Below are 72089 nucleotides of genomic sequence, written 5' to 3'. Positions count from 1 at the left end.
AGACTCAACAAGGCCCTCTATGGCCTCAAGCAGGCCCCACGGGCTTGGTATGATACTTTGAAGGAACTCTTCATGAAGAAAGGCTTCAAATCCGGTTCACTCGACCCTACTCTTTTCACTAAATCTTATGATGGTGAATTGTTTGTGTGCCAAGTATATGTTGATGATATTATCTTTGGCTGTACTGACCAACATTATAGTGATGAATTTGCCTATATGATGAGTGAAGAATATCAAATGTCTAGTATGGGAGAGTTTAAATTCTTCTTAGGTCTTCAAATTCGTCAAAAACACAATGGCATATTCATATCTCAGGAGAAATAACTCAAGGATGTACTGAGGAAATTCGGCATGCAAGATTGCAAAGGTGTCAAAATTCCTATGCCCACAAATGGCCATCTGTGCACTGATGAAAATGGTATTGACTTCGATCATAAGGTATACCGCTCCATGATAGGTTCCTTATTATACTTATGTGCATCTAGGCCAGATATAATGCTTAGTGTTTGCATGTGTGCCCTATTTCAAGCTGCACCGAAGGAATCACACCATAAGGCTGTGAAGCATATTCTTCGATATCTAGCTCACACACCAACACTTGGATTATGGTACCCCAAGGGCTCGGCTTTTGATCTTGTTGGATATTCTGACTCTGACTATGCTGGTGATCGTGTGGATCGCAAGTCAACATCTGGTACATGTCATTTCCTCGGACGATCTTTGGTCTGTTGGTCCTCGAAGAAACAGAACTGCGTATCACTATCTACTGCTGAAGCTGAGTACATTGCCGCTGGTTCTTGATGTGCCCAATTGCTCAAGGACTACGGCGTCAACATGAAGAATGTACCTCTCTTCTGTGACAATGAGAGTGCCATCAAGATTGCTCACAACCCAGTTCAGCACTCGAAGACAAAGCACATTCAGATTCGTCATCATTTTCTTCGTGATCATGTGTTGAAGGGCGACATTTCTGTTGAGCATGTGAAGACTGAAGAACAGCTAGCCGATATCTTCACAAAGCCCTTGGATGAGAAGAGATTTAGCAAGTTGCGGTGTGAGCTAAATATCATAGAATCTTCGAATGTTCTGTGAAAAGGACACTCATCCTAACACTTATGCAAAATTGATGACTTAGATGTGCAACACATGAAGAAACGTTTTACTTCAATCAATGAAGAATAACACTCTTAGTGTGAAGAAATTAACGAAGAATTTGATTCTCAGAACCCTACGATAATTGTACGCGGTGTCTGAAATCATCATTCTTATACGGTGGGTCACGCCACCACCAAAAGTTGAAATTCCTCAAATTATTCATATTCTTCAACTTTGCAAAGTCTTCACTCGTTCCGTCGTTTTTCTTCATTGGCTATATATATATATGAGTTTATGTCCTCTACAACATTCACTTATTGCTATTTCTTCAAGTTGGTTTTTTGCTAAGTGAATGTGATCGGACCCTTCCCCTCTATGCTATACTCAACCCAATCTGTTCACAAATTCTTCATGTGTGTTCTATTTGAAACTCGTTCAAAATCTTCACTGTGTCCTTGTCAGCTGAAGAAATTGCGAACGAAACTTTAAAATCTATATTATCTAAATTTTCGGCTTTGCCGCTCAAACTGTTCCGCATCCCATGATACACTTATCCACTCACCCATGATCTAACATGATCTCCACCTCTCACTACGTGGGTGACACATGTCATACGAATGAGAAGGGTCAGGGGCATGTTCGTCCAATTTCTTTGGGTGAGCAGTTTTTCACCGTGGCTATAAATACCCCTCCTTCCCTTCCTCACTTCTTTTACTCTGCTCGACCTCTCTCTCCAGCTCGAGCTTCTCAAACCCTAGCGCCGCTGCTACTTCATCGCCGCCGGTGAGGAAGAGCTTCACTGCCTCGACCTCGTCGCCGACGTACTCGCGCCGACCGCGGACATCTTCACTTCGCCGCCGCCGTAGCCATCTTCCTCCGCCGAGTTAGGGCGTGGAAGATCTGCACAGACGAACTTCACATCTCCTCACTCCAGTTCATCGTGTTCTTCGTCCAGGGTAAATAAAAGTTACTTTTACTGCCCTCGTTGATTCGAATGATTATCTACAAAATCTTCAAAAGTGTTTTTCTTCATATCTTCACACACTGAACACCTCACAAAGTCATATGTTCTTGATTCGTTTCTCTAAGCATCATTTTTCTTCAAGATTCCTCAATTGTGTGGATCTTCGATCTATACAAATCAGGAACCTAAGACAAAGAACGCTTAGTGAAAATCTTCAAGACTCATCTGGTCAAATTCCTCAAACTTGTTCATTTTGAAAAACCCTCTGAGAACGCATATGACCTCTCCAAATTCCTCGCAACTATACTCTGTTCACAGGTACACATGTCAGCTGCTGAATCACTAGGTTCTCATCAACTTAACTCATTTGCAGTGTTCCTCAAAAGAAAAGTTGCATACTTCTTCAGAGAATTCAATTATTCAAATTCCTCAACTGAAGAAAATGGTTTATGGTAAAAGGCCACAGAAGGGAGGAAAGAGGCCTGAGGTAAATACAGCATTTGAAATCCCTGATGGCATATATGCTGGGTACTGCACACCTACTGAGGAAACCAAGAATGAGCGCAAAGTGCGCATTCAGAAGATAGAGAGGAGATGTGCAAGAGAATGAAGGGAGTGCAGATATGTCACTCCTAAGTATATGAAGAAATTCGCACTCAATCCTCCATGCCCAAGAGCACCACTGGCACCTGGCCAAATTGCTGATCCCACCAGCCTCAAGCGAGGTGAGGACTATCCTGATGAATGGGCCAAGCGCCAAGGCAAGTTGGCTAAGCAAGCCAGAGAAGCAGTGAGGAAATTTAATGAAGACTCTGCTGCTGCTGCTGCCTCTGCTGAGGTCCTTGCTGTCAAGCCAAAGAAGGCTCTGTCAAAGAAGCCTGCGCACAAGCCAAGTGCTTCCTCAGCAATGCCCTCGCGGCCAGAATCATCAAAGCCCTCACGGCCAATTCCTCATGCTGCTCCTGTTCCTCCAAAGTCCTCAGCTCCTCCGCCAAAGCCTTCAGCTGTTCCGACCAAATTCTCAGCACCTGTGCATCTCGCTTCGTGCCAAAGGACTGTCGGCATCTCCATGGCCTCAGGTGTCTCAGCTAGTTCCTCAGCTGCACCAAGTTCCTCAGCTGGCCCCTCACTGCTAAAGATAAAGGCCACTGCTGGACGAGGTCCATGCCCAAGTCCTCAAAAGAAGCAAGTCGCTTTCCAAGTGTCGTCTGATGAAGACGAAGCTAATGATGATGAACTTGCAGAAATCATCAGAGACAGGCAAGTCAGGGCCGCTAGAGCCAAAGGATCAGAGGTGCCACTACTTTTGGATCCCAAGCTGATCCTCGACTACATTGATGATTGGCACAAGGACCCCAACACTCCCTTGCCTGACTTCAAGCTGACTCCTGGCCAAAGTCACATGCTGCCCACTTCATTCAAGAAGAAAAGTGGAAATTTGAGAAGGCCAGGCAGATCAAGAAAGCGCAGTACAAGAAGGAGAAATTTCTGAAGAACAACGTTGTCACTATGACAACTGATGAACTTGTAAAAATCAAATCTGAAATCAAAACCCTCAGCGATGACTTCAAAGCCTACTATGCTGATTGGCAAGGAGCCAAAGTTAGATTTGTAAAGATAACTGAATAGTTCACTTCAAATGTTGCTGCCCCAACGCAACAGGAAGTTCCTCAGGCTGAAGCATCTGCTCAGCCGACTGAAGAACATGCCAGCACCACTGATGAAAATCAGGCTGCTGAAGAAAATGTGAGTTCCAGGGCTGATGACTGCACTCCAGCCGCTGAAGAAATTGCCAGGGCATCCACTAGTGGTGCGCCTGAAGAAACTGAAGAAATCAAGGCAACTGCATCAGTTGTGCCTGAAGAAAATCAACCAGATTCCTCTGCTCCTCCTGCGCCAACACCAACTCCGATCCATCCATCTGCATCAGATGTGAAGAAGACCAAGGCTGTAGAGCATGCTGCAGTGAAGAAAAGGAAAGCATCAACGGCTTCAGATTCTTCAGCTCCGAAGAAAATGAAGCCTATGACAAGTTCATTTGCACATCCGATTGATGCTGTTCCCATCTCAACCAGGCCATCAAAGGACCTTGTTCCTTTTGATGAAGAATATGTGATCCCCAGCGGATCTGATGAAGCAACTCATTCTGCTGCTTCATCTGAACCGTTGGATGAAGAAATTGAAGTGGATGCGATCCCTTCAACACCTAGCATCTCCTCGCCTATGCCTCAGTTCATAGCTGAAGAGGCTGGCATTGAAGAAATGGAAGATGAAGATGTGGACATTGGCTGCTCCACACCCGTAATCAGTGATGAATTCTGGGAAACTCAGCATCCAAACTCTCCAATGTTCACCCCTCTACAGCAAATTCCTCAGTCCCCCACACAAACTGTTCACATGGGCTCTGAAGAAACTCATCCCACTGCATCTGTCCATGAGGAAATTCCAGCCACTAGCGCTGAACAAACTGTTGCTGCTGAACAACCAATGACGCAGACTGCCACTAAAGAGGAACCAGAAATTCCTCAGCCTGAAGAACCTGCGATTGAGATTCCTAAGGTCGTGATGCAACTCACTGACACTCCTCTGCCGAAGCCAAAGGATCCATTCTCACGCAAGCAAAAGTTCAAGGCTGATGATTTCTTCGGCGAGCACGTATTCTTCGAAGATTACAACCCATATGACTCTGCTCGCATTAGGAAGAGGCGTTTCTGGACTGCTAGTCAAGCCAGTTTCTATTCCTCAGTGCTGTTCAACAAGGAGAAGATTTTCTACCATGAGCATATTCCTCACGTGGATATGGAATCTCTGTCGTGCTTCGCACCAGTCCTCAGTGTTCTTCACGATGCTGGGCTGCTCAACTTTTGCTCTGACATCTGCGATTGGAATGAAGAACTGATTCTTCAATTCTATGCAACATTGCACATCACCGGAGATGCTGAAGATGTGAATTCTGGATGTCTGAAAATACTCACTACACTGCACCAGCCTCTGAATTGCTTCGTGCTCTACCACTCAGTCCTCCCCTTGAAGAAGCTCGCTGCATCTACAGTGAACCTGAGCTCACACATCATTACATGCAGGTGCTGATGAAACCTTTGAAGCCAGGTTAAGCACCAAGAACCAAATTCCTCATGAAGGAATTGTTGTACGTGCCCAGAACTGTCTATCGTATTCTTACGAGGACAATCAGTCCTATCAAAGGCCACGACTCATCTGATGAGGAAATTGTTGGCATCATGAAGAATCTGGTATTCAACATCGTTCATGGCATTCCTGTCAATTATCACGATTTCTTCATGAGGACTATGGCCAATGTTGCACTGTCTCCGTTTGAGCTGAAGCCATATGCACCTTGGATCATGAGATTCCTCAGGACAAGGTCTTCACTCAACTACACAGCTGATTTCCAGAATCATCTCAGCTACTTGCCCCCAATTGAAGTTCTCAAGCAGACATATTCCTCAGTTTATGAAAAGGGAAAGGCACCAGCTGTAATTGATGAAGGCATTCGTCCATTGGATGGTCAGTTTCGCAAAGTTGCATCTTATTCCACCAATGATGACTCTGCCACACATGACTCTGTCAATGCACCCAAGTCCACTCCTCAAGCCACTACTCCACGCGTGATGACAGACCGTGAACTTCTGCTTAGTCTTCACCAGAAGGTGGATCAAAATCACAAATGGGTTAAGCGTCAGTTTGGTTCACTTATTCACAACATGACTGCCACACACAATGCAGTGAAGAAAAACCACTACTACCTCCATCAAGTCTTCAGTCGCACCTGGGCAATCCTGTCACATCTGTATGGTGAATAAGATCTGAAGAACATGGGTTTTAATGAAGATTTTGACTGGTCTGCACCTCCACCGAAGAAATTCAAGAAGGTCAAGGTTCCTTCTCTGGTGGCCAGCTCATATTCTTCATCGCGCGACACTGATGAACATGAAGATTTGGATGACACTGCGGCAGGCCCTACATCAACCAACGACCCCAACAACGTTGGCACTCCTTCATCAACATGATTATCTTCAAGCGCGTCTTCTATATGGGCGTTTTTTTGCTAAGTTACAACTCTCGTTCTTCTGAAACTTTATTGGATCAAGTTGTAATCTTAAACCCGATGGTGCTCTGATACTTTTGATGCACTGTGCTCTGATACTCTTGATGCACTATTCTGCATGCTTATTCCTCGTTAATATTATTGCACGCATGCTGAATTTCATCAGGCACCATATTTCATCATTCATTTCAAATTCTTCATATTATATGTTAAATGCGTGTATGAATTACAAGATATAGGGGGAGATCTCCATGATTCAACTCTTCAAGTGTGTATTGCTTCAAAAGCAAATTCCTCACTATGCACATCTTCAGGGGGAGTTCTTCTATATCTTGCAATCAAATTCCTCAATATCAGTATTTACACTTCATATGTTTATCCCCGTTGAAAACTTAACCTATATTGTCATCAATCACCAAAAAGGGGGAGATTGTAAGTGCATCTAGTGCCCCTTAGTGATTTTGGTGTATTGAAGACTTATAGGTTAAGGGACTAATGCGTTTGTGAGTGTACACAGGTCTATAAGTCTATGAGGGGTTTGATATTTACAGGAAAAGTCGACCCCTAAATTTGAATATCTTCGACTGAAGATTTTGGTATTTCTGAAGACTTTCATGAAGACTTTGAAAGTGAAGAAAGTGGTGTGTCCGTGAAGACTTGATATTCATGCGAGAAATATGAAGCTTGAAGACTTTCGCGTTCATAGTTTTGTTTTCTCTTTCTTGAGTCATAGGAAACACCGTACTGTTAAAGGGGGTCGAGGAAATACTAAGGAAAAATTTCCATGTGATGCTCAACTCAAAATCCTACACCTACCAATCCCTTCGAGTGAAGCCATTGGAAATCTCATACAGTTCAGTCAATTTCTTCAGTGACAGAGACGAAGTTCTTCTGGTCTCTGAGGAATTTGTCCTCACTGGGGAGTTAGGAATTCGCCAGTGCGGATTGCCTACACAGTGAGGAACATGATAGCCCTGAGGATTTTGCTACTCAAAATTCCTAACGTTGCTGTGCTATGCGCCAGCTGTCCCAAAATATCTATCCACCTAACGGTCATATCATTGAAGGGCATTTATGTCTTATCATGTCGGGCTGCTCCCTAGGCTATAAATAGCCACCCCCTACAACCACTAGCTGGTTGGCTGCTCTGAGAGAAACTAACACTTGTCATTTGAGAGCAACCCATCCTTCGAGGACTTTGAGCGAAAATCATCAAGTGAGGAAAAACCAAAAATCCAAAACCCAAACACCTACAAACCCCAAGTGATTGAGCATCACTGAAGAGATTGATCCTGAGTGGATCTGACGCTTGTTACCTTTGAAGACTGTGCTTCTTCCAGACGGTTAGGCGTCATGGTCTAGAGCATCCAAGAGGAATTGTGGATCACCGGGTGACCAAGTTTGTGAAGGTTTGGAAGTCGCCTGAAGACTTACCACGAGTGATTGGACGAGGTCTGTGTGACCTTAGTTCAAGGAGAATACGGTGAGGACTGGGTGTCTTGGACTAAGTGTCCTTGACTGGGTGTCCGGGACTGTGTGTCCTCGAGTTTAAATACTCAACCTCTCCAACCAGACGTACAACTGAGACAGCAGTTGGAACTGGTCTACCAAATCATTGTCTTCACCGAGCTTACTGGTTCTATTTCCTCAACTCTTTCATTTCCTCATAACTGTGATGTATGTTTGTTCATATCTGTGTTTGAAGACTTTGACTAAAGACTTTCTCAATTTCCTCAGTTCAATTTCTTTAGTCTGTTTGTCTTCATCCTGTGTTATCCTGTGATTACGCTTCCTGTACTCTGTGCCTGTCTTCATTTCATCATGATGACTATGCTTGTATTCTGTTGTGTTTACCTTTGAGTACTTATTCCGCTGCTAGTAGTTCTTCTCTAAGGAATTTCCTCACCAGCAAATTCCTCAGTGAAGAATTTCATAAAAATCGCCTATTCACCCCCCCTCTAGTCGATATAACGCACTTTCAACCGGACAGTGTCTCAGGGGCTGCTGTCTATATTGGGATTTTCTCCTTTTTTGCGCTCCTTACCTCAAAACCTACCAACAGGCTGCTACAGGCTTCAGATGGACCGCTCTTGGCGGACTGAACCCTTTCAATTACCATGCCCATAAGGACACGGTGCTCATCCATAATGGAAGCGCCTCGTAGCGCTTCCAGCAGATTATCCGGTGCCCCTGGTTGGACAGCGGTCACCGGGGGAACATGCATCCCCCCTTCTTTCAAAGGAGGTTGCACGCCGGATTCTGGAGCCGTATCGGACTCCGGAATTGAGTCCGGCTGAGGGCCGAGCTAAATACGGCCCTCCCCACCAGTCTCCATGCGGATTGACTCCCCATGGTATCCGGCGATGGGGGTATTGCCTTCTAGCGCCTCCTGAGCCTCTCCCCTGCCTGGAACAATCCTTCGGGACAGCACCTCTGCATCATCCTTGGCCTTGGGGGAGTGCGCGGCCGACGGTGAATCACTGGCCATCGCCTTTGAGTCCAGTGAACCTCGTGATGAGGATCGTTGGGAGCTGTCATGGGCGGGACTGCAATAGCATAGCTAATTATATCAATACAACAAAAAGGAAGGACTTGGTTTATGGGCGGATATGGGTTTTACCACTTACGATACGGCTCGAGGCTTAGTGCGGGGGCATCTCTCTGGACTACTGTCGACGTCCCACGCGGTGTTATCCACAAGGAAGCTTTTCCCTTTCTTGGACGTCTCCGCCTCCAGATTCGCCGAAGCCGCCCTCTTCTTCCTACCCTCATCAGGGGGAGGGTTGTTCTCCTCCTCCTCTTCATTGTCGTCGTCTTCGGTGGCGGAGGAGCGGGTCTTGTCTTCGGACGTCGTGTCTGAAGCGCCCTTGCGACAGGGGCCACTCTGGACCCCCTTGGCCTTCCCTGTGGATTTCTTCTCCGGCGCCTTATAGGGTGCCGGCACCAGCATCTTTGCTAAACGCGGGATGACTGGTTCTTCAGGCAGCGGAGTCGGACATTGGATCCGCTTCGCCCTCTCCATCCAGTCCCGAAGAATCGATGACGACAAAAGCTTAGACATCATCATTGAAACAAGCAAGTAAGGGATGTAGTAAGAATAATATACCTCGTTGGCGAGGTTGTTGACGTCATCCCCGCGGTCTGAGTCTATGGCCGGCGGTGTTTCGTTGCTCTTAAAAAGAAACCTCCAGGCATCTTCGTGAGTGGTTTCGAAGAGCCTCTTCAGGGTATGGTGCTTCTTCGGATTGAACTTCCATAGAGGGCGGCTTCGCCTCTGGCAGGGGAGGATCTAGCACACCAGCATCACTTGGATTATGTCGACGAGCTTGATGTCTTTGTCCAGCATACTTCGGATGCGCGTTTGCATCACTATCAGCTCATTTAACGAACACCAGTTCGGGCTCTTCTCGACCCAGGAGGTGAGTCGCATGGGAGCGCCAGAGTTGAATTCGGCGGCCGCGGTCCAGGTGGCATCGCAGGGTTCTGTGATGTAGAACTGTTGTTTCTGCCATTCCTTGATGGTCTCCATGAAAGTGCCTTTTGGCTAGGAGACATTGGTCAGCTTGCTCACCATGGCGCCTCCGCACTCCGCGTGCTGGCCATCCACTACCTTTGGCTTCACATTGAAGATTTTGAGCCACAGCCCGAAGTGGGGTTGGATGCGGAGGAAGGCCTTACACACGATGATGAACGCTGAGATATTGAGGAAGGAGTTTGGGGATAGGTTGTGGAAGTTTATCCCATAGTAGAACATCAGCCCGCGGACGAAAGGGTGGAGTGGAAACCCTAGCCCGCAGAGGAAATGAGGGATGAATACCACCCTCTCATTGGGCTTCGGTGTGGGGACGACTTGCCCCTGGGCTGGAAGATGGTGGGCCATCTCCTTCGCCAAGTACTCGGCTAGTCGGAGCTCAGTAATGTCCTCCTCCGTGACGGAGGAGACCATCCACTTGCCTTGACCTCCGGATCTGGACATGGTTGAGTGCTTGCTCGAGACGAAGAAGATGCGAACTTGGGTTCTAGAGCTCAAGGGTGGAAGGGCAGAGGAGAGGGCGTGGGTGAAGAAAAGGGATTCTTATCTCCTTATAAAGGCAGTAAATATTGAACGCCTCCCCACTCGCCTTAAACTTCGCCTGCTCCCAAGGGTTGTGTAAACGGCATGGTTGGGTTACCCACGCCCGTATTGATGAGAATCCCGCAATAAGGGGACACGATCTCTGCTTTGAGAAGATGTGCCAATGGAAACCGCATCTCGAAACACGGGATGGCAGACAAAATGGTTCGATATAGTGATCGGGCACACGTGATGTCATGTTGTAAAAAAGTTGTCAGCAGATTGGATTCGTGAAATATTATATTCTCTCTATGGTTGTGTGTGGTGTGAGTTACAGGTCCGGACACATCGGTACGTCCAAAGACTGTTTTGAAGTTTGGAAGGAGGAACCCGCCTTGCAATGCCGAAGACAGATCTACGCGTCGGATACCTTGTCATTGAAGCCAGGTTCAGGGGCTACTGAGGGAGTCCTGGACTAAGGGGTCCTCGGGCGTCCGGCCTGTCAGCCATGGGCCGGACTTATGGGCTGTGAAGATACGAAGACCGAAGACTGTACCCGTGTCCGGATGGGACTCTCCTTGGCGTGGAAGGCAAGCTTGGCGACCGTATATGTAGATTCCTTTCTTTGTAACCGACCTTGTGTAACCCTAGACCCTCCCGGTGCTTATATAAACCAAAGGACTTAGTCCAGAGGGAGAGAGATTGATTACCATAGTCATATAGGCTAGACCTCTAGGGTTTAGCCATTACGATCTTGAGGTAGATCAACTCTTGTAATACTCGTATTCATCAATATCAATCATGCAAGACGTAGGGTATTACCTCCATAGAGAGGGCCCGAACCTGGGTAAACATCGTGTCCCCTATCTCCTATTACCATCAACCTTAGACGCACAGTTCGGGACCCCCTACCCAAGAACCACCGGTTTTGACACCGACACCTGTTAACGCATGTCTTGCTGTACTCATCAATCCTCACCTGACCAAGAGGGATCCATGCGCACATGAATAATTCCACCTTAACTTTCACATAGTCAAGCTCCCAAATCTCTTTGATGGATCCACAGTATACCCTTTTATCAGCTTCATTTACAGTCACGCATTCTATCCGAACAGAGTTGTTCTGATATGAGGTCTTCTTATCACATTCCTCAGTGTAGAACTTGTATCCATTTATGTCATATGCTTGGTACGTCAGCACCGTAGGTGATGGCTTTTGTGCCAACCACGTAGCAATGTCATCGATGTATCCTTGTGCCAAATGATTCTTCAGCCATTCGACGTAGTTCTTAGTGTGCTCCTTCATCTCCACCTCTAATGAAGGCACCATTGGTAAGAATCTTTGGCGTATCTCCGCCAAGTGTTCTTCGGCATAAGCGATGAGAACTAGGCTATTAAGCAGTACCGTCAAATGGGCTTTCTCTGGCAATTCTCCGGGTGCAGCCATTTGCGTGCCAGCAAGGACTGGCTTACCTTTCAGCCTTCCCTCATGGCGAGAGAGGGGCAAACCTATAGGTCTTTGTTTCATGTATTTGGTGCAAAACTCAACCACCTTCTCCGTGGTATAACCTTGTAGGATGCTTGCCACTGGATGGTTTCGGCTCCGACAAAAGTACTTCAGAATTCCCATGAACCGCTCAAAGGGATACATGTTGCGAAGAAGCACAGGACCACAATACTTTATCTCATCGACAAGGTGCACAATGAGATAGACCATGATATCAAAAATGACGGTGGGAAAAACATCTCTAGGTTGGACAATATTCTTGCAATATCATCTTGCATATGATCCAACTCTTCAGGATCTACAACTTTCTACCATAGTTGGTTGAAGAAATCATAGAGGTCAATGAGTGTGTTTCTTATATCTTTGTCCATCAGATTCCTGATGGCCACCGGGAGGATTTGTGTCAACATTACGTGGCAATCATGTGACTTCATGTGTCCCAACTTCATTTTACCTGAGCTCACATCCACGAGACTTCTGATGTTTGCGGAGTAGGAAGAGGGTGTCTTAACTGACAACAAATAGGTGAAGAACCGTGTTGCTTCTTTTGTACTGAAATTGTAACTCTGGCGAGCTTTGATGAATTTGTCATCATCTTCTACTTCACTCTTGCGTTGTGATTGATCAGCAAGCATATCGAGCCGTGAATCATCACCATCCTTTCTTTTACCTTTAATCTTGAGCAGAGTACCAAGGATGCTTTCACATATGTTCTTCTCTACGTGCATGACATCCATGCAGTGACGTACATGTAGAATCTCCCAGTAAGGTAATTTCCAGAACACCGATTTCTTATTAAACACTTGATCCTTGGGTGTTAGTTTCACCGTCAAAGGGTGCTTCTTGCCAAGCACAACATTAATTTTTTTAGCCATGTTGTGGACCACCACCCCTTTATATGGTCTTGGGTTTGCAGCTGCCTCTGTCGTACCATCAAATTCAGCTTTCATCTTTCGGTATGGGTGATTTTTCTGTAAGAACCTACGATGACGCAAATACACTGTTTTGTGTGAGTTGGGAAGTCTTCTGCTAGCTGTCCTATCCATGCATGTGACACACCCTACTTCTCCCCTTGTTTTCTGCCCCGATGTGTTGCCTAATGCCGGCATATCTTGAATGGTGTGCACCAGCATGGCATGTAGATCAAAAATCTCCTTTCTGTAAGCGTCATAGCATTTTACAGCAGGCGCATCTATCCACACTGTCAGCGGTTCTTCTACCAGTAGCTGAAAGTAAATGTCGATGTCATTTCCAGCTTGCTTCGGGCCTTGGATAATCATTGACATCATAATGTATTTTTTATTCATACACAACCAAGGAGCTAGGTTATATATGCATAGAAGCACCGGCCATGTGCTGTGATTGGTGCTCGTATCGCCAAAAGGAATCATCTTGTCAGTACACTCCCCGAGCCTTATACTTCTAGGATCCTTGGCAAAATTTTCAAACTTTTTTGTCAATTAATTCCCACTGAGCCCCATCTTTCGGGTGCCTCATATACCTATCCGCAATTCGCTCATCATGATGCCACCGCAACCTCTTTGCCTCTCTAGGGTTTGTAAACAAACGCCTCAACCTTCGAATTAAAGGCAAGTACCAAACAACCTTGAATGGGACTCTTGTCTTGATCTCGTCGTCCAATTTGTACTTGTCATTTGCTCTCCTGCGCTTGTATCATGCATGCTTGCATGTGGGACATGCATGAAAATCTTTGTACTCACCACGGTACAATATACAATCATTCACACAAGCGTGTAACTTCTGTACTTCAAGTTCCAATGGGCAAACAATTTTCTTCACTTCATTCGTGCTTCTGGGGAGCACATTATCTTCCGGAAGAATTTCTTTCAGAAGACCGAACATCTCTGTGAAGCCCTTGTTTGATAGACCGTTTGCTGCTTTAATCCTGAGAAGCGCCAGGGTGGCACTCAACCTGGAATATTTCTTTTTGCAACCTGGATACAATTCTTTCTTGGATTCCGCATCAATGGTTGGCAGATCCTTGTACCCAATCATATGCTTATCTGGGCCCTCGAAATCTGCAATCATAGCAGCAAAATCTGGCATATCAAGATTATCGTCATCTGCGTCGACGTCTTGGTTTTCCAGTGGGCGTTTCGGCTTTCCGATGTTCCATTGGTAGCTTGACGCCTCTGCCCCGATGTTAGATTCAACATCCATGTGACACTGATCGGGGTTTGGCATCTCGCTGCCCTGGGTATCTTCATCCATGACCTCCTCTTCTCCGTGTCTGGTCCAACGTCTATATCCATCCATGAATCCCATAGAGACTAAGTGCATATGGACATCTGCAACTTCATGTGACTCTGTATTGGCACAATCATTACATGGACAGGATGTAATCCGCATCACCAATTCTCCTCTTTGTGCTTTCAGCCAAATTCATGAACTCTGTCACGCCACTGATAAAATCTACGGTTTTCTGACTCTTCATCCATCGATATCATTCCATCTGCAGCACACGAATGGTAATTAAAAACAAAACAGCAACATTAAATAGACGGATTAACTGTTGTCCAAAGATGCGTGCATAAATCACAAGGTTTTATTTTAATAATTACTGAGGGCGCTCCATGTTGTTATCCAGACGTGCTATGACAAAAACTAATGGCCAGTTAATTTACACGCAGAGTACTAGTACAACACTACACTTAGGAATTGAATACCTAAATTCAGCCACTCGTGAAAAGAATACCTTAATTAATTATCCGCGCGGCGACCTCCACCCAGCAGACAGACAAGCGCGATGCGGCGGCACGCTGAGACAGCAGGGTCGAGGAGCAAAGCTTAGTGCGGCTGCCTCCTGAAGTTCGACCTCCACTATCCCGCCATCGATCGCGATGGATGTGCCCGAATCACACTGCGGCCGACCTCGATGGTTGAGCTCCTCCTATCTCCCGCCGCAGAACGAGGATTGACCTCCTATGATGCCATCACCGCCCACCGACCAAGGACTGACCTCTTCTCCGGTAGCCGCCGCCTAGGCTGCCGCTGCCATCTCTATATGCAGAGCGACTATTTACACGGTATCTCACCGTAACTCAATTATATGGACAGGGTAGTACATCATATATGGATGTAACGGCAACCGTGTGTAACCTACGTTGTCTTCTCACATGGTTTGCTGCGGAAATCGTGTGTGACGTTGTAATACCTAACACAAACGACATGTACAAACAGTGTGACATATATATACAACATATATATAGTGCCATTAGTAGTTCCCAACCGTTAGCTTATCTCCACAGTTTCCCCATTTCCCCCAAATCCCTACATAGCCTCCAAATTCCCTCGCGTGGCGCTGCCATTGGGGAATGCGTACGAGTGGTGCTGATGGTTTTGGTGCGGCTGTTCCTACTCGTATCACTGCCACGACGACTGTCGCCGCCGAGAAATTGCCTAAGGTCATCAGAAGGCAGGTGTACTACGGATCTGAATCGTCCTGTCAGGTTCCAATCTATCCTGATCTTTTTTTACCATGTCCAAAGTATGGCTCCTTGCTGAATCCGTCCTGAATGACCCCTCCCCCCCCCCCAGGAAAGCGATCTGCCGCCGGATCCGGAGCTTGACTCCAGACTCCCGCAACACGAGTTCGACTCCGAGTTTTGCGCCACCGAGAAGTACCAAAAGCTGAGTTGTGTGCATGGGCACACTCCCACTCGATGTGTATGCATGGAGGGATTCGACATTGGCAGGCGGTTTCTCAGTTGCCCCTTAGAGGTTAAGTGCTAATTAAGTTCATCATTTTACTTCAGTTAATGCTACCGTTCATCCAGAATACTATTTACCATTGGCAGGGATATGAGGCTTGTGCCTTTGTTAACTGGCTGGATGAAGAATGGCATGGCAGGGCTCGGAGTGTTATCACCAAGCTCGCAGAAGATAACGTAAAGCTAAAGAAGAAATTGGCTGATCTAGAATGTATAATCAGTACGATGAAGCAAGAAAGAATCAATCACATGCAACAGATGAAAGCAAGAGACAAGAAGGAACTAGCATGTGTAGTTGTGGTTGTCACATTAGCCATCTTCTATGCATTGTTTGCAATGATGATTAGGGGTTTTGTTTGACAGTGTTGCTAAAGCACATCTAGATGTGCTCTAAGTAATGCACATCTAGGTCCTATATATGCCATTGATGTTACGCGAAGATTCGTGCAAATATTTTCTTTGTCTTTTTTCTTTTCCTTTCTAGTTTTATTATTACTGGCTTTATCAATACGAAGAGCTCAATGTATTGCTTGCCAACTGCCCTACTCCGTTCGTACCGGTACCAGTGCATAATCCCAAAACTCGTTTCTTGTTTTTGTCCTGAAAAAGGAAACCAGCCAAATAGCCAATAGGAGTCCTGCGCAACCAACCCTAAAAAAAGGAGTCATGCGCAACCAAGGGAATTTGGAGTGACTGGGTACAAATAACTGCGATTGATTATATCAGCGGTTAGATAATACGTCAACCCCCGCTTCAATCCCTGCTTCAATTGGCAGTTCCTCTTCTCTGCATACCCCGCTTAAGTGTCCACCATCTTCATCGTCCCCTGCAGGCCGCGCTACACACTAGCACACACTCATCAGCCATGTCGAGCGATAGCGAGGACGATAGTTCGGCCAGCAGTCTGGTGCCCGATGATAGGTCAACATCGGAATCATCCCGCTCGTCTTCCATGAGTCCGGCGTCGACCCCAGACCTTGATTATATCCGGTTCATTGAAGGGAGGCCGCCTCCGGAGTCGTTAGATGACAACCAGACGGACGAGGAGCCATCGGAGGACGAAGAAGAGGACGACGACGATGATGAAGAGGAATGGTTGAATGAGGAGGAGGACGATGACGACATCAAGGACGATGACGACGTCGGCGACGATGAAAAGCCAACGGTCAGCGGCAAGAAGCATCCTCACCAAGATGATGTCGCAAGGCCATCCAACAAGAACAAGAAGAAGAAGGACTAAATTAAGCAGACTGTATATATCTTTGTTTATCCTGTCAATCGCATCGCACACAGTTAGTAATATGTATTCGATAGAGATCTACTACATTATCGCCAACAGGTTGGTTTGTTGAACTGTGTGCCCTGGCGAGCACACAATTCACAAAAAAGACCGTATGGGCTGTCTATAATGATCGCACACAATTCTGATTACCGACATGTTTGCCGGGTATCACACACATCTTGTTATGCCGAATCGTTTGTGTTCACCTCACTCATCGCAAACGGTTCATGGGACCGAACTGTATGTCGTATATCGCACACACCTTGATCTAGTTGTCCGTTTCTGTTGTTTTGTCTCATCGCAAATAGTTCGTATAGATCACGTATGCCCCTCATCGCACACGCAACTATAATCCGAACCGTGTTTGATGTATCATTCATCGTAAACGTTTTGCATCATTTCTGACGGTTTTCATACAACACCGTTTGTGATTATTGCATCGCACACAGTTTCTTGAAGGGTCTCTAATCGCAGTGTCGCGTTAGCAGCATCCTGCAGTAGTGTAGTGCAATATTCTTGGCGATGATGCCCCTGAGGATATGATTCTCCTCTTCGAGTCCATTGACTTGACGCTTAAGATCCATAATTTCCTTGTGGAGCTTTCCGCTGACGGTTAATGCACCATCCACCCAAGGATGCATCCTGGCTAAAGAAGAGAAAGCAACACTCTTTTTCAAGTTATGATAAGAAATAAATTTGGTGTTGGGAGGTTTGACCATGTTTGGCAAGCTTGATTTCTTGAATTCCACATGCATATCCCTAGTTTGAGGTAGAGAGGTTTCTTCTTATTACTCGCCCATGGAGTCTATCCTCTTCAAGTTAGCTTCTATCTCCTCATCAGTCAACCACCCATAGGGGTCAGCTTCACCGTACGATCTCGGGTCTGCCATGATGTGGGAGACGTGGCTCCCCTGGTCTGATTCTTGTGATGACATGTTCCTCTAAATCTGCCAGAAAGATAGCTCAAAACAAGAACAGAGGAGAAACTTGTGATGCAGAGGTCAAAACATACGAGAGTATATATAATGAATTTTTATCATGCAAAACAAGTAATATGGGAGAAAACGGAGTCTGAAGGGTCCACAAGGGAGCCACAAGCCTGGTAGGCGTGCCCTGGCAGTAGGGCGCGCCCCATAGACTTGTCGCCTCCTCTTGCGCATTCCGTACTGTTTGTTATTTTCCAAAAAAAATCATATATTCCAAAATGGATAAAAATTGCTTTTATGGAACTTATATAGTCGGTTTACTTATCGTACCACGTACCTACTCCTTTTCAGGGTTCTGAAGTGTTCCAGAAGGTTTCCTTTATGTGCTCTTCCGGTGTCATCAATTGAATTATATTGGTTTCAACATTAATGGGTGTACCTGAAATATATTATTTAAATCTTTGCCCATTGACCACTCTCAGATTAGTGCCTTCGGCGTTGTTGATCTTAATAGCCCCAAAGCGATAGATTTCTTCGGTGATATATGCTCCTTCTCATTTAGAGAGAAGTTTTCATGCAAAGAATCTTCAATGAGAGTTCTATAGCAAAAATTGACCACCTACGTTGAATTCCCATTTTTGTATTCTTTTTGTCATGCCATGTTTTAACTTTTTATTTAAATAGCATGGCATATTTGTCAGTTTGTGTTCTCCATTCATCAAGTGAGATAATATCAAATAACCTCTTTTTACTAGCAAGTTTAAAATCATAGTTAAGTTCTTTAATTGCCTAATAAGCCTTTTGTTCTCACTCAAGACGTAGATGACATGCTTTTCCATAGACCATTTTGTATGGAGACATACCCATAGGGTTTTTATAAGCAGTTATGTAAGCCCATAATGCATCATCAAGTTTCATAGACCAAATCTTTCTAGATCTATTGACGGTATTTTGCAAATTTAACTTTATGTCTCTATTACTCAATTCAACTTGACTACTAGACTGAGGATGAAAAGGTGATGCAATTATATGCTTAACACCATATTTAGCCAAAAAATTTGGAAAGCACCATGAATAAAGTGTAAACCACCATTAGTCATTAGATATCTAGGGACTCCAAACCTCGGGAAAATAACTTCTTTAAGCATTTTGATAGAAGTGTTATGATTAGCACTACTAGTTGGAATATCTTCTACCCACTTAGTAACATAATCAATAGCAACTAAAATATGAGTATATCCGTTAGAGGAAGGAAAATGCACGATATAATCAAATCCCAAACATCAAATGGTTCGATAACAAGTGAATGATTCATAGGAATTTCTTGACGTCTACTAATATTTCCAATTATTTGGCATTCATCACAAGGAAGGACGAACTTATGTGCATCTTTGAAAAGTGTAGGCCAATAAAAACCAAATTGTAGTACCTTGTGTGCAGTTCTATCTCCCTCATGGTGTCCTCTGTATGCCTCAGAGTGACACTTACGTAGGATCTGTTCTTGTTCATTCTCAGGTACACAACATCTAATAACACCATCTAATCCTTCTTTATATAGATGTGGGTCATCCCAAACGTATGTATTAAATCAAAGAAAAACCTTTTCTTTTGTTGGTATGTGAAACTAGGCGGTATATATTTAGCAACAATGTAATTAGCATAGTCTGCATACTGATACATCCATTTTGCATCATGTTTTTATGTTTTTATTTATTGCATTATGGACTATTATTTCACATTATGGTACAATGCTTATGCCTTTTCTCTCTTATTTTACAAGATTTACATGAAGAGGGAGAATGCCGACAGCTAGAATTTTGGACCAGAAAGGAGCAAATCTGAGATACCTATTCTGCACAACTCCAAATGCCTTGAAATTTTACGGAGAATTGTTTTGGAATATATAAAAATATATTGGGCATCAACACTATACTCATCATGCTTACAATTTCCCCATTTTATGATGACCATGATTAGCCTACGTGGTTCGTGTCATAATAGCACTGCTCCACCCATCAAGCTAAACAAGCTTAGTTGTACAAATTCGAATATGATATGATGATGATATTAGTAATACTGAGACATGTTTAATTGGTCAGCTAAATGTTCCTACTTTAGTTTCGAAATGCATGTGAGCCACATATGGAGGGACCAGAAGAAATAGTATTTCTCTGTGCGCTCTGGTTCATCATGGGTGGGCAACACACATTGCATTATCTAAAATCTTCTTCTCTTTATTATCATGTTCCTCTTTTGTTCTTCTTAATAAGTATATTACTTCCTCCATTCCTAAACTTCCTTGGGTGCGTGCGTGTGTTGTGGTGGTGTGCGTTTGGACAAGGTGTTGTTCATCATTGCTTTATTTATAAATCAGGGTGAAAGCCTATTTCGGTAAAACATAAGTCTTTTAGATATTCCAATAAGAACTACATACAGATGTATATATACATATTTTAGAGTGTAGATTCACTCATTTTGCTCCGTATGTAGTCCGCATTCAAATCTCTAAGAGACTTATATTTAGGAACGGAGGGAATAGTACAATATGTTCCTAGTTCGGAAGTGGAGCAGGGACATTTGTAGTTGACAGGTCTATTGGGTCGCTTCAGATGGATGCTTTCAACTATTCTAGATGGCCTGCCATGATATCCGGAAAGTGCTGAGAGCTACGTCGTCTTTGGTGTAAAAAATATAGAACCTATAATATTTGTTGTATTGATCTGACCCTTGTGTAGGGTATATATAGATGTACATGTGAGAGAGAGAGACACGGAGTAGAGGGCAAGTCATACATGATTTAATATATCTATCTATAACTCCTATCTCTATCGTAAACACAATATACTTCTAACATTTGAGAGTCTAGACTGATAGTAACAGTATTGTGCCTTCAGTTGTATAGAGCTGCCCCTTTTGGGGCCGGAGCCTTTCCGAACCCTTTCTAGCCGTACCGGCAATACAAGCCCATATGTTCTAGCTAGTTCCACTTTCCTGATTTTACTCGTGATGCTTAGGGTTTTCCCCTTTTATCTACACTACTATGATCTGTGTAGGTGCTTTCTGTCATACTAGCAGTACTCCACCCTTCAAACTAAACGACACAACACTCACAATTCCAAACCTTAGTTGTTCAAATATGATTGTGATACGATACTGATATTAGTTAATAGACACATTTAATTGGTTAGCTAAAGGTCCCACTTGAGTTTCCAAATGCATGTTGCGACATATAGAGAGGCAGCATGAATTGCATTTCTTTGTCACTTGTTGATTGTACTTTCTTGTCCATACCAAATCTTAGTTGTTATTTCAAAGCAAACATCTGTTGCTAAGTACCCTTTGTGCGGTGTGTAGCTTCAGATCTGCCATGCCACTACCACGGTCAACACTATACTCATCATGCTTACATTTTCCCATTTTATGATGACCATGATCAGCATACGTGATTCATGTCGTAATAGCAATGCTCCACCCATCAAGCTAAACAAGCTTAGTTGTACAAATTCGAATATGATATTATGCTGGTATTAGTAAAACTGAGACATGTTTAATTGGTCAGCTAAATGTTCCTACTTTAGTTTGGAAATGCATGTGAGCCACATATGGAGAGACCGGATGGAATAGTATTTCTCTGTGCGCTCTGGTTCATCATGGGTGGGCAACAGACATTGTATACAAAGACTTGTAATATCTTCAATCTGCTTGCTCTTCTGCTCTCCTTTAACATGATCCTCTTCTCTTCTTCTTTAATAAGTATGTTCCTTGTTGGAAGAGTAGCAGAGATATTTGCAGTCGACAGGTCAGGTCGAGTTGTTGACCCTAATTGGTTTAGTGCCAACAATTGGCAAGTGCCAATAATTAGCATGCCAATTGTTGGCAAGTCTAAAAATTTGGCTCTCAATTGGTTGGCTACCAATTGGTTCTTGCCCACTTCTCAAAAAGTTACCAATTTTTGGTAAATTTCAGATTTGCTAAATGTTGGCTTGCCAAATATTGGCAATGCCAAACATTGGCAGCAAACCAATTAGCCTCATTCTCCCTTAGTCTATTTTGAATCTGTCAGGTCAGGTCGAGTTGTTCTTCTTTACTATATGTTGAAGCTATCATCTGCAAAGTATCATCACTTCAGGAGCTCTCATATTTTGAGTAGTAGGCCACATTGTATTAATGCACACACCAAATTACAATATGCATGGCATCTCTCAGAAGAATTGCAGAGATAGCACAAAGGGATTTACAGGGAGACAATATTGGATTAGAATCACTTCTGCATTGTAAATATAATCTCACTTATTTTTATGTTTTCATGCATGTCATGTATTGAACATGATCAAAATGAATATGAGAATGGGCACACGAGAGCAATATTGCAGAACAATCTCATGGCTAACAAACTTGGCATGGTGGTGAAGGAAATATGCCCTAGAGGCAATAATAAAGTTATTATTTATTTCCTTATATCATGATAAATGTTTATTATTCATGCTAGAATTGTATTAACCGGAAACATAATACATGTGTGAATACATAGACAAATAGAGTATCACTACTATGCCTCTACTTGACTAGCTCGTTGATCAAAGATGGTTAAGTTTCCTAACCATTGACATGGGTTGTCATTTGATTAACGGGATCACACCATTAGGAGAATGATGTGATTGACTTGACCCATTCCGTTAGCTTAGCACCCGATCGTTTAGTATGTTGCTAGCTTTCTTCATGGCTTATACATGTTCCTATGACTATGAGATTATGCAACTCCCATTTACTGGAGGAACACTTTGTGTGCTACCAAACGTCACAACGTAACTGGGTGATTATAAAGGTGCTCTACAGGTGTCTCCGAAGGTACTTGTTGGGTTGGCGTATTTCGAGATTAGGATTTGTCACTCCGATTGTCAGAGAGGTATGTCTGGGCCCTCTCGGTAATGCACATCACTTAAGCCTTGCAAGCATTGCAACTAATGAGTTAGTTGCGGGATGATGTATTACGGAACGAGTAAAGAGACTTGCCGGTAACGAGATTGAACTAGGTATTGAGATATCGACGATTAAATCTCGGGCAAGTAACATACCGATGACAAAGGGAACAACGTATGTTGTTATGCAGTCTGTCCGATAAAGATCTTTGTAGAATATGTGGGAGCCAATATGAACATCCAGGTTCTGCTATTGGTTATTGACCGGAGACGTGTCTCGGTCATGTCTACATAGTTCTCGAACCTGTAGGGTCCGCACGCTTAACATTTCGATGACAGTTATATTATGAGTTTATATGTTTTGATGTACCGAAGGTTGTTCGGAGTCCCGTATGTGATCACAGACATGCCGAGGAGTCTCTAAATGGTCGAGACATGAAGATTGATATATTGGAAGCCTATGTTTGGATATCGGAAGTGTTCCGGGTGAAATAGGGATTTTACCGGAGTACCGGGAGGTTACCGGAACCCCCCGGGGACTTAATGGGCCTTAGTGGGCCTTGGTGGGAAGAGAGGAGAGGCGGCCAGGGCATGGGCCGCACCCCCTCCCCCTAGTCTGAATAGGACAAGGAGAGGGGGGCGGCGCCCCCCTTCCTTCTTCTCCTCCACCTCTTTCCCCTCTCTCTCCTAGTCCAACAAGGAAAAGGGGGGAGTCCTACAACCGGTAGGAGTAGGACTCCTCCTGGCGCGCCCCTCTCTAGGCCGGCCACCCCCCCCCCCTTGCTCCTTTATATACAGGGGCAGGGGGGCACCCCATAGACACAACAATTGATCGTTTGATCTTTTAGCCGTGTGCGGTGCCCCCCTCCACCATAGTCCACCTCGATAATACTGTAGCGGTGCTTAGGCGAAGCCCTGTGTTGGTAGAACATCATCATCGTCACCATGCCGTCATGCTGATGAAACTCTCCCTCAACACTCGCCTGGATCAGAGTTTGAGGGACGTCATCGGGCTGAATGTGTGCTGAACTCGGAGGTGCCGTGCATACTTGATCGGTCGGATCGTGAAGACGTACGACTGCATCAACCGCGTTGTGCTAACGCTTCCGCTTTCTATCTACGAGGGTACATGGACAACACTCTCCCCTCTCGTTGCTATGCATCACCATGATCTTGCGTGTGCGTAGGAATTTTTTTGAAATTACTACGTTCCCCAACAGTGGCATCCGAGCCAGGTTTTATGCGTAGATGTCATATGCACGAGTAGAACACAAGTGAGTTGTGGGTGATATAAGTCATACTTCTTACCAGCATGTCATACTTTGGTTCGGCGGTATTGTTGGATGAAGCGGCCCGGACCGACATTACGCGTACGCTTACGCGAGACTGGTTCTACCGACATGCTTTGCACACAGGTGGCTGGCGGGTGTCAGTTTCTCCAACTTTAGTTGAACCGAGTGTGGCTACGCCCGGTCCTTGAGAAGGTTAAAACAACACCAACTTGACAAACTATCGTTATGGTTTTGATGCGTAGGTAAGAGCGGTTCTTGCTAAGCCCGTAGCAGCCATGTAAAATTTGCAACAACAAAGGTAGAGGACGTCTAACTTGTTTTTGCAGGGCATGTTGTGATGTGATATGGTCAAGACATGATGCTAAATTTTATTGTATGAGATGATCATGTTTTGTAACCGAGTTCTCGGAAACTGGCAGGAGCCATATGGTTGTCGCTTTATTGTATGCAATGCAATCGCCCTGTAATGCTTTACTTTATCACTAAGCGGCAGCGATAGTCGTGGAAGCATAAGATTGGCGAGACGACAACGATGCTACGATGGAGATCAAGGTGTCGCGCCGGTGACGATGGTGATCATGACGGTGCTTCGGAGATGGAGATCACAAGCACAAGATGATGATGGCCATATCATATCACTTATATTGATTGCATGTGATGTTTATCTTTTATGCATCTTATCTTGCTTTGATTGACGGTAGCATTATAAGATGATCCCTCACTAAATTATCAAAGTATAAGTGTTCTCCCTGAGTATGCACTGTTGCGAAAGTTCTTCGTGCTGAGACACCACTTGATGATCGGGTGATAGGCTCTACGTTCAAATACAACGGGTGCAAAACAGTTGCGCACGCGGAATACTCAGGTTAAACTTGATGAGCCTTGCATATAAGAGATATGGCCTCGGAACACGGAGACCGAAAGGTCGAGCATGAATCATATAGTAGATATGATCAACATAGTGATGTTCACCGTTGATACTACTCCATCTCACGTGATGATCGGACATGGTTTAGTTGATATGGATCACGTAATCACGTAGAGGATTATAGGGATGTCTTTCTAAGTGGGAGTTCTTAAATAATATGATTAATTGAACTTAAATTTATCATGAACTTAGTACCTGATAGTATCTTGCTTGTCTATGTTGATTGTAGATAGATGGCCCGTGCTGTTGTTCCGTTGAATTTTAATGCGTTCCTTGAGAAAGCAAAGTTGAAAGATGATGGTGGCAATTACATGGACTGGGTCCGTAACTTGAGGATTATCCTCATTGATGCTCAGAAGAATTACGTCCTGCAAGCACCGCTAGGTGTACCACCTGCACCAGCAAGTGCAGACATTGTGAATGCCTGGCAGACACATGTTGATGACTACTCGATAGTTCATTGTGCCATGCTTTACGGCTTAGAACCGGGACTTCAACGACGTTTTGAATGTCATGGAGCATATGAGATGTCCAGGAGTTGAAGTTAATATTTCAAAAGAATGCCCGGATTGAGAGATATGAAGTCTCCAATAAGTTCTACAGCTGCAAGATGGAGGAGAATAGTTCTGTCAGTGAGCGTACTCAAGATGTCTGGGTACTGCAATCACTTGATTCAACTAGGAGTTAATCTTTCGGGTGATAGCGTCATTGATAGAATTCTCCAATCACTGCCACCAAGCTACAAGAGCTTCGTGATGAGCTATAATATGCAAGGGATGGATAAGACAATTCCCAAGCTCTTCGCAATGCTAAAGGCAGCGGAGGTAGAAATCAAGAAGGAGCATCAAGTGTTGATGGTCAATAAGACCACCAGTTTCAAGAAAAAGGGCAAAGGGAAGAAGAAGGGGAACTTCAAGAAGAATGGCAAACAAGTTGCTGCTCAAGATAAGAAACCCAAGTCTGGACCTAAGCCTGAGACTGAGTGCTTCTACTGCAAGCAGACTAGTCACTGGAAGCGGAACTGCCCCAAGTATTTGGCGGATAAGAAGGATGGCAAGGTGAACAAAGGTATATGTGATATACATGTTATTGATGTGTACCTTACTAATGCTCGCAGTAGCACCTAGGTATTTGATACTGGTTCTGTTGCTAATATTTTCAACTCGAAACAGGGGCTACGGATTAAGCAAAGATTGGCTAAGGACGAGGTGACGATGCGCGTGGGAAATGGTTCCAAAGTCGATGTGATCGCGGTCGGCATGCTACCTCTACATCTACCTTCGGGATTAGTATTAGACCTAAATAATTGTTATTTGGTGTCAGCGTTGAGCATGAACATTATATCTGGATCTTGTTTGATGCGAGACGGTTATTCATTTAAATCAGAGAATAATGGTTGTTCTATTTATATGAGTAATATCTTTTATGGTCATGCACCCTTGAAGAGTGGTCTATTTTTGCTAAACCTCGATAGTGGTGATACACATATTCATAATATTGAAACCAAAAGATGCAGAGTTGATAATGATAGTGCAACTTATTTGTGGCACTGCCGTTTAGGTCATATCGGAGTAAAGCGCATGAAGAAACTCCATACAGATGGACTTTTGGAACCACTTGATTATGAATCACTTGGTACTTGCGAACCGTGCCTCATGGGCAAGATGACTAAAACGCCGTTCTCTGGAACTATGGAGAGAGCAACAGATTTATTGGAGATCATACATACAAATGTATGTGGTCCGATGAATGTTGAGGCTCGTGGCAGATATCGTTATTTTCTCACCTTCACAGATTATTTAAGCAGATATGGGTATATCTACTTAATGAAACATAAGTCTGAAACATTTGAAAAGTTCAAAGAATTTCAGAGTGAAGTTGAAAATCATCGTAACAAGAAAATAAAGTTTATGTGATCTGATCGTGGAGGAGAATATTTGAGTTATGAGTTTGGTCTTCATTTGAAACAATGAGGAATAGTTTCGTAACTCATGCCACCCAGAACACCACAGCGTAATGGTGTGTCCGAACATCGCAGTCGTACTTTACTAGATATGGTGCGATCTATGATGTCTCTTACTGATTTACTGCTATCGTTTTGGGGTTATGCTTTAGAGACGGCCGCATTCACATTAAATAGGGCACCATCGAAATCCGTTGAGACGACGCCTTATGAACTGTGGTTTGGTAAGAAACCAAAGTTGTCGTTTCTGAAAGTTTGGGGCTGCGATGCTTATGTGAAAAACTTCAACCTGATAAGCTCGAACCCAAATCGGAGAAATGTGTCTTCATAGGATACCCAAAGGAGATTGTTGGGTACACCTTTTATCACAGATCCGAAGGCAAGACTTTTGTTGCTAAATTCGGAGTTTTTTTAGAGAAGGAGTTTCTCTCGAAAGAAGTGAGTTGGAGGAAAGTAGAACTTGATGAGGTAACGGTACCTACTCCCTCATTGGAAAGTAGTTCATCGCAGAAACCGGTTTCTGCGACACCTACACCAATTAGTGAGGAAGTTAATGATGATGATATCATCATGAAACTTTAGATCAAGTTACTAAACCTCGTAGGTCAACCAGAGTAAGATCCGCGCTAGAGTGGTACAGTAATCCTGTTCTGGAAGTTATGTTACTAGACCATGACGAACCTATGAACTATGAAGAAGTGATGGTGAGCCCAGATTCCGCAAAATGGCTTGAAGCCATGAAATCTGAGATGGGATCCATGTATGAGAACAAAGTGTGGACTTTTGGTTGACTTGCCCGTTGATCAGCAAGCAATTGAGAATAAATGGATCTTCAAGAAGAAGACTGACGCTGACGGTAATGTTACTATCTATAAAGCTCGACTTGTTGCAAAAGGTTTTCGACAAGTTCAAGGGATTGACTACGATGAGACCTTCTCACCCGTAGCGATGCTTAAGTCTGTCCGAATCATGTTAGCAATTGCCGCATTTTATGATTATGAAATTTGGCAAATGGATGTCAAAACTGCATTCCTGAATGGATTTCTGGAAGAAGAGTTGTATATGATGCAACCAGAAGGTTTTGTCGATCCAAAGGGAGCTAACAAAGTGTGCAAGCTCCACCGATCCATTTATGGACTGGTGCAAGCCTCTCGGAGTTGGAATAAACGATTTGATAGTGTGATCAAAGCATTTGGTTTTATACAGACTTTTAGAGAAGCCCGCATTTACAAGAAAGTGAGTGGGAGCTCTGTAGCATTTCTAATATTATATGTGGATGACATATTGTTGATTGGAAATGATATAGAGTTTCTGGATAGCATAAAGGGATACTTGAATAAGAGTTTTTCAATGAAAGACCTCGGTGAAGTTGCTTACATATTGGGCATCAAGATCCATAGAGATAGATCAAGACGCTTAATTGGACTTTCACAAAGCACATACCTTGACAAAGTTTTGAAGAAGTTCAAAATGGATCAAGCAAAGAAAGGGTTCTTGCCTGTGTGACAAGGTGTGAAATTGAGTAAGACTCAATGCCCGACCACTGCAGAAGATAGAGAAAAAATGAAAGACGTTCCCTATGCTTCAGCCATAGGCTCTATCATGTATGCAATGTTGTGTACCAAACCTGATGTGTGCCTTGATATAAGTCTAGCAGGGAGGTACCAAAGTAATCCAGGAGTGGATCACTGGACAACGGTCAAGAACATCCTGAAATACCTGAAAAAGGACTAAGGATATGTTTCTCGTTTATGGAGGTGACAAAGAGCTCATCGTAAACGGTTACGTTGATGCAAGCTTTGACACTGATCCAGACGATTCTAAATCGCAAACTGGATACGTGTTTACATTGATCGGTGGAGCTGTTAGTTGGTGCAGTTCTAAACAAAGCGTTGTGACGGGATCTACGTGTGAAGCGGAGTACATAGCTGCTTCGGAAGCAGCAAATGAAGGAGTCTAGATGAAGGAGTCTGGATGAAGGAGTTCATATCCGATCTAGGTGTAATACCTAGTGCATCGGGTCCAATGAAAATCTTTTGTGACAATACTGGTGCAATTGCCTTCGCGAAGGAATCCAGATTTCACGAGAGAACCAAGCACATCAAGAGACGCTTCAATTCCATCCGGGATTTAGTCCAGGTGGGATACATAGTAATTTGCAAGATACATGCGGATCTGAATGTTGCAGACCCGTTGACTAAGCCTCTTCCATGAGCAAAACATGATCAGCACCAAGACTCCATGGGTGTTAGAATCATTACTGTGTAATCTAGATTATTGAATCTAGTGCAAGTGGGAGACTGAAGGAAATATGACCTAGAGGCAATAATAAAGTTATTATTTATTTCCTTATATCATGACAAATGTTTATTATTCATGCTAGAATTGTATTAACCGAAAACATAATACATGTGTGAATACATAGACAAACAGAGTATCACTAGTATGCCTCTACTTGACTATCTCATTGATCAAAGATGGTTAAGTTTCCTAACCATTGACATGGGTTGTCATTTGATTACCGGGATCACACAATTAGGAGAATGATTTGATTGACTTGACCCATTCCGTTAGCTTAGCACCCGATTGTTTAGTATGTTGCTATTGCTTTCTTCATGACTTATACATGTTCCTATGACTAGGAGATTATGCAACTCCCGTTTACTGGAGGAACACTTTGTGTGCTACCAAACGTCACAACGTAACTGGGTGATTATAAAGGTGCTCTACAGGTGTCTTCGAAGGTACTTGTTGGGTTGGCGTATTTCGAGATTAGGATTTGTCACTCCGATTGTCGGAGAGGTATCTTTGGGCCCCTCGGTAATGCACATCACTTACGCCTTGCAAGCATTGCAACTAATGAGTTAGTTGCGGGATGATGTATTACGGAACGAGTTAAGATACTTGCCGGTAATGAGATTGAACTAGGTATTGAGATACCGACGATCGAATCTCGGGCAAGTAACATACCGATGACAAAGGGAACAATGTATGTTGTTATGTGGTTTGACCGATAAAGATCTTCGTAGAATATGTGGGAGCCCATATGAACATCCAGGTTCCGCTATTGGTTATTGACCGGAGACGTGTCTCGGTCATGTCTACATAGTTCTCGAACCCGTAGGGTCCGCACGCTTAACGTTTCGGTGACAGTTATATTATGAGTTTATATGTTTTGATGTACCGAAGGTTGTTCGGAGTCACGGATGTGATCACGGACATGATGAGGAGTCTCGAAATGGTCGAGACATGAAGATTGATATATTGGAAGCCTATGTTTGGATATCGGAAGTGTTCCGATGAAATCGGGATTTTACCGGTGTACCGGGAGGTTACCGGAACCCCCGGGGGCCTTAGTGGGCCTTAGTGGGCCTTGATGGAAAGAGAGGAGAGGCGGCCAGGGCATGGGCCGCGCCCCCTCCCCCCAAGTCCAAATAGGACAAGGAGAGGGGGGCGGCGCCCCCCTCCCTTCCTTCTTCTCCTCCACCTCTTTCCCCTCTCTCTCCTAGTCCAACAAGGAAAAGGGGGGAGTCCTACTCCCGGTAGGAGTAGGACTCCTCCTGGCGCGCCCCTCTCTAGGCCGGCCACACCCCCCTTGCTCCTTTATATACAGGGGCAGGGGGGCACCCCATAGACACAACAATTGATTGTTTGATCTTTTAGCCATGTGCGGTACCCCGCTCCACCATAGTCCACCTCAATAATATTGTAGCGGTGCTTAGGCGAAGCCCTGCGTCGATAGAACATCATCATCGTCACCATGCTGTCGTGCTGACGAAACTCTCCCTCAACACTTGGCTGGATCGGAGTTCGAGGGACGTCATCAGGCTGAACGTGTGCTGGACTCTTATGTGGCGTACGTTCGGTACTTGATCGGTCGGATCATGAAGACATACGACTACATCAACCGCGTTGTGCTAATGCTTCCGCTTTCGGTCTACGAGGGTACGTGGACAACACTCTCCCCTCTCGTTGCTATGCATCACCATGATCTTGCGTGTGCGTATGATTTTTTTTGAAATTACTACATTCCCCAACAGGTGGAGGATGGCCTATCTTATTCACCCATCAAGGTGCTTGCTCTAACATGGCAAGGTTGTATTGGTCACACATATCTTGCGTATGACCTCTTGCATTACTTCTACTTTGTTACACCACCATCTTCTTAGTTTAAGCATCATATATGAGTATATGCCATACCCATCCATTTTCTGTACCTATTCCATATGTCATCATACTATGTTTTTCCAGTCAAATATTGTTCTTTCATAGTAGATGTCCAAAAGGAAGAGAGTGAGTGCAGATCCTCAAGGAGTTGTAGCGACCCGACCTCAAATGGTCAAGTCTCTGTGCTTCAGTGGCATCCCTGGATCGGTAATGCTGACACACACAGTACTCGAGGATTTATAGCAGAGTAGCAATCACACACTTATTACATCGAATGTCTCCAAAGAGAACTTATTACAATAAATATGGCCTAAGGCCATCTAATACGATAACAACGGAAGGCTTGGAAGATAAAGTGAGTCCATCAACTCCGACGGCATAGCTGAGCTACACGACAACGACCTAACGAACCTTACTCCTTGTCTGAAAAGTCTGTAACATAATACGTTGCAGCCCGAAAATGGGTCAGCACATGGAATATGCTGGCAAAGTAACACAGTAGAGCAAGAACAGAATAATGCTATCACTACATGCATATTTGGCTGGTGGAAAGCTCTATGGTTACAGTTTTGCGAAAAGCCAATTTTTCCCTACCACAAAGGAATAGATTTTAATTTAACTATCATGGTAGTTGAAACATCATTGAGAAGGTTCCTCCAACTCAATCCCAATTAAAGTAATTATCAACCCAACAATATTAATTTAGAGTGATGAGATACTTAAGATACTCCAAGTACTAGATACTCAAGATGTCCATAACCGGGGACATGGCTAACCATGATTAATTTGTACACTCTGCAGAGGTTTGTGCACTTTTCCCCACAAGACTTGATCGCCTCCGTTGAATTTCTCGCACTACATGGTGTTTGAGAAATGGATGACCGAGACACAGTCTTTCAGAAACATTAACTCTCTACTCCGGGCAGACCATACCAAACCTACAACCCACTACCTACTGATCCACCTCTTCAAGAGCTTCACGTAACTTACTCAACTATGCTAGAGCCCATAATAGCTTGTGGCTGCACACGGAAGTTTCTAGCATGAATCATCTCAGTTCCCTTTGAGCCTGGGTGGCGGTCCATAGGAAGATCACACGGGTACTCCGGGATTTCCAAAAAATACAGGCAACACTGGGTACTCTAGGTGCCTCAATCCACCCAGATGTGTATTTAAGTTGCCACCCTAAGTTGAACCATTAATTAACAATCTCACATCTGTCATGGATTTCACTCACCCAAACCACGTCTACGAGCATAGCATAGCAATATAAGCAACGCGTAGAAGTAACTCCCAAGGGTTTGAATGTAACAGGGCAATAGGTTCTACCTCATCAACTACTTCCCAACCGACACGTTAATAACATCCTAATCATGCAATGCTTCAGGATTGGAACTAATGCATAAAAACTGGGTGATAAAGGGGTATGATCAAAGTGTTACTTGCCTTGCTGACAATCCGCGTAACATAGAGACTCCAAATAACACGCTTCGCACTTCGGGAATTCCATCACAAACAAACAATAGCATACATAAGCAATCAAGCAAAGAAACACGGATAAAACTCAAATAAGAAGATCTAACCAGAAAGTTCAACTTAAGAACTCCGGTCTGCAAAAAGAATCAAATCGAACGGGGCAACGAAACTCAAACGGCGAAAGAAACAAGATCTGTTTACTAATCGCCTGATTCCGACAAACGAGCGAAAAGATAAACTAGAACGAAAATCGGATCAGAAATCGCGATCAGAAATAATCGCAGAAAAATCCGATTAAAGAAAACTGACGAACAGGCTAACGAACGAGTGTTCGCTGTCTGCGGCTAAACGATGAAAACCGTTCATAAAAACGAACGTATGGGCGAACATCCGCTAAATAACTAAACCAAAAAAATAAACCAATCTACTAAAAAAATAAAACCGCGGGTTCTAAAAAAACCGATCGGTTTTTCCGTAGAAAACCGACGGCGGCGGCAGCGGTTACCGGCAGCGGCGGCGTGCGGCTCCGGCGGACGGCTCCGGCGGCGGGCGGCACCGGCACGCACGGGCGGCGGCGGCGGCGCGTGGCTCGGGCGGGCTAGGTTTTCGACGGGGTGCGGGTGGGCTGAGGGGGCGGCTCCCCCGGCTTATAAGGCCGGCCGGGTCGAGAGTCCTAGACGGACACGACCCGGTTAGGTCAGTTCACGTTTTTTTAAATAATTCGGACGTGCAGAAAAAGAAAGAAAAGAAATACTAAACAGACTCCAAAAATTCTGAAATAAATCTTCCCCATCCTCTAAAAATGAGCCAGACAAGGTGAACATTTATTTGGGCCTAAATGCAATTTTGAAAATGCATATTTTTTCCTAATTCAAATAAAATAGCAATAAAACTCCGAAATAAAAACTTATTTGATTTTAATATTAAATCTCTCGTATTTCATTATTTTGAGGAAGTCATTTTATCCTCTTTCTTTTAATTTTTATAAAAGAAATATTTCAGAGAAATAAAATTAAAATCAAACGATCCTCTTTTCATAATTCGAGAAAAGCTCAAATATGAAAATAACGAAATCCCCAACTCTCTTCGTGGGTCCTTGAGTTGCTTAGAATTTCTAGGATCAACCAAAATGCAATAAAATATGGTATGCAATGATGATCTAATGCATAACATTCCAAATTGAAAATTTGGGATGTTACAAACCTACCCCCCTTAAGATGAATCTCGCCCTCAAGATTCGGGTTGGCTAGAAAATAGGTGTGGGTGGTCTCTGCTAAGGTCATCCTCTCGTTCCCAGGTGGATTCATCCTCGGTATGGTGGCTCCATTGAACTTTGCAAAACTTAATAACCTTGTTGCGGGTGACTCGACTGGCAAACTCCAAAATCTTGACTGGCTTCTCCTCATAAGTCAAATCATTGTCCAACTGAATCGCCTCCAAGGGTACGGTATCTCTTAGCGGTATATCGGCCATCTCAGCATGGCACTTCTTCAACTGGGAAACGTGAGACACATCGTGAACTCCTGATAGTCCTTCAGGTAACTCCAACTTGTAGGCAACTTATCCCATCCGTTCCAAAACACGATACGGTCCTACAAATCTCGGGGCTAACTTTCCCTTAACTCCAAAATGTTTCACTCCTCGCAAAGGTGATACTCGCTAATATGCTCTGTCTCCAATTTCATAGGTTACCTCCTTGCGTTTCGAATCTGCATAACTCTTCTATCTGGATTGAGCTATCTTCAGTCTATCTTGAATCAGTTTAACTTCCTCCTCAGACTCTTTGATCAAGTCTGGTCCAAACAATTGTCGGTCTCCAACTTCATCCCACATTAACGGTGTCCAGCACCTTCGTCCATACAGGGCTTCGAATGGTGCCATCTTCAAACTGGCTTGGTAACTATTGTTGTATGAGAACTCTGCGTAAGGCAAATTGTCATCCCAACTAGATCCATAATCTAGCGCACAGGTTCTCAACATGTCCTCCAGAATCTGATTGACTCTCTCGGTCTGTCCATCCGTCTGCGGGTGAAATGTTGTACTGAACTCCAATCTCGTTTCCAAAGTCTGGTGTAACTGATGCCAAAACTTTGAGGTAAAATGTGTCCCTCTATCCGATATGATGGTCCTCGAAACTCCATGCAGACATACGATCCTGGTCATATATATCTTGGCCAATTTTGCACTAGTATAAGTTGTTTTCACTGGGATAAGGTGTGCCACTTTGGTCAAGTGGTCAACTACTACCCATATAGAATCATAACCTGATTTGGTCTTGGGCAATCCGGTGATAAAATCCATGCCAAGTTTATCCCACTTCCATTCGGGTATCGGCATAGGTTGTAGCAATCCTGCTGGCTTTTGATGCTCGGCCTTCACTCTCTGACATACATCACATACGGCTACATACTCGGCGATATCCTACTTCATCCCTATCCACCAAAAACGTTCCTTCAAATCCAAATACATCTTCGTGTTTCCGGGGTGTATCGAGTATGGTGAGTCATGAGCCTCCTGTAGTATTAATTTCTTGATCTCTGTTTTATTGGGCACATAAACACGGTCTCAAACCACAAGGTGTCGTGCTCATCCTCACGAAAACCTTTGGCCTTTCCTTCTCTTATTTTCTCCTTTATCTCGGCAATCTCTTTGTCCTCCTTCTGAGCTTCTCGAATCTTTCCTAACAATGTAGAGTGAACCTCCATTGTTGCAACCAAACCTCTCGGAACAATCTCCAAACGTAGTTCCCAGAGATCCTCTGCTAACTCCTTCGGCAATCCCATGCTCTCTAGGGTATTAGCATAACTCTTCAGCTCAAAGCGTCTGCTACGACATTGGCCTTTCCTGGATGATAGTGCAGCTTCATGTCATAATCCTTTATGAGCTCCAACCATCTCCTCTGCCTAAGGTTCAGTTCTTTCTGTGTGAAAATGTACTTCAAACTCTTATGATTCGTGTACACATCACAATGGTTTCCAATAAGGTAATGTCTCCAAGTCTTCAACGCATGCACTACGGCTGCTAGCTCCAAATCATGCATGGCATAATTCAACTCGTGCGGTTTCAGTTGCCGCAAGGCATACGAAACAACTCTTCCGTCCTGCATAAGCACACTTCCAAGTCCTAAGCGAGAGGCGTCGCAATACACTTGAAAATCCTTACGTATATCTGGCAGTGTCAGCACTGGGGCTGTAGTCAAACGTTTCTTCAGCTCCTGGAAACTTGCCTCGCAATCTTCCATCCATTTAAACTTGGTATCATTCTTCAATAATTCTGTCATTGGCTTCACGATCTTGGAAAAATTCTCAATGAATCTCTGATAGTATCCTGCGAGTCCAAGAAAACTGCGGATCTCGCTAACTGAAGTGGGTGTCAACCATTCATTGACTGACTGAACCTTGGTGGGGTCTACTGCTATACCTTCTCCTGATATAACATGTCCAAGAAATCCGACTTCCTTCAACCAAAACTCGCATTTGCTGAACTTGGCATACAACTGATGTTCCTTGAGTTTCTCGAGAACTAAACGCAAATGCTCCTTGTGTTCTTCTTCATCCTTCGAATATACCATTATATCATCAATGAACACCACAACAAACTTATCCAAATATTCCATGAACACCTTGTTCATCATGCTCATGAAATAGGCAGGGGCGTTAGTCAGTCCAAACGACATGACCGTATATTCGTATAACCCGTACCGTGTGGTGAAGGTTGTCTTTGGTATATCCTTCTCTCGTATCTTCAACTGATGATATCCTGATCGCAGATCGATCTTCGAAAACACCTTAGCTCCTTGCAGCTGGTCAAATAGATCATTGATCATCGGCAATGGGTACTTGTTCTTAATCGTCACTTCATTCAAGGCTCGATAATCAACAACCGTTCTTAGGGATTTATCCTTCTTCTCAACCAAAAGCACTGGGGCTCCCCATGGTGATTCACGCTGGGCACTTTTTCCCGAACCTGAATCCCAAACCCGAAAAACCCGAAGCCCGAACCCGTATAACCCGAACCCAAAACCCAAACACATTTCTCGGGTAGCCCGTAGGAAAACCCGAAATTATTTTGGGAAATTCGGGTGTTTTGTCCCGGTACCCGAACAAGCCGAAGCCCGAATAGCAAAGACAGAAGTTCAGGTTCTGGCCTGCACAGTATGACAGTAGCCCATTTAGCTCGGCCCAGTTTCGGCCTACAGCGACGCCAACTCCTCCCCACGTTCCCCAATCCCCACTCACAAGTCACGATTCCTACCCTAGCCGCCACACTCCCGGCTGCTCGACAAAGTCATCCGTCGGGCATCGGCCGCCGCCCGCCGTCGAAGTCCCACCGGTCGGCGGTCCGCTCGGTCGTCCCGCCGTCCCACCGCTCAGTCGTCCCGCCGCTCGGTCGTCCCGCCGTCCTGCCTCTGGGTCCTGCCGCTTGGCCGTCTGCCCTCCGCCGTCACTTCCTGTCGTCCCGGACTCCCGGTCGCTGGCCCACATCCCCGTCCTTGGTGTCCCGGCGCGATGACTCGAAGGTCGAAGCAGCGAAGGATCTTGCAAGGTATATCGTGCATATCTTTCTATTCCTCACTTCCTCTGAACTTGAAGCAGTGGAGGATCATGTGTTCTACTATTGACTGTTGTTGACTTGTTATTAAAAGCTTACACTGCAGTACTGCACGATTGTTGTTGTTGTTGATTTCTCAACTGCGCTAGGATTAGAAATTTTGGGCCACAGGAGCAGCCGAGCAGAGTTGGCATGAGATGTGGCAGATGTTGGCATTAGAAATGATCTTGATGTTGCATGATTGTTGTTGTATGAAGTTATTAAAATCTGTTCTAGATTTAGATGTGGCAGAAACCTTGAAATACTTACATGCTTATTGCAATTTTTTGGATTTCACAATCTGTGTTTACAATTATACCAAAATGAGTGATGTTGCTGCTTTTTTCCTTTTCTTATAGATGACTCAACATGATGATGATCAGCACATAGAGATGGAGGAAGTGGGCACTAGTCATATGGCCACTCGCAGCACAATTGTATCAGCTGAATGTTCTGGTTCACAATCATCTTCCAAGGAGCAAGTTCGTGGTTCAGAACCAACTTCTCAAGAGCAATCTGCCACTGGGGTCGTTGATTTGGAGAATGAGAATGATAGTAAGAAAGGTCACTTAGGTCAGGGAAGGACGGAAATGGCACCACGATCAAAGATGTGGGACCATTTCGACAAGATTAAGGATAAGAATAATGTGGTGAAGGCTGGTAAATGCAAATATTGCAAACGTGAATTGAAGGCCGACACAAAGGATCATGGTACGTCATCTTTGATCAGACACTTTGATGTGTGCAAGCTTAACCCTCACAAGTTGGCCAAAGATCCGAAGCAGACCACTTTGCAAGTAACTCAAGGAGAAGGTGTTGGGACCTGGAGGTTTGATCCTGATGATCTTAAGGAAGCTTTTGCTGAGATGGTTATTCAAGATGAGTTGCCCTTTTGTTTTGGCGAGAAGCCGGGATTTAGGAAATTTATGTCCAAAGCTTGCCCACGTTTCAAACCGCCATCTAGAAGAACCTGCACCAGGGACACCGTGCGCCTATTCTTCCGAGAGAAGGCCAAGCTCAAGAAATTCTTCAAGGATTCTTGTCAGCGAGTTTGCCTAACAACAGATTGTTGGTCTTCTCAGCAGCTAGATGGATATATGACTGTAACAGCAAATTTTATTGATGAATCTTGGCGTCTACATAAGAAAATCATTGGTTTTTTCTTGGTGAAGGGGCATAAGGGAGATGACATCGGGAAAAGCTTGGTAAGATGCTTGACTGATTGGGGTTTGGAGAGAGTAATGACTGTAACAGTTGACAATGCAAGTAACAATGATGGTGGCATTTCTTATCTGAGGAGGCAGCTAAACAAAACGAACATAGCTAATGGCAAGTTCTTGCACATGAGGTGTGCAGCACATATAGTTAACCTTATTGTTCAAGATGGCATAAAAGAAGTTGATGTCTCTGTGAAGCGTGTTAGAGCTGCTGTTAGGTATATTAGAAATGGTGGTTCAAGACTGGTCAAGTTTAAGGAGATTGCCGAGGAAGAAAAGATGAACAACAAGGCGTCTCTGAAGATTGACGTCCCAACCAGATGGAACTCAACTTTCCTCATGATAAAAGCTACAAATATTTATGAGAAGGTGTTCATAAGGTTAGCTGAAGAGGATATCCTTTACATTGATGATCTTTCCGAAGAGAATGATGGCTTTGGTTGCCCTGAAGAGTCGGATTGGGGGAATGCAAAGAAGTTAGAAGTTTTTGTTGAACATTTTCATGACCTTACTGTTCGTGTCTCTGCTACTCTTCATGTCACTTCAAACAGATTTGTTCATGAGATTGGAGAAGTGCGTTTGCTGATTCAAGCTTGGATAAACAGTCCTGATACTTCGCAAGCAGCAATGGGGAAAAGAATGAAATATAAATTTGACAAGTACTGGGGACTTTGGCACACAAAGGAGCAGGACATGAATGACAGAGAGAAGGAGAAGGGGAAGGGGAAGGGAAGGGGTAAGGAGAAGAAAGAGAAGGAGAATGTCAATTTGCTGATTTTTGTTGCTGCAATTATTGATCCAAGATACAAGCTATCTCTGTTCACAAATGCTATTGTTGATGAAATATTTGGTGAGGAAAAGGGACAACAAGTTTGGGAAGCTCTTAAAGCTTGTGTCCATAACTTATTTGATGAATATAGGGATCTTTATGCTCCAACTGAGTTACCCAATCAAGTACCTGAACCAAGACAATCAAAGAGGCAAAGGAGCCTTGCTCACTGATGTTATAAAAAAGAAGCTGAAGATGAACAATGGTTCGAGTATGAATGTCAAGTCAGAACTTGATAAATATCTTGCTGAAGACACCGAGGATATAGAGAGCAATGTTGACATTCTAGCTTGGTGGAAGAACAATGCCGCTCGATTTCCAATATTGGCACGCTTGGCCCGTGATGTCCTTGCTATACCCATCTCAACAGTAGCATCAGAGTCCGCTTTCAGCACAAGTGGGCGTATTTTAGATGACTTTCGTACATCCCTTACTCCATTCATGTTGAAAACTCTGGTGTGTGCACAAGATTGGCTGAGAATGGGAACACCTATTGACATTCAAGAAAATATGGAGGAGTTGGCGATGATCGAAAAAGGTATACCATTTTTGGTCTTTTTAGAAACACAATAGTGATTATTTCATAGTTTCTTTGTGCGAAAGATTTGCTCAGATTTCTAAATGCGCTAGCTGTTGTATTGATGTATTCTTGGTCTCATAGTCTTGGAGCTGTTATAATTTCATTGACTTGCACATCCTATTAGATCCTGAACTACATGCTTGCATTGCTTCCATTGCAGAGTTAATTGAAGGATTTGGGACCAAAGAAAAACGGCAAGATAAAAGTGACAAAAGCATGTCTTCCACTTCCAAATCACAAGAAAGCAAGTTCAACTCCACCATTGAAACGTCTACTTAAAGGTATACCATTTTAAGTTTTGACATGCAAGTTGACAACTGACATATCCTCATTGTAATTGTATGATAATGCAATGAACTCGCACTTGTTATTGCAGCATGAACTTGTTTGGACTGATGTTGGAGAGTCGATGATGGTATGGTTGATTCAAGTGTTGGCTAAGGAAGTGCTTCATTTTGGCCTGCTGGTCGTTGGTATTGGAGAGTTTTGAGTGTTTGGTGGCTACTAAATGTCAAAACTGAACTCATTTGTGTTATACTATGTTTCGTGACTGGTGCCTCGTAGCCTACTGTGTTGTTTGAATCTTTGTCATGATGTACTTGTGGGTTATGGTGAACACTACTGTTTGCTGAGAAGTGAAACTATGTACTCATGTTAAGGTTATGCTATTGAATATTGTCATGCAATGTGTTGCTGCAAACTACTATTCCTCATGTTGTTATGTTGCTGTAAATGTCATGCTGCTGTGCACTTATGCTGTTTCAAAACTATCATTTTGCATGTTGTTATGCCGCTGACTGCCATTTGTCATGCTGAGTTATGCTGCTAAAAATTGACATTTTCCATGCTACATTATTCTGCTACTTAGATGTACTCTGTTTTTGGAAGTGCGTGGCTCTGTTTCTATCTCACTTAAAATAGAACATGGATGACAGTAAGTCTAAATGCCACTGTTTCCATCAGTAAGTATAAATCAACCATCATTCATATAGACTAATAAAAAGAAGAAGAGGGAAAATAATCACACCGGTAAGTACCTTTGTTCATAGTTTGGGAAATTTGGGACTACCCGGACCCGAACCCGAAAATTCGGGTACCCGATATTTCGGGTTTTATTTTTTTAAGAGATATTTCGGGAGTTGTTTTTGAAAACCTGAATTTCAAAAAACCCGAAATACCCGACCCGAAAATTCGGGTAAACCCGAACGCCCAGGGTGAATGGTGATGAACTCCGTCGAATGTAACCTTTCTCCAATAACTATTTGATCTATTTCTTAATATCCTCCAGATCATTCGCGGGCATCCTATAGGGTCTCTTGGATATTGGCCATGTGCCTGGCAATAGCTCAATCAAAAACTCGATATCTCGATCCAGTGGCATGCCTGGCAACTCCTCTGGGAAAACATCCGGGTAATCCTTTACTACAGGCACTTCCTCCTAAACAACTCCCGTGAGGGTATTTACTTGGCTACTTCTTGGCGCATGCCTAGATATATACTTGATCCTTTTTCCCTCCGGGGTGGTGAGACAAATTGACTTACTAACACAGTCAATGCTTCCTCCGTACTTTGACATCCAGTCCATTCCTAATATCACATCCAATCCTTGTGACTCCAAGATAATTAGGTCGGATGGAAAAACATGACTACCAATGGTTAAGGGTATCTGATTGCACCATCGACTAGCCATATACTCTGCTCCAGGTGAGCTTACTAACAAAGGGGTCCTAAGGGTTTGGGTCAGTAATTTAAACTTATCCACGAATTCCCTTGATATGTATGAATGCGATGCACCAGTATCAAAAAGAATGAGAGCGATAAATGACTTAACAAAAAACTTACCTATAATCGCGTCTGGCTGCTCTTCAACCTCCTCCATGTTAACGTGGTTCACTTGTCCTTTGTTGAATGGATTGGGCTTCTTCCCAGCGCTCCCATTTCCGTTTCCATTCTTCCCTTCAGGACATTCAGTGGCATAGTGTCCAGTCTTCCCGCACCTGAAACAAGTAACGTGGCTTAGGTCTCTCTTGGTAGGTGTGGCTGGATTGGGGCGGTTCTGATTGTTGCTTGCTCCATTCCCATTCCCATTCCCATTCCTTGGGCCAGTATGATTATGGTTACTTCCTCCATTATGGGTGTGGCCTCCATGGTTATGAACAAGTCCTCCCGAGTTTGGGGTTAGGCGAGGCTTCTGCTGAGCTCCTGAGTTATACCTCCCTTGTCCATACTTCCTCTTACGGCTCTCAATATGTTGTTGCTTCCCTTCAATCATAAGAGCCTTATCTACCAACTCCTGGTAGTTGGTGAATGTTGTCACCATCAACTGCATGCTCATCTCATCATTTAGCCCTTCCATAAACTTCTCCTGCTTTGCGGCATCTGTGGCTATGTCATCAAGGGCATAGCGAGATAACTTGCTAAACTCATCCGCGTATTGTGCCACAGTACGGTTCCCCTGGCGTAAGTTGCGAAACTCACGCTTCTTCATACTCATTACTCCAGTTGAGACATGGGCTGTACGGAAGGCTTGCTGAAACTGGTCCCATGTCACCGTAGCTATAGGGTAGGTGACGGTGTAATTCTCCCACCATGATGCTGCTGGTCCATCCAACTGATGTGCGGCAAAACGCACCTTCTCAACATCAGTACATCCTACAGTGGTTAACTCCCTTTCAATCCTGCGGAGCCAATCATCTGCTACTATGGGCTCGGTGCTACTCGAAAACACCGGCGGCTGCAACCTCAGAAAATGGGCTAAGTTGTCAACTGGTGGTGGTGGTGGAGGAGGATTGTTATTGTTGTTGTTGCCTTGGTTCTGAACTAACAACTGCATCAGGGTATTTTGTTGCTGGATCAACTGAGTGAGCTCCGGTGGGAAAGCAAATCCGGGGTCACGTCTCGGAGGCATCTAATGGGTTTAGAGGGGAGAGATTAGAATAGAATGAGGTCTAATGAGAAAGCACTACCCATATGAACATGAGACAAACACAATCATTTCACTCAATCAACCAAGCAAGGCATACAATCGATCTAACTATCGCAAAAGTGCTCGGACTACTCTATTTACATGGTGGAATACTACTACTGATGTGGTGGTCTACTAAAAATATTCCTCGGTTGAAGACTCCATGATATCTGCTCCAGCTTCGTCTTCATAGTCATCATCGCTAAGATCGGAGTCGGTGTCGTCGATGATGATGTGGTCCTCCGGGTGAATCTCCTTGGGTTCTTCGTCTTCTCCTCCTGGTGCGGGGTCTCCCAGGAACACTCCTATCTTCTTAATCAGGTCGTCATTCTTCTCCACTAGTACGACAATTTCCTCCTCATAATCTTCACGTGTAGCCTTAAGTTCTTCCTCCAGTTCCGCGATCCTTGTCATCGCCTTCTTCAAATCTATCATTCATGCACACATCTGATTCTCCTAGCATCGAATGTGCTGGTTTAGTTCCTGGATGAAAGCTGCAATTGATCTATCCTTCCTCGTGCTGATCATCTCCCATTGCTCATCTCGGCGCCCACAAATCTGATACATAGTATCCTTAAGCTCCTTTTGATAAACTTCTCCAATACGTCCCATGGTGATGTGAGCTGCCATACTCTTTCCTAGACTCCAGGTTGGTGCATCGAAGGAAAACTCTATGGGCTTAGTGACTGGCGTGAAGGTTCTTCCTAGAACTTGAACTTGAACCATCCATTGCTCCTCTTCTGGTAAAGTGGCGTTATAAGTCCCGGCGAAGCTTGGTATTCCTATGTTCAGGTACCTAGTGACTTCCTTCAAGTGTCCTCCAAAAGGTGCTTCTTCATCCGGTTGTGCAAACTTGTTCCTTGCATCCGCCATCCTAAAGAGTAGAAAATGGAGGAGTCAGAAATGAGAAGAGAATAGTGATCTATGGCTTTTAGCTTAGTGCTCGTGTCCTAAACCCAGCGTGTGCTCTGATACCATCTTGTAGTGACCCGACCTCAAACGGTCAAGTCAATGTGCTTCAGAGTCACCCCTGAATCGGTAATGCTGACACACACAGTACTCGAGGATTTATTGCAGAGTAGCAATCACACACTTATTATATCGAATATCTCCAAAAAGAACTTATTACAATAAATATGGCTTAAGGCCATCTAATACGATAACAGCAAAAGGCTTGGAAGATAAAGTGAGTCCATCAACTCCAACATCATAGCTGAGCTGCACGGCAACGACCTAACGAACCTTACTCCTCGTTTGAAAAGTCTGCAACATAATACGTTGCAGCCCGTAAACGGGTCAGCACATGGAACATGCTAGCAAAGTAACACAGTAGAGTAAGAACAGAATAATGCTATCACTACATGCATATTTGGCTGGTGGAAAGCTCTATGGTTACAGTTTTGCGAAAAGCCAATTTTTCCCTACCACAAAGGAATAAATTTTAATTTAACTATCATGGTAGTTGAAACATCATTGAGAAGGTTCCTCCAACTCAATCCCAATTAAAGTAATTATCAACCCAACAATATTAATTTAGAGTGATGAGATACTTAAGATACTCCAAGTACTAGATACTCAAGATGTCCATAACCGGGGACACGGCTAACCATGATTAGTTTGTACACTCTGCAAAGGTTTGCGCACTTTTCCCCACAAGACTCGATCGCCTCTTTGAATTTCTCGCACTACATGGTGTTTGAGAAACGGATGACCGAGACACAGTCTTTCAGAAACATTAACTCTCTACTCCGGGCAGACCATACCAAACCTACAACCCACTACCTGCTGATCCACCTCTTCAAGAGCTTCACGTAACTTACTCAACTAAGCTAGAGCCCATAATAGCTTCTGGCTGCACACGAAAGTTTCTAGCATGAATCATCTCAGTTCCGTTTGAGCCTGGGTGGCGGTCCATAGGAAGATCACACGGGTACTCCGGGATTTCCAAAAAATACAGGCAACACTGGGTACTCTAGGTGCCTCAATCCACCCAGATGTGTATTTAAGTTGCCACCTTAAGTTGAACCATTAATTAACAATCTCACATCTGTCATGGATTTCACTCACCCAAACCACGTCTACGAGCATAGCATAGCAATATAAGCAACGTGTAGAAGTAACTCCCAAGGGTTTGAATGTAACAGTGCAATAGGTTCTACCTCATCAACTACTTCCCAACCGACACGTTAATAACATCCTAATCATGCAATGTTTGAGGATTGGAACTAATGCATAAAAACTGGGTGATAAAGGGGTATGATCAAAGTGTTACTTGCCTTGCTGACGATCCGCGTAACCTAGAGACTCCAAATAACACGCTTCGCACTCCGGGAATTTTATCGCAAACAAACAATAGCATACATAAGAAATCAAGCAAAGAAACACGGGTAAAACTCAAATAAGAAGATCTAACCAGAAAGTTCAACTTAAGAACTCCGGTTTGCAAAAAGAATCAAATAGAACGGGGCAACGAAACTCAAACGGCGAAAGAAACAAGATCCGTTTACTAATCTGGACCTAGGTCAAATTTTACAGTAGCAAAAACTTGTTCAAGTTGGTTAAACGGAAAGAGGGTCTCGAGACGAAGATCTAGGCGCTTGAATCGCCTGATTCCGACATACGAGCGAAAAAATAAACTAGAACGAAAATCGGATCAAAAATCACGATCAGAAATAATCGCAGAAAAATCCGACTAAAGAAAACTGACGAACAGGCTAACGAACGAGCGTTCGCTGTCTGCGGCTAAAAGGTGAAAACCGTTCGTAAAAATTAACGTACGGGCGAACGTCCGCTAAATAACTAAACCAAAAAAAACCAATCTACTAAAAAATAAAACCGCGGGTTCTAAAAAAACCGATCGGTTTTTTGGTAGAAAACCGACGGCGGCGGCGGCGGTTACCGGCAGCGGCGGCGTGCGGCTCCGGCAGGCGGCGAGGCGGTGGCGGGGCGCGGCTCCGGCGGCGTGGCGGCAGCGCGGCGTGCGGTGGCGGGCGGCAGCGGCGCGCGCGGGCGGCGGCGGCGTGCGGCTCGGGCGGGCTAGGGTTTCGACGGGGTGCGGGTGCCTGAGGGGGCGGCTCCCCCGGCTTATAAGGCCGGCCGGGCCGAGAGTCCTAGACGGACACGACCCGGTTAGGTCGGTTCGCGTTTTTTTAAATAATTTGGACGTGCAGAAAAAGAAAGAAAAGAAATACTAAACGGACTCCAAAAATTCCGAAATAAATTTTCCTTGCCCTCTAAAAATAAGCCCGACAAGGTGAACATTTATTTGGGCCTAAAATGCAATTTTGAAAAACGCGTATTTTTCCTAATTCAAATAAAATAGCAATAAAACTCCGAAATAAAAACTTATTTGATTTTAATATTAAATCTCTGGTATTTCTTTATTTTGAGGAAGTCATTTTATCCTCTCTCTTTTATTTTTTTATAAAAGAAATATTTCAGAGAAATAAAATTAAAATCAAACGATCCTCTTTTCATAATTCGAGAAAAGCTCAAATATGAAAATAACGAAATCCCCAACTCTCTCTGTAGGTCCTTGAATTGCTTAGAATTTCTAGGATCAACCAAAATACAATAAAATATGGTATCCAATGATGATCTAATGCATAACATTCCAAATTGAAAATTTGGGATGTTACAGGAGTACAAACTAGGTATAAAGGCAATGATACTATTAAATCAGATAGATCAGCAGCCACAAAAAACACAGGCCCAATTGTACCACACTTTACCCCTACTCCACTGGCCAAACCCCTATTAGAACTGCAGAGAGCCCAGCGTCATGTACGGTCTATGATATCAATTCAAAATTTGAACTCCTACATTTCAGCATTGTGCCTTACCTTCTCTCAACAATGTGTGCCTTATCATAGGATCTCGCAACAATAGTGGGCATTGCATTGCTCTTGTCAGTACCTCTTGCCCTTATCAGCATACTTACACTCATTGTTGTTTGATTATGTAGCATCACTGTAAATGTTCACTTCATTATCCTCCCTTTGCTCGAAATTATAAGATCTATATTTACTCTTAGATAAATGTAGAATTAACACGATGGGTATGAAGTTCTGTATTGTTCATGTAAGTACCTGTTGTCATGTACTCCCCTCATATCGAATTAATTGTTGCTCAATTGGATGTATTTAGAATTTAATAGTGCTATATACATCCATTTGAGCAACAAGTAATAACGAACGGTGGTAGTATTACTGTACTTGCATTGCGAGATAGTTGATTGTCTAGCATTACTCTGCATCTTATCTACCCTGCTCTCCACTTGCTCCAAATTATCATATCTACATTTACCCTTACTAAAATGTTTAATAAAGCCAATACCACTGCACACATTGATGTATGCATTCCTCTTGTCAGTACCTTTTGCCTTGTAATGATGTACTTAACTAGCGGTGTGGCCCGCGCAATTGCGCGGCTAGCATTGAAATAACTTGAATCTTGTGATGTAATGTTTTCGTTGTTTCTTCATGCCATCTTGTGGAATAATTTAAGAGAAATAAGAAGCCATAATTACGATGGTTGGTTCGTAGTGCTAAAACTTGCGCACATGTAGAAATGTAGGCCCGAGTAACTTCACCATCTAGTAATGGAATCTGCCATTGAGCTTGTATTCTTTTGTTTGACTCTGGCAAACAATGATGTCTCAGCACTCCTAAAGTGATTTAGCCATATTCAATAAGATTAAAATGATTGGTGATCTACCTACTTGATGCATTATTGGCATCTCCTGCCACTTATGCTATTTCTTTATCAATCTTGTGAATGGAAAAAAATATGTGAATCATCTAATTAAATTTTCTATTATGATAGAAACAATACACAGAAATAGATATATGAGATTTAGTTTCATAAATTAGGTAAATTATCGAAGGTTTTAAATATTACATAAGGATGAATAATCGATGTAACCATTAGTTGAGTATTTGTGTTTTGATGTCTCCTTCAAAGTCCTTCGAATATTAAGTCATCTATATTTTCTAGTACACATGGTGTTGTGTACCAATATGGGTGTATATTGTTCAAACGTGGGAGTATAATGTATAATTTTATTAGTCTTATATTATTAAGTTGTACCATAATAAATGTACTTTAAATCGTCGCCTAACATTTTCACTATATAATCTGGCGCGCTTACATGATCGTCTTAAGTTTGAAAGTGTTGTCCAAAATGTGTCTGTTTTCCCTCTAACTATAATTTATTAATAGCTTTAATTGACCAAAGTACTTTATCGTCTAAAATTAGCACATCCCTAACATGTTAAAACAGGAGATTTTGAAGATAATTGAACTTAGTATATAAGCTTTATGGGTATTGTATCCACTCCATTGTACAAAAAACATTTTTAGAAGATAAGTATTATAGGAATGCTAATATTTTGTGAAATAGTGTAATTCTCCTACCTATTTTGTTATGAAATATCTCAATATTCTCGCCCCTGATCCTCGCATGTGCTGATGGGAGACTTCAGTGCCAAATACCCTGTTGATTTGAGGCAAAAAAGTAAAAGCTATCTGAGGCATCCATACAAAATATTTTCTGGAAAATTTATTGTAATGTATTCTACAAACCATTATCCAAAAGAATCCGACACCTGCAAATAAGAAAAGAAAATCTGAAATATATAAACAAACACTATTGGTTTTCTCCAGAAAGTTATACTACTATTGTTTTACATAAACGGAGACCGTAAGCATTTGGTTGTTATTTCTAGGATAAATGGACATGATAAATACCATGAATCTTTTGCTCTTTAAAAAAAATATTAGTTATAGTTTCCATTCAGTGTGTACCAATTTCAACTGAGATGGCGCAAAGATCATAGTGCTTACCATTCAGTTATTGTAAGCGTTTAGTTGTTATTTCTAGGATAATGAAGGCCACAATAATTCAAGGTGTACCAATTTCAACTGAGATAGCTCAAAGATCGTAGTGCTTACCATGAATATCAGGAATGTAAATCTATGTTTGAGAAGTCATTTAATCAACATGTACCCTCTTACGCTTAACTCCAAGTACCATATACTCACGTCTTTTACAATTATATGGTCTAGAGATATTGGCACACGTCCTAGGTTGAAGAAATCTCCACTACTTCTAGAGTAGGCAGCCAATGAATGCGCAACCTTGTTGCTCCCTCTCAAAATCTTAGATGCTACAATTTTCGAAATTATTCATTGCTGGCCTTTGCTTCCACATACGTCATCCAGTGTTGGTCTCTTGTACATTTTTTAACTGGCTCCTTTGCTTCCATACGTCGTCCACCATCTGGATCAGTGTGTATCGCTGGTAGTTAAAGCCAATCAGTCTGCACCAGTGTTGGGCCCTTGTACAGTTTTTACAAAGTTTGTACCCGAACAGCAGGCCTCTGCCCTTGGCTTCCTCCATATTTTTGCAGCCTGGCAGTAGACAATCTGCAGAAAACCTCACATCCCCATTACTGTTTCCAGCAATCGCCCAAGCATTTGCCAATCCTGATGCCACAATGAAGGAGGCATCGGTGTTCAGTTTCAGAAATCCTTCTGGGGTTGCACACAAAATATTACTGGCACTGGAAGTATCGGCCTGAGTAGCCACATGTAGTTTATGTGCAGGTTTCTTTCCCTTTTAATCTGATTCATCTTGGATTTCATTTGTTAGACAAACCCAATAATTTTTCAGAAAACCTACCGACTCACCAATGGATGCCACTCCTTCGCCATGGACAGTGTGACGACGCAAGTATTAATTGTGCTATGCACGCCATATATAAAAGCGGAAGGATTTTATCTCGGACCTGACCAGTGCATCTGCAATCACCATTACACCATTGAAGACTATTTTTTCTGTCTTTTTAAGATCGTGGGATAATGACTATAGACTTAACCAAACATGAGATTTTTTATTGTTGTTGTGCTCTCCATCTAGTCCTTGCATAGATACAAAGATCTTTTTGTTGTTGTGCTCTCCATCCTTGCATCATCCATGCAAAACTTGAGCTCATGTAAGTAGTGTAACTGGCTGCAGGCTCGATAGTCGAACATACAGGGCGCGAGTCATAGACGAATAATGCAGCCGGCATGTGCTTGTGTTATAGCCGCTAAGATCCCCTAATAGGAGGCGCGACCTGGCCATGAGCGAAATCTTACCTGGTTGTCGTTGTTGCGTCGCCAGGCCCCCGGTCCATGGTTTCTTCAGGCGGTTGACTCGGAGAGCCGAGAGGTACAACGCCATAGCATCTCCTCCTAGCTTTCGGCCGAGAGGTAATTCAACCCAAACAATTCTGATGTGATTTTCAGAGAGGAAACAGTAACCTTGCTACTGCTCGTGATGCAGCGGCGGCATACGTGAGTTTGTCTTTGTGGGGACCTAGCGGAGTTTGCTTGGATTACGTTTTCTCCTCCCGTGAGTTTGCTTGGATTACGTTCTCTTTCCTTTTCCAACACGACATGATTTTTGTTTCCTATTTCTATTTCTGGATGATTTCTTGTTTATTAAAGGAAGAGACAAAGGTACGGCAAGAGTTTTTTTTTCTAAATCATTGCAGCATATACACGTGACAATGTGTACTGTTCAATATGTTTGCTATGTACATATTAGCTTGTTACATAAAAACTTTAAATCTTGGCCATTGTTGCTCTAATCGGACGGTGTAAATAATATTGCCACATGTGGACAAACGTGATGGCTTATTTGTCTCTTGTCTTCATTATATAATAGATTAATAGCTATTTGATTATGTATCATCACTCTGCACCTGAGCTTCATTATCCTCTATTTCTTCCAATATTATATAATCTATATTTAATCTTTACAAAATGTAGAATAAAGGCAACACTTATAAAGAAGTTTCTTTGGGGAATTTCTTGAATTATCCTTCCATCGACATGGAGAAGGGCTTTGTCCAGCCCGTGTTAACATGTAATGTAAGTTCATCATTCTCAAGCCCTCAAACTTTGTTCTAGTATAGATTTGGATAGGCATCATTTCCTCCACTGATGTTTACTTTAGTGTTTACATCTAATTGGATGTTTGCAACAACTATCGGTTTTAAATTGTAATTGTAAAACCATGTTCCTTATGCAAAACAGATCCATATATTTGCTTATATATATTTGTGAAACATGTTACGTATCTCCTTGTTTCTCTTTCAGAGTTGTATCTCTTATGCCGGGTAGAACTTTAGGGAAGATAGTGAGCCAAACCATCTTGAAGAGAGTGAGATGACCCCAAGGTCATGTCTTGATGAAGACAGTGAGTTGAAACTACTCACCAGCAGCTGTGAGACAACCTGTGTGCAGTTGTTGCCTCAATCAAATCGACTTCTTCAGTCTCAACTTAAAGTGGAAAGGCTTGCTTCACCTCAGCTCCGACTTGATGTCAATGATGTAAAGAAGGCCTCAGAGGACACCCATGCATGATTTCTTGCTATGCAGCTACGGTTACAGCATATATCTTTGACACAACTAAGGTCTCATCAGCTTGTTCTGCTGCTTTTGGTGCACGGCCAGGGCAGGCCTAATGCCTTCTGAAGTGCTCTCGGTTTTGTATATTCTTTTGTCGGCGCGTTTGTATGCACTGGTGGCGACCTTAGTTGCCTAGTGTATGTAATCCGTGGTCTTGTTGCACTTTATTATCACTGGTGGCGAACTTTGATGCCCACTGGATGTAATATGTTGTAATTTCTTTATTGTATAGTCTAGGTTTATTCTTGGTCAGTATGCTATAATTTAGGCCGGAAGCTTCAACGGATCACAATGTTGTCGGTATTCAGGCCAGCCCATAACTCGTTATATATGGGCCAAAACGTGGGCCTATAATCATCTTGGGCCATTAGCAGTTCTAAACGTATAGTCGTTTTCCTCCTTTAACAACCCGAGTAGAGTTCTGGCCAGTTGGGCCAAAGAATACCATGGGCTTTTAACATGCTAAGAACTAGATTGGGCTAGCGTTGAGCCGAAAAATTTACGGGCCAACACAGGCTGAAACTGCCTTAGGCCCATGTTTGGCCCAAATAGAAAACGTGTCGTTAACAGGCCAAAATATATCTTGGGCCCTGTTTGGCCCAATAAAATTATGGGCTTTAAGCAGATCGGTATCAACGGGGCTGTAGGCCCAACTTTGTCATGGGCCATTAATAGATGGGCTATAAGCAGGCCAGATTCAACGCGGGTGCTAAACTCAACCCAGTCTATTCACAAATTCTTCATGTGTGTTCTATTTGAAACTCGTTCAAAATCTTCAGTGTGTCCTTGTCAGCTGAAGAAATTGCAAACGATCTTATCTGAATTTTCGGCTCTTGCCGCTCAAACCACTCCACTTCCACGATATATTATCATATTCACCCACGATCGCACACGATCGTCACCTCTCAGTACGTGGGTGACACATGTCACGCGAATGAGAAGGGTCAGGGGCACGTTCGTCCAATTTCCTCAGGCGAACAGTTTTTCACTTCGGCTATAAATACCCCTCTCCCTTCCTCACTTCGTTTTTACTCCGCTCGACCTCACTCCTTCGCTCGAGCTCTCAAACCCTAGCGCCACCGCTACTTCCATCGTCGCCGGTGAGGAAGAGCTTCACCGCCTCGACCTCGTCGCCGCCGTACTCACGCCGGCTGCGGATTTCTTCACTCCGGCGCCGCCGTAGCCGTCTTCCTCTGCCAAGTTAGAGCGTGGAAGATCTAAACTGACAAGCTTCTAAATCTACACTTCACAGTTCGTTGTGTTCTTCGTCAAGGGTAATTAAAAGTTACTTTTACTGCCCTTGTTGATTCTGATGTTCTCTTCAAATCTTCAAAAGGTGTTTATTCCTCAACTCTTCACACTAAACACCTCACATATCATCTTCTCTTGATCTGTTTCTCTAAGCAACATTTTTCTTCAAGATTCCTCAGTTGTGTGGATTTTCAAATCCGTACAACTCTGGAACCTAAGTCAAAGAACGCTTACTGAAATTCCTCAAGACTCATCTGGTTAAATTCCTCAAACTTGTTCATTTTGCAAAAACTTCTGAGAACGCATATGACCTCTCCAAATTCTTCGCACCTATACTTTGTTCACAGGTACACATGTCTGCTGCTGAATCTCTAGGTTCTCATCAACTTAACTCATTTGCAGCATTCCTCGAAGAAAAGTTGCATACCTCTTCAGAGAATTCAACTATTCAAAATCCTCAGCTGAAGAAAATGGTTGACAGAAAGAAACCTCAGAAGGGAGGAAAGAAACTGGAAGTCAACACAGCCTTTGAGATCCCTGATGACATTTACAAGGATTATTGCACTCCTGATGAGGCCACACATGGAAAGGAGGACAAAAACTAGCCAGTACAAAAAAATACACTTCCGTGATGATACGTGTTTGTCACAGTAGGTCGCGTTTTCTGTCATGCATGTACATCCATGACAAATTTATGACAGAATCAAGATAGTCATACCTGTGCTGTCGTAGAAGTGTTCCATGACATTACCAAAATTATCATCACGGAAGTGTCCACTTCCATGACGATAAATCGCGCGTCACAGAAGTGCTTTCATGAAGGGTGACCGACACGTGGCATCCACCATAACGGAACGCCGTTAAGCTATCGGGTCGGGTTTTGGATCCGATAACCCGTTAACAGCCCTGACCAATGGGATTTTCTACGTGTAAAATCATCATTGGCTGGAGGAAACACGTGTCGGCTCATCTTTGGGACAGATGTCAACCACTCATTGGATGGAAGGCGCCTATGATACGTCGACACGTGGCACGGCCCAACAGAGGCCCATTCTTGTGAAAAGGCCGACCCGTTTGACTTGGTCCAAAACTGGCGGGCCGGCCCATGGAAAGCCTGTTAACGGCCTGTTCGAATATAGCCCATTTACAGCCCGCTAACCCAAGGCCCGTTACACCCTATCCGAATTAGGCCCAGTAGCGTCATCTGGGCCATCCAATATGATTCCAGTCCGTTTTCACTTCTGGCCCATGTATGGCCCATGACGTCTTTCGGCCCATATGAGGCCCTATGTAACTCTTGGCCTACTAACGGCCCGTGGTGAAACTGGCCCGTAATGAACAGTGTATCACTTTACACCCATTAACGGCCCGTGGTGAAATTGGCCCGTAATGAACAGTGTATCACTTTATACCCATTAACGGCCTGTTATTCCGTTGGGTCGTTTCCAGCCCATGTTATCTTTCAGCCTTCTCTGAGCCCATTTATTCTTGGGCTCATTTCCAGCATTCGATTACTTACGGCCCGTTACTGTCATTTTCTGCTTGTGGGCCAAATTCAGCCCGTGGTTACAGTCGGCCCGTTTGTGGTCCGTTAATACGTTGGGCCGATTTCATAGCGTCATCAAATACGGCCTATTAACGATAGCCCGTTATGGTCGGCCCATGAACGGACGATTCCAACTCTAGCCCGTTTACGGCCATAATGCGGTCTGTTTGGCCCATGTTTGGCCAATCGATTATATGGCCCGTATAAGGCCCATTGATAATACAGCCCGCATAAGGCCCATTGTTTCTACGGCCCGTAGAAGGCCCATTGTTTCTACAGCCCGTAGAAGGCCCACTGTTTCTACGGCCAGTAGGAGGCCCAGTGTCACTACAGTAAATATTAGCCCATGGTTATTGTGGCCTAATTTTAAAAATAGGTTATTGCAGCCACTAGCTAACCGCAGAAAAAGAACTGCAATGACTACAAGCAAACAAACAAACAAGACAACAAGGAAATAAATAAGCAAGCAACTAACGCTAGTCTATCACGGCTATTACACATGTTACATCCATTGGGCATCAAAGTTCGCCACCAGTGCAAATATAGGGAACAAAGCAGCATATCATATACACTGGTTGTCAAAGTTGGCGACCAGCGCAAATAAACGCCGCAGCAAAACAAATCCAGAACTGAAACCACTTCAGAAGATCTCAAGAAACAATATCCTGGGTACCCATAATGCTGGCAAGATGCTTAGCAAGCTTATTAACTTTCTCTTGTTTGGCGCTTAAATCCTCCAGCGCTTGCTGTTGCACCAGAAAATATGCATCTGAATTCTGCAGGGACTTCCTCAGTCCTTCAGCTTCCTGTCGCAGCACATCTGATCGATGTCTTTCAACTTGAAGTTGAGACTCAAGAAGACGAACTGATTTAGGCAGCGAGTTCGAAGAGCTTGTGCCAGCAGTATTGGCCAGTAACTCAAACACTACATCAAGACAGGACTTTTGGGTTCCCTCACTGTCGTCAAGATAGTTTTTATTAGCTTTCTTGGAGACCAACAGGGATGTCTCACTATCTTGAACCTTATCTGCATTACTTCCTTTACCATTGGATAACGCGATACTGTTCTCCAATATTTTGTCCGCATTCTAAAAGAGAAACAAGCAGACACATCACATGTTTACCATGTTGTATATGAAAATCATTTTGGTAAATGAGTTCAGTAGTAAAGTGGACAGGATAACAGCATGAAACAAACATATATCTATGTACCATGGTCACTTTATGGTCTATATCATTCTAGTTTTTGTTGCCAAATCAAGATAGAGACAGAGTTCAAATAATATTTGTTCAAGACAAAGCAGAATAGACAGAATATAAGTGTGGGTAACTATAGAGCAATAACAACACTTGTAATGTGCATGACATGAGAACATAACTGTTTATTCAATTGAAACTGAAATCAACATAGAGCAGGTTACAACAGCAAACCAGTTAAATAAACAGGTTTAAAACATACCTGTTGCGCCATTGGAGTTTCAATTCCATCCTTCAAATTTGGAAATAGTTGGTATGAGTAAATACAGTCATGCAAGAGCAAAGGAGTATGAACCATAGCTACAAAACCTGACCTGAGAACAAATCTTCTTCTCCTTTAAGTGTTGAGTTGGGATTCGGAGTGGTGGTCCTCGTGCTTTGGGCACTGCAGTTCCCTTACTAACTGCTCGTGTTTGGGTGCTCTGTGGTGGAGACGGTGTTGTGTCAACTGGAACTGGGTTACTATCTGCCGGGGTTGGGGTTAGAAGGGGTGTAGCTGGTTCTCTGTCCAACTGGGTAGGGGTACAATCTGCAAGAGTCTGGGTTATGTGTGGTGGATCTGGTCCTTGGGCAAGTACAACCGTGGTTCTATCTGCATCAACTGGTAGCACTATCTTTTCTGAAGACCGTGTTGTTACTCCCTTAGATACTGCCATCACGCTCTCCAATTCAAATGGCTAATAAACAAGAAAAGTAATTGAAAGTATATACATTATATGATAGACAGGTGCAATGGATAGTGGGGAATAAAAGAGGGCATGAAATAATTCATATTTATGTTGTCTAACCAAACAGGATAGCATGACACAATTTCACATATATGATGGCTAACTAACAGGATAGCATGACACAATTTCACATTATGATGGCTAACTAAAAAAGATGGAAAGACATAGTTCAAAATATGAGACTATGTAAACAAGATGACATGACATAACTATATAATGTGTTTATTAAATAGGTTAGCATGCCATAATTCACATACATTCATGGATAGAATGCCATAATTCAAAATATGATGACTGTAAACACTAAACAGGATGAGATGATATAACTATATGATGTCTTTATTAAATGGGTTGCCATGCCATAATTCAGATAGATGATGTGTATGTACTATGTAAACATGATGGCATGATATAATTCAAATATATGATTTATATAGTAAGCAAGTAAGCAGATGGCAATCCATATATGATGTAAAAACTAAGCAATGCAAGACAACATGCATGACATGGGTAATATAACCCTGCCAAGTTTGAGCATAGACCTCGGGGGAAAAATAGGACTGGTCATCTGTCTCTGAATCCTCCTCTGAGGAGCTCTCTGTAACCAGCAAGATGTCTGCTTCAGCAGGTAGCATTGTCTACTCTGAATACCTTGTTTTCACTCCAGATACTTCCATCACCGCTTCAAATGGCTGATGCACAGGAAGAGTAGTTGAATATACAAACGTTGTCGACAAATGGAACACGTAATACAAAAAAATGATAGCATGATATAATTCACATACATGATGATTGGATAAACAGCATGGCATTGCATAATTCACATATATAATGCCTTTGCAACAAGATAGCATTGTATAATTCACATATATAATGTCTTGCAACAAGATGGCAATGCATAATTCACATATATGGTAATTAGACACTGAACAGGTGGCATTCACACAAAGCATGTCTAAACTAATCAAATGACATAGCAATGTGAGACACCATACGCACGATATGAGCAACATGACCCTGCCAAGTTAGAGCATACACCTCAGGGGGTAATAGGACTGGTCATCTGTCTCTAAATCCTCCTCTAAGGAGCTATCCCTAACCAGCGAGATATGCGCTTCGTCAGATAGCATAGTCTGCTCTGAAGACCTTGTTTTCACTCCAGAATTTGCCATCACCGTGTCAAATGGCTGATGCACGCGAAGAGCAGTTGAATGTAATAACATTGTTGACAAATGTAATATGTAACAAAAAAAAGGATGGCCTGATATAATTTACATATAAGATGACTGGCTAAGCAGGATGGCATTGCAAAATTCACATATATGATGCCTGGCTAAACAAGATGGTGTTGCATAATTCACATAAACGATGAATAAACTAAACAGATGGCATTCGCACAAAGGATGTCTAAACTAAGCAGATGACATATTTGATGTATAAAGTAAGCAATGCAAGACACCATATGCATGATATAACCAACATCAGCATGCCAAGTTAGAGCGAAGACCTCAGGGGGTAAATAGGAGTTGTCTTCTCCTTCTGAATCCCCCTCGGAACAGATATCTTCCTCTCGATTACAAGCCAAAATGCATGGAGGGGGGCTGCCTTTGCGCCTACCATGGAGCGACGTCTGCATGAAATTTTATTGCCACGCAAGGCTCGTCTCCTTTGCTCTACATGTTTAGTTCCATTGTTTACAATAACTGTCATGCATAGGAATAAAACATAGTGAGATTATGTAAGGAGTGCATGCGGAAATCCAGAGTGATGGTAGCAACCTGTGGATAGACCCAAAACCAATAATAGCAGGTAGATAATGGCTTCAGTTAAAAAATACAGATAATGGCTTCTTTACTGTTTGTTTCCCACCCAACATGAAACTCATAGTAGACACCGGAGATTAACCATATAGTAGATAGATACTATTGATAGTGGCCCCGATATGTACCCCACAACCATTTAAAAACTCAAGTTTGACCATTAGTTTGGAGCTGACTCAGAGTCTAACCGGTGAACAGGACGATAAAGTAGCATGTAATATTAAGCGATGCATAACGTAAGCAGACACGAAAGAGTGCGACCTCTCTTGCGGACCCGTGTAGTCCTCGAGGTCATCTACTCGGTTGATGATGGTAGTGCAGTTTTCATGGCTGCCAGCGGCGGGGAAGAAGATCTGAGGCGGCGAAAGACAGTCTAGAGGCCGGATACCTGTTGTGTTGGACCCTTCTGTCGTTGGAGCAGCTGAGCTGGGGTGGACGACGGCGCAGCAGGAGCGGGACAAACCACGCAAGGTTTTCTTTGACAACTATTTGTAAGAGAAGTAATTCTGTAAGGGCTCGTTTGAATTGGAGGATTCCAACAATGCAGGGATAGGAAATAGACAGGAATAGGATAGGAATGCACATGCAAAACAGAGAATTTAAAAACACAGGATTTCTGCCAATTTGGGTGATTGATTCACAACAATTGGAAAATCACAGGATGCAAAGAAGCATGGTGAGATTAAGTCAAACCACAAGAAAATGTACGGTTATAATGCTATTATGCTACTATCTCTTAGTCTTGTGCTTCATGAATAGGAATTTGAAAAGGAGGACAAGTGAAAATTAAAATTCCTACGTTTTTTCTTTCAAGGAGACACTAAAGGAACAAATCTGTGTGCTCAGTGGACAATATATATAACATGTAGAGTAAAAAAGAGATGCAACAAGTGTACAACCTCTTTGGCAAAGCCATGTCGATCTCAGCGTGATTGGGTTGGCCGGTGAGGATGCTCCGGATGACTTGGCTGTCGGAGGAGGGGAAGAAGATCTTAGGCGTCTGGAGATGGAACCCGAGGTACTGCTCCGCTGTGATGGAGGGTTTCGTCGTTGGAGCAGCTCCGGTGAGTTGTACGACGCCGAGGCTGAAGCAGGACAAGAGAGACAACAAACAACGTTAACCTGAGTGGAATTCTAATAGCATCTCCAATACATGACGTAAAATACATAAACACAAAGTGCTAGATGTAAAATACATCAGTTGCTCATCTCTGAACTTAACTGTCGAAACTGAACTTAACTGTCAAAACTGAATTTTGCCGTCGAAACTGAATTTTGTTATCGAAACTGAACGCACTAGCAAGGTGAGGCTACACGTCGGTCGACTGACTTTTTCATCTCTGGTCAGTCGATTTTGCAGCCGTTGGATACGAAATCAAGGGCCTGCGGTTCATCTTCAACCTCCACCCCCCTGAGCCGGCCAAACAGCAGCCCCCCGCCGCCCGCGGTCAGCGGTGCGCCGCCCCGCCCGCCCCGAAAACACCCCACCGCCGGTCCGCCGCCGCCCCGGCCATCCCTCTAGCCCCCCCCTCGTGTCGAGCTTTTTCTACGGCGATACCCACGCCACCACCCCGCCAACGCCCCGCCACCGCCGGCGACCACCGCCCCCATCCTGAACCCTAAGATAGATAGTGGGGTACCTCTCCGGCGAGCCCCCCTCCCCGCTGCAGCTGGTTCTTCCTTCACCCCGGCGGCATCGGGTTGAAGTGTAGCTAAATCGGAGCAGCATCGCAAGCAAGAGCAAGAGCGAGAGCAGCAGCACAAGCAAGAGCAATAGCAAGAGCAGACCAGGCAAGGGACCGAGAGCAAGAATAGAGCAGCAGCGCGAGCGAGAGCTAAAGCAGCAGCAGGTCCTACTGATGTGGACGTCGCCGCCGAGGGAGCGACGCCATGGAGGAAGTGGCCGGTGACGCCGTCGTGGATGGAGCCGCGCCGTGTCGGCTCGGGACCGAGCGCCGGCAGCATCGTGAGATCGAATCAAGAAGAAAATGCAGCGATTAGTGTACAACCTCTTTGGTGGCACCGATTAGGCCACAGCTTCATCCAAGGAAATGGTGATGATGATGCTCTTCCGGTGGTGCAGGTGAAGACGGCGGTGTGGGAATGGAGGTGGCGCGAAAGACGAGGGGAACGTCGGGGCAGCTCCTTGAAGGTGGAGGATGGGGTGGCTGAACCGGCGGGACGATGAGATCGACGGCGGATCCTCATCCGGTACGGTGGATGAGGGACGTCGAGGTGTTGCTATGGACGACGTCGTCGGGGAAGAGGATACGGCTGGGTGGCGGACGGAGCAGGGTGTGTGGTTTCGTCGTGGGTTTTTGCGGCCTCGGTGTATGAATTGGTGGGCGGATGGGATGGCAGTGGGGAACCATGGCTTAGAGATGCGCTTGTCCGAAATGTGGGGTAAGTTACAAAAGTAACCCCACCGATTTGAGGTGGTTCTTTCGGTTCAGGGGTACCACGGGCATTTCGCGTGTCGGGATTTCACAGGAGGTGGGAGTTTTCGCGCGCGTTGTAATTTCGGAATAGCAAGGCGTGGGTTGAGATGGAGGGAGTTGTCGGAGCACAACAAGACAAAGATATATCTTAAATATTTCGGGCTAACAAGGCGCGGGTTGAAATTTCCAGACAAGCCTAACGTGTACTGTACCAAATGAATGCGCCCTACAAATGTCATTCAAAACTTTGAATTCATGTTATGTTCAATTAAAATATTTCGCTACGTGTATAATGCATGCAACCTACTACTCAAATAAACGTTTTAGTGCATTCCAAATGTATATACTACCGCTTCAATATGAACTAAATTTGAATTCGTTTCTCTATTTGAATAAGATCTACAGTAATGATTGTTGTGAAGTCAAAGCATTTGAATTTGTTTCTCTGTTTTAATAAGATCTACAATCATCATTATTGTCAAGTTAAACCATCGTTTGTGTATTATCTTCACAACACACCACATGATTAGTCTCGAGTTACATATGAACTATGTGTACTATATGAACTCGAACTAGATTTTTTGAATCCACTTTATTTTGATTTCAAATCACATTACATTTCTAGCTCTAGCTAGATCTTCATAATATAAACCATGTCTCATATGTATAATGTGTTTATCACATTATGTATGGTGCCCCGCCCCCTACGCCTACAAGTATTTAGATGTGAGTTGCAAACACCACACATTACCACAAATTCAAATAAAATGTGAGAATGTTTGATATATAGTATTGTTTAGATTGTTCAATATTTAGTTGTAAGCTGCAAACGCCACACATTATCACAAATTCAAATAAAATGTGAGATTTTTTGATGTATAGTATGGTTTAGATTGTTCAGCATTTAGCTGTGAGTTGCAAACGCCATGCATTATCACATTATGGTATAACATGTGCACAGCACGTGTATCACCGCTATATTCATGCATGCAATGTTTAAAACACTATGATCTCCTATTCAAATATATGAATCCGCTTTCATATCAAATTATGATCTTTGTTAGTCTCTTACACCCACACAATCCTCTAACCTTTGTAGCTACCACTAACTTTCTCTCATGCATGCACACGCCCTCCTCGCCCTCCCCCTCCCTCGACATTCTATCCACCGGGCACATTCATTTTTTTAGGTTGTTCTCCCAGAGTCTCCACAACTCCTTTCCGACACACACCAATTGATAAACCTCTCCAGCGATGCCTGCCTACAACATACAAACACACCTTCAATCTCCTCCTTTATGTGTCATTGCCTCGTGTCTCTCATACGGTCAGACACACGTGTAAACTCTCGCCCCTCTTTTCATCGCTCTCACAACCGCACACTCCTCCCCCTATCTAGCTAGTAGTTGGGCCTCTCGCACCACCTCCTAGCTCCATTCTCTCTGTCTATCCGTCTCGCTGGGCCTTATTTGCCTCTAACAAATGGACATACACCGACCGATCTCTCGCTATACATATAGCTAGCTAGGTCCTTATAACTCGTTTTTACCCACACGTCAATCGATCTACCTCATTAGTTGTGTCTCTCCCTTCCTCCGACAAACAACAATTGATTTACTGATCTAGTTAGGTTTGCTTACCAAACACATGGTTCCGCTTCATCATCCATGGATGCGTCCCGACAGATCTATCACGCACAGGCACACACAGAAACACATCCCCACTCTTATTGATAACATTGCAGTTCCACCCTTAGTTTGTCTAGTAGGCCTCTCCCACCATCTTCGAGAAGCAACTCCATCACCCATCCAGCACTCTACCCCTCTCCCTCCCTCTCCCTCCCTCTCCCTCCCTCTCTCTCTCTCCTCTCTCTCTCCCATCATACTTCCCGTCCTTCAGTTATGTATGGATGTCGACCGATCTCCCTCAATACATAGCTGGGTCTCTCCTTCTCAACACATATACGAGTCGTTCTACCTCTATAGTTAGGCCTCTGCCTACCCCTCCCACCACCCCCCTCCCCCCACCCCCACACACACCGATACATCGAGCGCTCTTGTCATGTCTCCCTGCCACACACAAACCTGACGTGTGCCCTCTAACGTTCCGGTAGGCCAGTCGCCCTATATCTTTGACTTGTACACACACACAATTTTGATGGCTCTCTTCATCGATCTCGCACCCACCCACTTGATCCTCTCTTCGACTCTATCAATAGCTATGACCCCTCCCTCTCTTCTCGTGGATTGCCCAACCCTCTATGTATGATATGGATAGGCCTCCATTTCACACACATTGCATGCAAAATTTTGTTTGAGATGTCATCGACACATATTCCCACAAATAATTCACGAAATCAACCCCCCACCCCACCCCCACCCCAAAACAAAAAACACTCACGAACGCGGTTTGTATCTCTCACACGCACCCACGTAGGTGGGGGACGTGCACGAAGAGAAGAGGTGCATGCACGGCGCACGTACTCCCGTCTCTTTCCCAACCACACTCGCGCGAGTACACGGTGGAGCTCATTTCTGTACGAAAAAGGAAGCCCACGTGGTAATTTGGCACGTGTACTGGTTGTCCACTTGGTGGAGGGAGGATCGTCTACCACGGGTGAACAAACAAATTGCGACTTGACGTGTTATGTTAAAAAAAGAGGCAAACCATGTGGGGCCTACCTTAGAGGCAAGGCTCTATACACCGGAGTACTTTTGATGTGTCCTGTCAACTCGCAGAACGAGGAGAAGCTTGCTTAGTACGCCGTCTCCCCCGCCCACGGGTGCGGTGGCTCGCAGGATGAGGTGAAGCTTGCTTACTACGCCTTACGCCCGCTCCCTCGCCCATGCGCGCGGTGGCTTGCAGGACGAGGAGAAAAATTTACTACTCCCTCCGTTTACTCCTCGTCCCTACTACCTTGGTTATAGAGATTATATCATATTGTTTGGAATATATATGTCCTTTAGTAGATTTCAATATGAACTACTAGTACATACTCCAAACACTGATGTATATAGACGTATTTTAGAGTGTAGATTCACTCATTTTGCTCCGTATGTAGCACTCTCCCTTGCCCCTCGACCCTCGCCCACGTGGTGGATGTGCAGCAATTCATTCGGTCTCATATAGCCAGAACAATATATACTGCACTACCATTATTGCTCGACTTCCCGAAGAGGCGAAGAGCCAATCGCAAGGTTAATATTTTGGAGATGCCAAGTGCAAGGTTATAGGAGAACGAGTAGTAGGTGCCGCGTCATTTATAAATAAAGTTTTTTTTCTTCAATGGCACGTACGCAATATGATAGGTTCATATGGAGAGAAAAGGAAACCGCTCCACTATACATAGTCAGGACGGGCCAGCCTACACGGTTGCTTGCTGGGGTTGCTCTCTTCACACTCTCTCACACAAAACGACTGTGGCCACATCTCTAACATCCCGGTGGATCACGTCCACTTGGGGAAGGGGTGGATGCTTAGTGTAGATGCAGTGGCCGTTGCCGACGGCGAAAACCCACTGTCGGCACGTCCCGATGAGGGGTCCCCGCCGTTCTCTCTCACAAAGCCGGTGAGGTTGCCTTCGTCCCTTGCTCACTACCGCGACGTGAGCAGTTGCCGCCTCCCACCGCCCTCCTCAAGGTTGAGCTACGTCCCTCAGGTACAACTCCCTTTACAGCCGGCTTGCACCACTGCTCCAGCTGCCCACATCACTCCCTGTGGATATTTCTCTACTTCTTTGCATAGACCAATGAGCCGACAAATCACATAGACCCAGCAGTAAGTTGGAAGGATGAAGCAACCATCACTCTTGCGCCAGTGAGAGGTCGCGTCCGCTCTGCCCGGGCATGAATGCGGCACCGATTCTTTGGAGCGGCGCTGACCGTTTCGGACGGGAAGCGTGCGCGGGTGATGGAGGGGCTTTGGGTGAGCCAGGCTGGTCAGGAGCGGGCGTGGCAGCTGTCCGCATGTCCCTACCAGACACGCCGGGAAACGAGAGGATGCACCGACTCTCGCGGCTAAAATCGTACACTACACAACATCTCTCTGTAGGAGTAGGTCGATCTGTCGCTCTCTCTAACACACACATGGTGTTAAACACACACACACACACACACGCACCTTGGTCCCGTTGCACCTTCTAACGTGACTTATTACACCTAGACGAAGGGAGTAGTAAGTATACGAGATACGGTGGCACACTGACTTAAGTCGAATACAAATGCCCAAAATTTGTGTGCATGTTATAATAAGGATTCACTTAAAATAGTACGTGAGCGAACAGAGGGATCAATTGGACAGTGTTCCTGAGCAGTAGCGAGATATGTGAGGTAAGATACACCGCTGGCGCTTTTAATTTTTCTTATTAATTTGTTTGGTGGGACCCAACGTACTACGTGGAGAGAGGTAAGGTGACTAAGGCTGCATTATTTCTGCACCACTGTGGATAGTCTTACCACCAAAGCCACATGACACGATTATGATTGAAATCCCAATGACTCCCACAGACACAAAAAAACACGGCATGCTTGTCACACGAATGCAGGAATGTATAAAAGGTTATTTCCCTCTCGTTGAACATAACGGGAGGGTTGTGTAGCTGGTTAGCCTGTTCGCTCATCAAACTTGAGGTCTCGGGTTCGATAACTACACTTGAGCATAATTTGTGCCAGGAGGATTCTTTGACTGGTCAAAATGTTTTCTAGGTTTTGCACGCTTCACACTCTCTCTCTAGTATATATATACACGCTGGAACCTCAGTGCTTGTAGTTGCTCTCTTCACACTCTCACGCCCTCTCCCGCTGGAGCCTCAGCGCTTGTAGTTGCTCTCTTCACAATCTCTCGCCCTCTCCAGATCTAAACAAGACTTCGTTGGCCTCTCTCTCCCCTCACTGCTGCTCAAAGAGCCGGCAGGATCCGTCCCCCGGGAAGGGAAGGAGGCTTAACGATGTCGCCGTCGGCGAGGGACTACCGGCGCAGCTGTTCACTTTCCACCCAGCGGCGGCACGGGAGGGCCTCCAACCCCTTCTTCTTCGCCGCCGTCCCGTCGCCCACTGAACCACGCCCCAAGAACCTTAAGGTATAATTTACTTAGTCCACATGTATTGCTCTAACTGCATGTATACCATGAATCTAGGACGTGGTTCAAAGAGGAAAGGAGTGGGGGAAAGTAGTGGGAAAAGTTGTATATAGCATGAATCTAGGACGTGGTTCAAAGAGGAAATGAAGGGGGAAAGTTGTATAGCATTAATCTAGGATGTGGTTCAAAGAGGAAAGGAATGGGGGAAAATAGTGGGGAAAGTTGTATCGCATAAATCTAGGACGTGGTTCAAAGAGGAAAGGAAGGGGCAAAAGTACTAGTTCAAAAAGGAAAGGAAGGGACAAGGCTGTAGAGTTTGAGCAGGACTAGATTTGCTGCGCTCACATAGGGAAAGGCGTCTAAAGATAACAAAACTAGGACCAATACAAATATGCTCCTTGGTTGTTTGTTCTTTGTTGCAACAGACTATGCATGACCACAGTACATCGGTAGATGCACATGGTGCTGGTGTGTCCATTGTCCCGTGCAACTCATTAACTGTTGTTAATATAAGGCCCTGTTTGGTTAAAAACTCCCTAGTCCCTACCTGCTGGGTTCCAGGGACTAAACATGGACTAGAGGTTATTAAATGACATGCTAAAAGACCATGTTACCCCTAGTAATGAACTAATAGAGACAAGGTGCGATGCGTGGCAGGGACAACTATTGGAAAAAGTCCCAAAAAGACTCCCTCGGGGTCTTCTTTCTTTAGTCCCAAATGCCCACTTTTAGTCCCTAAAAGTCCCTCCTCTTTGGTTTAGATGGGACTGACACGGAGTTTTTTTAGTCCCTACACCAAAATGTCCCTGTAAACAAACACCCTCTAATAATGCCGCTGGAAAATTGATGCAATGCCACAGTTAAAAGCAAATTACATGTTTAATGAATTTTATTGTTAGTATAATCTCTATGTTAATATTAATCAATGCCACTGTTTGAGAAATGCTACTGTCTTGCTTTCTTTCCCATTTAGATAAGGTAGATGCTTCTTTTTGTTGGCTTCTGTGTCATCCATCGTTATTGACCACTAATTGTTTCCTTTGCACCTCTGTGTAAACAGGGTTATCTGCTTCACCTCGTTGCCATTGTGACCTTTTGTTGCACCTGCACAAAACACTTTTGTTTTAAGAGTGTTTTGTGCGGTTCAACCAAAATGTCACACCGACAACGTTGCTTGATTGCTTGATCTTAGTGGAACTGCACAAGAGGAGATCTTACTTCCTATCCATTAAGGCGAATTTGGTTCAAATCTTCTTCTTGTGAGTTGTTTGAATTCCGCATCATGAGAGGTCAGTACTAGCCTTCTTTCACATGACTTTGCGGTGTGCATTCATATGTTGTGCTACTTGTATGATAATGTTGCTTGATTTTAGTGAAATGCACAAATGGAGACAAGACTTCCAATCTGTATGTGCACCGTAATATCCCATTGAGGTAAGATAAGGATATTTCACAACTGATGGCCTGTATTTTGCCACTTTCATCAGAAAATTAAGTTTAGTACTATACTTGTGCTCCCTAATTGACATGCCAAATCTTACATTGAAGGCGAAGCTTGTTTGTTATTGGACCAAGTGATGAAGGGGAAGAACAAGGGGAAGAAAAACAAAAATCAACTCCCGGTGCTGTAATGAAGCACTGGAACTGTGATGACACAAGTAATGATATAGTTTTGCATCTTAATTTATTGCTGTGGCTAGAACGAGCAATTTTTTTGCCACTGATTTGATGCCACTCTTAATGTAATATGTAATTATCTCTACTTGTGCAAACAGGGATCTTCTTTGAAGATACCATATATTTTAGTGGAACTGCACAAGAAGATGTTGGAACCATTAAACTAATCGAGAAGTATATAGTAAGCATGGCCACCACCGTAGATAGCAACAGATGGTTCCGGAGAATTGCTTCATATGTATGCTCTACACAATAAGCCTCCTGACAAAGGTTGGTACTCGCCCACTGATTACATCCATATGATTGAGCTTTGTCATCTCTATCGGTGTTGTGCTATTGTTTAGATACTGTCATGAAAAACTGGTATTGTCCTTGAGAAGTGCTTCATCTGTGTTGTTTTAAATATTTCCTTTCCTTTTTTTCGAGCAAACAGTGATGCTAGCATTTAGTAGTCCTCTTGTCTTTGCACAACAGGATCATATTCCTCTGAAGAAGAATATGGAGTACTGAAGTGACTAGTTCCGATTATGCCAGGATGAACAAGCCCTGTCTATCTTAACATCAAAAGGAGCAGTTGAAGGATGGTTACATTACTCCCTACAAGACCAAACTAACTTCAGCTCAGAAGGACTGACAAAATCTCAATTTTTTTGCTGTGATGCGCGAGTACAATGTTGTTCTAGGATTCTTTCTGGTGAGTTCCATTTTTCTAAAAGTGTGCTCTACATGGACCATGTATGTGCCTATTGAAACTGTCAATTCACAGTACAGTTTGCTCTATACTAATCACTTTTTTGTATTTGTGCAAACAGGGGTGCTCAGCTTGATTTCAATGGGAACTGAACAAAATGTTCATGAATACATCGAATCATTCATTTCCACCACAAGAAAGGAGGTGCCGATAAGTTCAAGGCGTTGCAACATATAAGGGCGAAATCATACAAGCTATGCGCGAATTTGGTTGATTTTGGTGGAACTGCACAAAAAGAACAGGTGGTTTATTTAGCACGAGGTGCCATGTCAATGTCCGAACTGATGGCAAACCCTGCCCATTCCACAATCGTAGGCATTTGATATTTTGGAATGGGACAACCTTGTCAAATTTTGCTCATTGATTTTAGCAAGACATGCGTTTGATATTTTCGAATGGGATGCCCTTTGCTGTCAGCAGCGTCGATAAATTTTTTCTTTATTCTTTAGTTGTGAAGTAAATATTGCCTCTGACATGTGAGTCGCTGAGATGCATAATCATCGATTGTTTTGAATGTTCTCTATGAATTGCCAGGCCTGTGTGTTTGATTGCAATGTACAGAAACGCTAAAAAGCTGCTCAAACTCTTTGTACTCCTTCTGTTCCTTTTTACTTCGCACGTTGTGAAAGTGCATACTTTTTTGTATAAGATTGGTCAAAGTAGAGATACTTTAACTGCAGACAAAACTTGTATGCAGACTAGAAAGGATCGGAGGGAGTACATGTGAAACTGCTGCAAACGAGGTGATCACCCTGGGAATAATGCTAGTACGTATTGTTTTGCATGTTCATCCAATGCCAGTGATACAGGAATTCGAACTAATCAAAATAAATTCATTCATAGATGGTCGGATTTCATATAAACATGCCAGATTTCATTACATTTCATACATTCTTCAACTAAAAAGGGGTGCGCTGGAGGTATAATTAATTAACCGAAGCTACCCACCTGTGTCCCCTGAGCCGAACAGAAGCTTCAGTGACTTAACTGTAGGTGCAATTGCGTAACTGACATGTGGCCTGTTGGGCCCACGTGTCAGACAGCCAACTGCACCAGCAGTTAAGTAGAAGCAGCGTTATTCTCCAGCAGAACTCCTCGACTCCACGTCACCGCCAATAAGCTAACCGGCCGTCAATGGTCAACCCGCCTAGCTTGGCTTCAACAGGAGGGTAGCAGCGGTGGCCTTACTTGGACCCGAGCGGCGGCAACCTACCGTGTTCTACTCTTCCTCGTTTTCTGTGTGGCGCGGCCTCGTTGGCAGCGGGGCGGGGCCTCGGCGGAGCCAGCGATGTCCTCTGTCTCGTTGCCGGCGGGCGGTGCCTCAGTGGAGCAGTGGAAGTCCTCCCCCGCGTTGCCAGCAGGGTGGGGCCTCGGCTGAGCCGGCGATGTCCTCTGCCTCGTTGTTGGCGGGGCGGGGCCTCGACGGAGCCGGCGGTGTCCTCTGCCTCGTTGTTGGCACCGCGGGGCCTCGGCGGAGCAGGGCCTCGTCGACGCCAGCGGAGCGGGGACTCGTGGGAGCCGGCATTGTCCTCTGCCTCGTCCTCGGTCTCGCCAAACAACGCCTTGCCCGCTTCATCGCCCTCTTTGCTAGCCTCTTTGTAGGCGGCCGCAGCCTCCACCACCTGCATGCGGTACCGCCACCGCTCGAGGCGGCACTTGTGGGCGGAGCGGTACGAGTCGAGCAGCGTCTCCTGCTCCGCCCGCTCCGGGCGATATGCTCCTCCGCCTGCAGGTGCTCCTGGAGGAGATGGTGGTTGTAGGCGACGTCGGCCTACGCCTCCTGGAACTACTCCTGACGCATCTGCCTCACACTATCCATATATTGGGCACGGGCCTCGCCGTTGGTCATGGTGCAATGCACCGGCGAGGATGGCGCGGAGGAGGGGGTTGGCGCCGGATCATCGACTACCATGTTCTCCATTGGGACGTCGTCGTCCTCCGGCTGCCTGCCGGCCAGCCGGTCGGCAGCAATGGCTGCCATCTCCTTGTGGTCCGTCGTCCGCCCATCCCGAAGAGCGCTGGAGCGCGAGGAAGCCATGGTGGGCAGTAGTAGTGTGGACAGGAGAAAGGGAACGGATGCGGATGACTGCGGCTATGGCCGGCGCAGCAGTTTATATAGCAATGGTGGGCGGGCGGAGGGACGGACGTGTGGCGCCGGAGTAGCCGCCTCGGCAACCGCGTATCATTAATGTGGGCGGCAGATGGAGGGACGGACGACACTTGTGTCGTTTGAAGGCGGAGCAATCACCTGCACCGGGAAGCAGGGCGGGCGGCGCTGACTGTTTCGGGCGGAAAGCGCGCGCGGGCGAGGAGATGACTTTACTTGGAGAGGATGACAATGGGGACCCACCAGGTCCATAGCCTCACGTACGCAAGTGCCTCCTTATTTTATATATATATATATATGTATAAAATTATATATATATGTATAAAATTATACTCCCTCCGTCTAGGTGAATAAGTCGTATTAGAAGGTGCATCACGACCTAGGTGCAAGCAGATTGGTGGAAAAGAAGAATATTTCTCTCTTCTAAACACAACATTTAATCACAGCGGTTAAGAGGATGCCTTATTAGCTACCCATGCAGGCCATCGTAATTCATAGCATGCAAAGCGCTTTTATTTCTTGCCTAATAACCGCATGGACGTGCTGCATGCATTGGTCCTTGCCCGAGCAAAAAAAGGAGGAAAGGGGTTTCCACGGGAGACAACGAGGCAGAGGTGGAAGCGCTCGTTGGAGTAATTTATTTTGCTTCCCCCTGGTTTCCTGACATCACGGTCCCACACCATTGTCAACCTATGTAGTAGTCAATAAACGAGAGAATTGCACAAGAAGTGGCCGAAGATGGGACCAAGCAGCTCGAGCAATATTTGTGTTTTTGAGGTGTGAGCACTGCATAGTTTTTTGATGTTTAGCCCAGATATTACTTTTTCTCCTCTGAACAACAACGAAAACATCGATGCAGGTATTAACTGGGCGGGCTGTGACCCGGCTAGCCCAGGCCAGATATCCAGCCCAGATATTAATTTTTTTCAAGCTGAAAATGGCTAGCCCAGCTATACTTTTTTTAGGAATACCCAGGCAAGGTCAAGTTGTTATTCTCCGCCCCGCTGGGCTGCAAATCTTTCCTAGGAGGGATGCATTAGGCTTAACAACAAAATGGGCTTCAAGAAATAATAAATGGGATGTAATTATAAAAAATGGGCAGTAACTATAAAAAAATGCACCAAACACGTGATTACTTTATAAAATATTATTTTTGGATATTAAAAATTTTAATTTCATTAATTGTTGCGAGCGCAATGTTTCATTGGATTTTTACGTAATATAAATTTATATTGAGATTGTATTTAATCTGACTAGAAATTTCGGATAAAAATATTTCGGATCCCATCAAAATGTGGGAAGTTTTACTGAATTATGTTTTGAACGGTTGGTTGAAATGGGCTGTACTTTTAACAAACTGTAAATGGGTTGTAGTAAATTCCATTAGAATTCAAAAATGGGCTACACATTCTTACAAATCTCAAATGGGCTATAAGTTCTCTGCCACACACTTCTGGCCTTACTAAGTTGACGCGTCCCCTAAAAAACAGAGTTGACGCGTATGCAAGGCTTTGTCAACTTATAGTCAACACACGGTTCTAACAGCAGTGGCCGTTGGATGTCCATCCAATGGATGCCGTGCTTCTTCTTCAATCTCGGATATTCTAGCTTCACCCGCCCAAAAATGATTCCTCCCCCTGACATCTGGGGCGCACTGTTTCGGAAGCTGACCTGTGGGCCTACTAAGTTGACGTACCAAGGGCTTTGTCAACTTAGTCAATATAAACGATTCTAGCTGCAGTGATCGTGCGATGTCCATCCAACAGCCGTAGTGCTTCTTCAACCTCTGGTCTTCTTGCTCCAGCCGCCCAAAGCAGCGCCGGTCGTGCCGCCTGCTCCTGCCTCCCGTGGCCGGCTGTGCTGCCGCGGAGGCCTCACCGCCCCCAACTATTCCCACCGCTGGCCAGGCCCTGCGACGACGGCAGCCTCACACCGCAGCCGAACGAGTGAACCCTCATACTCCTCTCCGCGTGGGCATCCACTGCCGCGTCTTCACCGGCTCCGCGTCGTCCCCTTCCTAGGCCTCGCCGTCGTCCACCGCCCTGGTGCTCTCGGCACGGCGTGGTCAACGTGGTCAAGGAACGACTTCCATCGGACGTGGACTGTACGTGGAGAGGCTGACAGCTGGGTCCATGGCGGCAGCAAGGAAGTGCCTCCTTATTACGCAGAAAATAATGATTCCTCCACCTGAAAGCAGGGACCCACCGGATGGGCCACCAGTATTTTGCGAAAAAAATCGTTTCCCCCTGACTGTTGGGACCCATCGGACGGGCCACCGTATTTTGCAAAAAAACGCCCCCCCCCCCCCCCCCCCCGCTGTCAGCTCGGACCCACCGGAAGTGCCTCCTTATTACGCATAAAGAAATGAATACTCCCCCGGCTAGCTGGGACCCACCTTGCTGGGAGGCTGACTTGTGGGCCTACTAAGT

The 72089-nt window shown here is 44.3% G+C and overlaps 1 protein-coding gene across 1 annotated transcript; it reads left to right on the top strand.

Annotated features, from left to right (window-relative positions):
- The first annotated feature begins 36605 nt into the window (after window positions 1-36605).
- Window positions 36606-40304, top strand: LOC147958428 (zinc finger BED domain-containing protein RICESLEEPER 2-like). The gene is made up of 5 exons (XM_087537304.1): window positions 36606-36915; window positions 37320-39118; window positions 39156-39544; window positions 39747-39867; window positions 39963-40304. Exons 2-4 carry the CDS (start codon window positions 37320-37322, stop codon window positions 39863-39865), a joined length of 2307 nt encoding a protein of 768 aa, XP_087393430.1. The 5' UTR covers window positions 36606-36915; the 3' UTR covers window positions 39866-39867; window positions 39963-40304.
- Window positions 40305-72089: the final 31785 nt, after the last annotated feature.

Source organism: Triticum urartu, chromosome 7A (genome assembly GCF_056163025.1).
Source record: "Triticum urartu cultivar PI428250 chromosome 7A, HENAU_Tu73, whole genome shotgun sequence".
NCBI lineage: Eukaryota > Viridiplantae > Streptophyta > Magnoliopsida > Poales > Poaceae > Triticum > Triticum urartu.
The sequence above is the reverse complement of the archived record's forward strand: the minus strand, read 5'-3'. Positions and strand labels throughout refer to the sequence as shown.

Coding starts and splice junctions, on each gene's coding strand:
- LOC147958428 (XM_087537304.1), top strand. CDS start 37,320: ATGACTCAACATGATGATGATCAGCACATAGAGATGGAGGAAGTGGGC. Junction 39,119..39,155: donor GATCTTTATGCTCCAACTGA/GTTACCCAATCA, acceptor AGACAATCAAAG/AGGCAAAGGAGCCTTGCTCA. Junction 39,545..39,746: donor GTTGGCGATGATCGAAAAAG/GTATACCATTTT, acceptor CTTCCATTGCAG/AGTTAATTGAAGGATTTGGG.